This window comes from Cyprinus carpio, chromosome B1 (genome assembly GCF_018340385.1).
Source record: "Cyprinus carpio isolate SPL01 chromosome B1, ASM1834038v1, whole genome shotgun sequence".
NCBI lineage: Eukaryota > Metazoa > Chordata > Actinopteri > Cypriniformes > Cyprinidae > Cyprinus > Cyprinus carpio.
This window is the reverse complement of record NC_056597.1, coordinates 29,921,571-29,993,659: the sequence shown is the minus strand read 5'-3', so window position 1 is coordinate 29,993,659 and position 72,089 is coordinate 29,921,571. Positions and strand designations below refer to the sequence as shown.

At 36.5% G+C, this 72,089-nt stretch overlaps 3 protein-coding genes and 2 pseudogenes across 8 annotated transcripts in view; 3 read left to right on the top strand and 2 right to left on the bottom strand.

Annotated features, from left to right (window-relative positions):
- The window catches only part of LOC109057047 (ATP-dependent RNA helicase DDX39A-like), a 6,538-nt gene extending 5,305 nt beyond the window's left edge, over nucleotides 1–1,233 (bottom strand). Inside the window, exon 1 of one of the 2 annotated variants that reach the window (XM_042717190.1) lies at nucleotides 1,080–1,233. The gene's annotated coding sequence lies outside the window, so the exon portion shown is untranslated. Of the gene's footprint in view, nucleotides 1–616; nucleotides 640–1,079 lie in introns of those variants that run through there. The other variant, XM_042717189.1, reaches the window with a different exon arrangement.
- A 16,594-nt stretch (nucleotides 1,234–17,827) lies between these two features.
- Nucleotides 17,828–41,867, top strand: LOC109105644 (annotated as a pseudogene).
- A 6,098-nt stretch (nucleotides 41,868–47,965) lies between these two features.
- On the top strand, nucleotides 47,966–51,345 carry LOC122135787 (annotated as a pseudogene).
- Nucleotides 51,346–60,729: 9,384 nt separating this feature from the next.
- On the top strand, nucleotides 60,730–64,748 carry LOC109050723 (epithelial membrane protein 2-like). Of its 5 annotated transcripts, none has more exons than XM_042717187.1 (5): nucleotides 60,730–60,957; nucleotides 62,412–62,527; nucleotides 62,677–62,785; nucleotides 63,124–63,264; nucleotides 63,408–64,748. In XM_042717187.1, the coding sequence occupies exons 2-5, from the start codon at nucleotides 62,450–62,452 to the stop codon at nucleotides 63,566–63,568; spliced, it is 489 nt and encodes a 162-aa protein (XP_042573121.1). In that variant the 5' UTR covers nucleotides 60,730–60,957; nucleotides 62,412–62,449; the 3' UTR covers nucleotides 63,569–64,748. The 5 variants fall into 5 exon arrangements, with proteins under 5 accessions (XP_042573121.1, XP_042573119.1, XP_042573118.1 ...); XM_042717185.1 differs by having other exon boundaries at nucleotides 60,731–61,214; nucleotides 62,409–62,527; XM_042717184.1 differs by having other exon boundaries at nucleotides 60,732–60,957; nucleotides 62,409–62,527.
- LOC122134097 (40-kDa huntingtin-associated protein-like) lies at nucleotides 64,744–69,173 on the bottom strand. The gene is made up of 12 exons (XM_042717188.1): nucleotides 69,115–69,173; nucleotides 68,594–68,640; nucleotides 68,442–68,514; nucleotides 68,197–68,356; nucleotides 67,336–67,404; nucleotides 67,093–67,213; nucleotides 66,886–66,978; nucleotides 66,495–66,559; nucleotides 66,272–66,353; nucleotides 66,147–66,193; nucleotides 65,214–65,269; nucleotides 64,744–65,114 (listed from the first exon to the last, which is right to left on the bottom strand). Exons 1-12 carry the CDS (start codon nucleotides 69,171–69,173, stop codon nucleotides 65,033–65,035), a joined length of 954 nt encoding a protein of 317 aa, XP_042573122.1. The 3' UTR covers nucleotides 64,744–65,032.
- Between the last annotated feature and the right edge of the window lie 2,916 nt (nucleotides 69,174–72,089).

Below are 72,089 nucleotides of genomic sequence, written 5' to 3'. Positions count from 1 at the left end.
TATGTGACACAGGACCACAAAAACAGTAATAAGGGTGAATATTTTTTATATTGAGAGTTATACAGCTTTCCACTTATGTATGGTTTGTTAGGATATGACAATATTTGGCTGAGATACAACTATTTGAAAATCTGGAATCTGAGGGTGTAAAAAAAAAAAAAAAAAAACTAAATATTGAGAAAATCGCCTTTAAAGTTGTCCAAAAGAAGTCCTTAGCAATGCATATTATCAATCAAAAATTAAGGTTTTTATATATTTATGGAAGGAAATTTACAAACTATCTTCAAGGAACATGATCTTTACTTAACATCCTTATGATTTTTGGCATAAAGGAAAAATAGATCATTTTGACCCATACAATGCATTGCTGGATATTGCTACAAATATACCTGTGCGACTTAAGACTGGTTTTGTGGTCCAGGGTCACATATTATTTACACGAAAAAAAAAAATGTACAAAGAGGCCAAAAAATGCTGTTCAGTGTTTTGCAACCTAAACCTTAACTTAACTAATGAATGGAAATTATGCGGCATTATCCAAACGCCTCGAAATTATCCATATATCGTCACTTATATCGCTCTCTTTAAAATATTGGTCTCTGTTCGTAAATCGTACCTCCTTGTTGAAAATAGTTAAACGGCAAAAACATCCATAACTCAAGTTGCTCTACATGTAAAAGCAGCTCATATTGATTTAGCGGATTGACTAACGTTACCACTCAGACAATAGAGCCGCCATTCGCTCTTCCATCGAAACCGATCTTCTGATCTAAACGAGCGGTCCAAAGCGCATTTTTTCAAAAGTACCTAAAATATAAATGACTATGAAGTCTTGTGATACACGTGAAGAATGAAATACGAGGCTGTTTGGACGCAAATCGCTTTCGTTTTCGCATTCTGGCTTTCTGCGCGGCTAGAGAACCGCGAGGTGTCTAACGTTACAACTGTGTTATTTTTAAATACTTAAGCTTTATTACTAAAATGGCCTCTAAAATAAACTTAAATCCGGAAGTGAGTACTATTAACTATAACGTATTTAACCAATTAGAATTATTAAAGGTACAAACAAAACAAATCACCTTCCGATGTTGGTACTGAGCGTCGGCACTCGCGAATCGTGCGGGTTAGGCCTTAAGTTTATGGCGCTCCCCGGAAATACAAACCGAGCTCTCCCATTGGTTGTATTCAACGTCAATAATGAGTGAGACGCAGAGCATGCTTGTGATTGGGTAACAGTAATCCGCGTAGATGTTGTGGGCGGGTCCCAAAACCAGTCGCCAGCCTTTATACTTCAAAGTGTCCACACGATGTCACTATATGCATTCTGATTTTAGGCCCACAAAGATAAAAATGTGTGCAAATGGTGTGACCTAAAATCGAAAACCGTATTAAAATCTAGATATGTTTGCTTAAAAAATTTCCTTGACACAATATATAGAGAGATAGATAAACAAACACGCTCAGGTAATAGATAGACAGAAGAACCTTGGCAACGTCTCCAAGATGCTTCAAGAGGCCTCACTGCAAAGCTACCTAAAAAAACTGTGCATGTGCACCGAGGGCAAAAGCTGCTTTAAACACAAAGGATGGTCAAAACAAATGTTGATTTAATTTAATTATTAGAAGTTAATTGATAAAGAAAATCTATTTATGACATTATTTTTGACAGTATCCTCATTTTACAGCTTTTTACCCAAGTGCCTAAAACTTAACAGTATTGTGGCTGTGCAAAGAGGTCTCTTGAAGCATCTTGGAGACGTTGCCACAGTTCTTCTGGATTGAGGCTGTCTCAGTTTGTTCTGTTTCTTCATGTTATCCCAGACAGACTGATGATGATGAGATCAGATCTCTGTGTGGAGCACAGGTTGTTGTCAGACTCCTTGTGGAAACAAAAATATAACAGAATAATTATAATTAATGTCAAAATGAATGTTTGGAAATGTAAACTAATATTTCCTACTGACAAACTACAGCAAAAGATAGAAATAACTGGTGAAAATAGTGTTCTAATAGTTTTTGGCTATCACTGTATATAAAGTAAATCTATCTATCTATCTATCTATCTATCTATCTATCTATCTATCGTGAAGTAAAGAACAATGTGGTCCATCTGCAGAAGACAAACCAGTCTATCAAAAAAATTTATTTATTTTTTACAAAATTTTTAACAAGTTACTCCAGTCAACACCGCAACATCACCTGCCCGCTACCCACTGTGGCTGAGGTTAAGAACAATAACGGATTGGTGGAATGAACTGTCAATCATGACCGTTCCTCGAGTTTATCCTTCTATTGGTCGAGCGCTTGTCAATCACACGAGATCCGGTGACGTTAGAACATTGCACTATGGCTCATTTTGAACGAGATCGTCAAATAATCGGAAAACAGAAGCCAAGTATGAATTGATTTTCAACGCGTGTTTATTATAATCAGACAGTTTATGATGATGTATACCAGCATTTCTATTAAATTACGGTCGAGGTAGTAGGCGGGACTTGGGCGGTTTTCTCTCTTGTAGGCGTCGACCACAGCTCTCCTTGAGGAAGCTCGCCCTGACGACTCATATTTTCCTCTAAATGAGCATCCACATACAATATGTCCAATATGGTTCCGTATTCATTTCCCGACTTACCGTAGTGGTCCAACGGCTTCGAACAGAAAAGGATTGCCGATAGCTGGTGGTTTTGTGTTCGATCATCTTTAATATGGCAAGATCGCAGGAGGCGCTTGGGTAATGAGAGCGAAATTCAGGTGGGCATTGCTCTATGCATTTTCCATCACTAACAGTGTGTGGTCGTTTGACCGGTATGTGTACACCCATCCATTTGTGTACAACCTTTTTTTACCATGTTAATCAGGATGAATGACAGAGAGGCAGTGTAGGACAAAGCGGGGAAATTCCAGCGCATCGCACTCATGCTCCCCATCTCTCTGGACCAGCGGCGCTGATTTGCCTGCTTGCCCATCTGATAGTTGCCATGGGTGAAAAAAAATAATAATAAAAAAAATTCCACACCCTTATTATTTTACACGGAAACAGATGTGATTATGACCTAATTTAAGGCACCAAAATACACCGTGCGTTTAAAAACCACAGTGTTTTGAATTCAACGCAGCCTTCCTCCATTGCAAAGGCTTTTGCATTTAATGTCATAACGCTGCCCATCAAAACAATCATATCACTAAACTCCCCTTCGCAAAAAAAAAAAAAAAAAAAAGAGCAAATGTAATATGTTGCTAATAATGGATTCGTAACACCTATAGTGAGAACTGGCATCCCCCTGGTGGTGGTTTTGCGTGAGGGTTTGCTGAGTTCCAGACTACAGGCTTTATTGTACAGTAGTAGCCTACAAGAGTCCGCATCATATTCTTTGAAACAACGGTTGTTGCTAATTTAGGCCTTTTTTGGTCTTCTAGCTTCTTGTAAGACCCGGATGGCCTGTTATGGCTTCGTGATATTTTCATTGTCGCAATATTAAAGCTTAAGCATGCACCAAACTGTCATGGCTTTTATGCTCATTTCATTTTTGTAATTTTATCACACTGCGTTTTGTTGACATTTTGTACCAACCACAGGAAAATATGTTTTTTATGAGCTGTTATGGTCTTTCATTTTGGTTTGTCGTGAATCACGGTTTAAGAGATTAATTATGTGGCTCTTGCCTGCGCTTACTAATGATTAAGGGCAGTCTGATTACATGTTTTGGTAGGGAGGAGAGTTTGTTTGACTCTGTATTTAATGAATAGACTGTGGTTTTGCTACCAGCTAAGAAAAAAAGGATCCCATGCTGATGTTGTATTTATTCATTTTTCTCATTATTAGTTTTTGTCTAAAAGAAGTGGATATGGTGCCCATTCTTTGAAAATGATGTCATTGTGTGATACATTGGAGCTTTATTGCTTAAAGGGATAGTTCACCCAAAAATTTACATTCTGGTTTCATTTATGCCTTCTCATGTCATTCCAAACCTGTATGACTTTCTGTCTTCTATGAAACATAAAATCATATAAATTGAAGAATATTGGTAACCGAAGAGTTTCAGTTCCTGAATTGATTTCAATTATATAGACATAAAATAGATGTCAAAGGGAACTGAAACCGTTTGGTTGCCACCATTCTTCAAAAATATCATCTTTTATGTTCCACAAATGTTGGAATGACATGAGGGTGAGTAACCAATGAAAGCATTTTTATTTGTGATGTCATGCTCCGTTCCAGCCATTACCAAGGTCACGAAGCTCTGTGTGAGCAAAATTTCTTAACCACTGTAACGTCATCCAGGCCTGATGAGGTAATAGTGACCTCATGATGATTCGGCCTAATATGCCGAAAAGGGCTCTGTTCATCTTATCTCATCACATTCTTTCATGAGTTTTGTAAATAGCAGTGTATATTTTTAGTTCAAAACTGCAAAATTTCACACACACACACACACACACACACGAAAAGGCACACAAAAAAAGCTTTTTGCATAACTGAATATTACTATTTGTCGCTTAACATTTCTATCCTAAAACAGTTGTCAAATTAAATGTTTAGATATTTACATCTTACCTCACATTTACTTTTAGAACTGAAGTCTCACATTGGAATTCATGCTTTGCCTCTGTAAACGGTAAATCCACCTTCTTTGATTTGATTGGCCGTCTCAAGCATTTTGACATTGACAAGCACAGTTAAGAGACACAGTTACATTACGTCTATGGTACATGGTTACAGCCCTGCTCTTCATACACAATCTGACTGGTGTGAACATCTGAGAAGACTGTGAATTGCTTGAGGTCCCAGCTTAACAATTGCTATACTGTTTTGGAGTCAGGCTGGTGTGGTAGATATTACAGTCAAGAGAAAAAAAAAACAAACAAGAGATTACTTGGAAATGCATATGATCTCTCCAGGTTCAAGTATTGGCTGGTTAGCCCGTGTTGGTTGTTGTCTTTACTGCACCATTCTGTGGGGAAAAAAAGTGTCTTTCTCTTTTGGCGGCCATTGAAAATCTGTGTATTCTGAAGCAATAGATAGTAATATATACATTACAAGTATTTGTAGCTATATTTGTATTTTGGCCGTTCTGCTGGTGTCTTGCGGCTGCAGATTAATTAGTTCAATGGCATTTACAGCTTGGGTGATTGCCGCACAATTTTCCAGAATTTGGCACCCATGAGCGAAGACGGGTTCAGGGCCATTAAGGAAATGTGGAAATATTAACAGGTTTCCCCATGTAACTTAAAACTAGTTGGATTTGCTATTGTATAAATAAATAGTGGACATTGTTTTTTATTTTCCAATGACTTCACTCTAGTCTTTTTTTAAATGACGTCAAAGCAAACATATTTATGGGTGTGGTAGATTGGTCATGTGAAATGTGAATGTTTAACTGATAGGGTTGCTGTTGTATTTTCATCAGGACAAACAAGCCGTTATGTAGTTCACATGCCCAAGAGAGCCAGAGAGAAAGCCATTAGCCGCCCTCTGCAACCTTTTTTACTCGCTGTATCTCTCTTTTCCTATCTGCATCTGTGTTTAAGTGTTCTGGCATTGTCACACTTTCTCTTGGTTTATAGCTGCTGGCTGACTCCACGTCATCATTTCAAACAGCACAAGAATCTGAAGGCTGGGCTAACGCTGCATGTGTTTTTGAACATTTTGTGTGTGTCCAATAGAGAGACGATGACTTCGCTTCAGAGCAGCTGTGGCTCCTCAGCCATGACAATCATAACGGACCTGTACTTACGCTTTCCTGTTTCCATCTGAGTCTCTGCTTGGCTGCTGCTGTTTGTTGGGTTTTACTTTACATACTAATTTAAATTCACTGCAGCTGCTCTTAGTTCACGGCAGATGTGTTATTCTTTTTCTGCCCTCTAAATTGTTTATTAACCTCATTTTATTTTCTGTGTCATAGCCTAATGTTTTTTTTTGTTTTTTTCTCTGTTACTATGACTGTGGTTGTCTTCATTGTTGTTGTAGATTTTATTTTGCATGTTTTATCCCCCCAAACCAGATCAGCACAAGCCCTGCCCACTGAGATTCTAAAGTCCTTTGGTCATTTCAATTCCTGTGCTGATTGCCTACATAACACTGAGATAAATGCAAACCCCTAACCTTAACCATAAAGGTATTTTTCACCCAAAATGCAAATTCTGTCTTCATTTACTCAAACGTGACGGTAGCCACTGACTTCCCCATACCATGAAAGTCAATGGCTACCATCAAGTACGCACATTCTTTAACATATCTTCTTGTGCGCTCAACAGGGGTAGGGTATTCATGGAGGTAAGCCTAACCCTTACATGCTAGCGTCATCCCGGACAGAAGCCTAACCCTTACATAAGAAAGAAATCCATATCCTGATCTCTGTGCTGAATCGATGAAGTTTTCATGACAGATGACTGTGTGTTGATTTGACCAGCGAAATAGGTTGTGGGTTTGGGGGTTTGTGCTTAACTGGTTTGAAATCATACTTGTATTTAATTTTATTTGCATTTATTAATTTAGCAAACTTACAAATGAGGAGCTTTTTTGGTTGTATTTTAATAATTTACTGTATTGTAAAATACAATATATTTCCTCTTCATGGCCATTTGTATTAATATGGCAAAAAAGCAAAATTTCTACATTGTTTGCAGTTTAGCCAACACGGCAGTTATCTTGTGAATTATGAAGTGCTGTAAATGAATTTCAGTTCAGTTTCAGGACATTATAGAATTTTTCTGTAGTACAGTGGTTTTAGCTATTATCTCAGAATATCAGGGAAAATTTGACTGTTGACCCCTTTAATTGACCTTGCGACAGTTTAACTAATTTTTACTCTTTTATATGTCTTTGTGTTCATGTCAATCTTTATGAAGTGTCGACTGTCAACTTCTTGACACACTGAAAAAACAATTGGTGTAGAAACAGTTTTCACTCAGAAATTTGACAACTGAGTACAAAGAAAAGTAACATTAAATTGAGTGTGAAGTTTTCAAAGACAATAATCTGCATAAATATACAAGTTTGAAAAATCATTTTACAGTCCCCTTGGGTACATTTTGTCTCTAACTTTATATTTAGTGTTTCAGTATAACAACCTGATAAAAAAGCTTGTGTGCTTTTTCTGTTTTGTGAGAGATAATAAACTGCATTTGAAATAATTTTAGCCAAACTTGGTGCAAGTAGACCTGCCCTTGAAAAGCTATGGTCGTGGTTAAGTCATTGCTGTCATAAGGTCAATTGAGAATATTATGCTAATAATACTACCTTATACTAACTAATGTAAACATGGCTGGCTCCTGGGAATGACACTTTTATCAAGGTCTCTGAATATGAAATAATCTGTTTTCCCCTCATTTTGTGGACTGATGTGCTACACTAGCCCTTATGCTCTTTTTGGCCTTACCTGGTAAGCCATTAGTTATGTTTTATGCAATATTGTCCCTCCTTGTTTTTCAAACCACTTAACGCAATGAAACATTTGTGTAACAGAGCAGACATGTAATGCAATTCTTCCTCCCAATTGTTCCAGTGATCGTTCTTTTTTATGCCTAGATTAACTGATTATATTGATGATCATATTTAAGATACTTGATTGTTCACCCTAAATTACCATTTCAGCTCTTCATTCAAGTCTGTGAGTGAGTCATTTGCTGTCCTTTGTGAAGGGCAGTTATGGTGAAGAGGGTGTGTTCATGTGCGTCTCTACGAGCTCAATGATCAAGGAATGTCACACAGGGCAGAGGAGCTCCATGATGAAGCTAAAGCTATTGTGTGATGTTTGAGTCATACAGAACAATTGGTCCACGCCTATGATGCATGACACGGTTTGTTCTAAGATGTCTTTGTTTAGAGCTGCGTGTATGTTTGTGTATTTAGGTGTGTATGTCTGCCTGCTTGTGTTACTGGGGGTGTATTCCAGAAAGGAGGTTCAATAAACTCTGAATTAAAACTTGAAATTACGATTCACCATGGCAACTGCTCCCACCAAAAAGACTTAAAAAGACTTAACTTATACTAACGCATACTAATGAATACATACATTCTGAATCACTGTTATCAGAGGTGAAAACTGGCAGAAAAGTAATTTTTAGAACTAATATTCATTTTCATGTTATACCACGGGTAAAAAAAAAAATGTGTCAGCAGAAAAAAATTAAACATAAAAACATAATTCAATTCGGTAAAGCTTCAAGCATGAAATGGGTGTAGGCTAACGTTACATGACTTTACAAATATTTGACATTCAATAAATATCATTCAGTGTAAATCTATTTCAATGTGCAGCAGCTTTTTCCACATAGTCTAATACTTTTTAACGTAATTAAATTTCTTAATTAGGCTAAAGAAGAACATTTGACTTCTATTCAGAAGCCAACAGTAAGAAGGCAGAGACTCGTAAAATGTGTGGAGAACCTGCACCAGCACTGACAGATGAAGAGATGGCCACAATACCAATATTAAAATACAACAGGGAAAATAATAATTTGTTGCTTAGTATTTGTAGAACATATAAAGATGACCAAATAAATTTGAATAATTTGTGGTTATCTAACAGCTGTGGTGGTGGTTATGGCATACATCTTGCACTACCCTTCTATCTGGCATCCTTCCATAAAGTAATCTGCTTCATTTTCGGAAGGTACGATGGTGAGAATATGTGTGTAATCAATGCATCCACACTGGAAATCCTAAAGTAAATTCTAATGATTAGGTTACTTAGAGGTCGCAAGAAGATGTTATCAAGTGACGGCATTTAAAAAATGTTACCGTGTCAAGTAAATATGCATGTGGATATGGCAAAATAAATGAATTAAATCAAATTAAATCCTCTCCTGATGATTCATTAAGATTATTTTTCTTACTCCGCTGGCATTAATTTGACTTGTTTACCCCAGGAAACAATACTAAATATACCTATAATATTTTTTCTTATATAGAAGATGCCACTTGATTTAAGAATTTTTAGATATTTGTATTTGAAATTGATTTAAGAATCAGCAATAAAGCAATGTTTTTTGCAGCGTGAATGAATGAATGAGGTATTTAAACATTGCTTTATGCTTGAAAAGGGGGGAGGAGACCAAAAGAAACTTTTATTTTGGATGCGACTTAGTCGCGATTAATCATTTGAGAGCACTACACAGAATATTTTAATTTTCACTTTTTTTACCACATTTTTATTCCATTAGAAGTGTAACACAATTATGTTTTGACAAGTATGTTAAAGGGGCCATGAACTGAGAAAAACAAAATTCCCTTAATCTTTTGACATATAAATTGTCACTGTACTATAAAAACATATAAGTTTCAAAACTCAAATCTTTCTCGTTAGTCTAAAAACAGCTTATATTGAAGCCAATCTGCCAAACGGCAGTGTTTAGGCCTTTGTTGTGGCCGCGGAAGCATGGTAGCGTGCCTTTTTCTTGAACGCACTTCACTCCATGAAATGTTTATTCATTCTTTTTATTTATTTAGGAAAATAATTGACCAACCAAAAAACATTAAAATTAAGATACAAATTATACCAAACGAAAACTCGTTCCAAAAAAAAAGGGATTCTAGACCAGGGATGGGTTTTCCCGATAAACGATTGATCTTATGGTTTCACGCTTAAGAGCGTTTTCTACTTAGGAGAGTACGAGTAATTTTACAATTGTTCGTTATTGTTTTCACGTGCGTTTCCCAACAATGCACGTAAAGCAGTGTTCGCACGTAGCTGTGCTTTAAGTGCTATTTCCGGTCTATTAGGTGTCGCTATTCTTCCGTTTTGTCAAAGTGCTGAAAATGGCACCATTATAAATGGCTCGTAATTGTAGTACACGTTCTTTATTGACATTAACCTAATGCTGCGTTCCAGACAGACAACTTGGATTTAATAACTATAATACAAAATACAATATATATTATATTTGTAGTGTATAATATTATACTTTACATAAATAATATATAATGTACTTGTACCTAATGTACTATACAGTAAAGAGAGAGAGAGAGAGGAGAGAGAGAGAGAACGTTATTTCCGGGTCTAATACATAGTCGTGTTTTTCCTTGCACTTCAGCAAGTCATTGACATATTTTTCCCCCCAGTCTTTGAAGCATTTCCTACCATTATTCTTTTATTCATTTTTTTTTTTCAGTCATTTAATTTAGATGTGTATTCTATATTTTTCTGCCCCTTTTAATTATTTCATTTATACATCAACAAAAAATAAATATAGAAAATGAGTTCATAAAGTGTACAACAAAAGCACAATCAAACCCTTATATTATAATCACATTGCACTTGAATCAAGTAAGTAAAGGTGTAATCTGCTGATTGTGCTGCAGGTGACCGCATAAATCTGTCTTCTTACGATGCACTTAGGGCTTTACGATTACTCCATAGCACTCGTAGATCTACGATGATTTTCAAGTGCTACTTAAGTTACGATGCTTTTGGGAAACAGACCGTAATATTAAGATCACTACGCATGATCGTTTTTACGAACTTCTTAGGCTTAGGAAGCTTTTGGGGAAACTCCAGCCCAGGCCCGCTACCATGCTTCCGGGCGCCAAACAAAGGCTAAAAAAAAAAACAGTAAGTCAAAAAATTATGTCTGACCCACTTCCTTTCTTCCGCCGTACTGCCGTCCGATTTACCATGCCCTTATGACATTTACAGTTTTCTTAATTAGCAAATTGAACCAAATAAAAACACAAACAAATAATATTAAACATAAATAATATGAAATAAAAAATACACTTTCTTTAAATGGCTACAATAGGCAGCTTGTGGAATATACCACTCTATGATGTGATAGTGTGGCTAAACACCGCCTCCACAGAAGATCAATGCCTGCTTCTACAGTGGTGCCTATTTAGCCCCGCCACCCATTCCAGCATGTAGGTGTTTACGAGAGAGGCAAATGCACAGGTCTGCAGAAACCAAACAATAAAGATTAGCCGAAGAAAACAAGATACTGTGCAGTGCCAAGTTTGTGTGGGAAAAAAAAAAAAACAGTCTTTGCATTGCCTTACTTCTGATCCCAGTGTTAGAAAGGAGTGGATCAACTTTATATTTAATAAGGTGACCAAACGGGCCACTTCCCAGTGACACAATCTGGCCCGGATTTCTAAATTGCCTAAAATAACAATCAAAGCACCGCAAGTGCAGTTTGAAACCTCTGCTCTCTATCGCTCTAGCTGTATTTTGATGTCATATAACGATCAATCCATGCAGTGCAAACAGCTAAAACCTGGTTATTTTAGGAAAACTTAGAAATCCTTGGCAGAACGTGTGTGTCATAAGTGTTAGCCAATCACAGCAGTGGGTGTTTACTTCCCAGTCTACAATCCTCCACACCTATTCAAACAGAGCGTTCAGATGAGAGGGATCAAAAACAGGACAGAAAAACAACCTATTACTTTTAAATTATGATGTTTTTTGATTGTAAAAAATATTGATAACATTATAAGTGGACCTCAGAAAAACAGTACAAAATAAAAACAGAGGCAGTTCATGACCCCTTTTAAAAAAAACAATGGCTCACGTGATATCATATTATTCTACATAACTCATGTTCCCTGCCATGTTGAGATCACATGATCTGCCGAATATACTCAGTTATCTTGTATTTTTTTAGTAAACTAATCATAGCTGATAAATGCATTTCTGCTTTGGCATTGGAAAACAGATTACTTTTGTTTATTTGTTGTTGTTTTACGTTGCATCCCACACCAATAGGTGTCAGTATAGAGCGCTGAAATAGTATTTCTATTTATAGCAATTCCTTCAAGTACATCAGATCTAGGTGACACTTGCAATAAACATTGACAATACAAGTTCATTGAAGCACTTATGCTCCCCAAGGCTGCATTGATCAAAAAAAAAAAATACAGTAACATCGTGAAATTTTTATAACAGTTTAATTTAGGTCTTGCCTATTTTCAAATATTTTATTACGAATTTATTACTGTTATGAAAGCTGAATTTTCAGAATCATTACTCTAGGTGTCACATGATCTTTCAGAAATCTTTCTAATACGCTGATTTGCTGCTCAAGAAAACATTTCGTATGTTGTGCTTCTTAATATTTTTTTTTGTGAAAATCACAATACCGTTTTTCCGGATACTTTAATGAATAGAAGATTATAAAGAATAGCACTTAGCCTACTTGAAGCATGCTTTTGTAACAAAGTCCCATTGATCAATGTAAAGGATCCGTGAATAAAAGCATTCATTTCTTTAAACAGTAGTGAACAGTGTCTTTAAATGGTAGTGTATATATTAAATAATGCAAATGTTCCCCAGCCACTGGAATGGTGTTTGTTAAATGTGTTTGCATGGTGTTATTAAAGGTTGTCAATGAAGAATGTTAGGTGATTGTACAGAGAGCGAGATTGAGGTTTGGAGGTTTGTGTTTTGAATGCGTGTGGGGGAAGGGAGTGTGTGATTGACACTGTGCTAAGAGCATACAATAACCTCACTTATGCTGCTCATCAGGAGAAGAAAGAGACCAGATGCAGCAAACACAGTGCTGTTATTGTATTCAATGACTACACACACACACACACACACACAGAGACAGCCACACACAGTTTTTCTGTGCCATTACCAAGATGATAAGGCCTTTGCATCTCTTGAATTATTTCTATTTCCGGTGTCCATTTATTTTAAACTTTCTGAGTGTGAATTTATATGCTTCAACTGCATTTGATTTAAGATGTTACAGTGACAGTGAATTAGTCATATTTTTAATGCTGTTTTGACAAACCATGAAATCTGAGGTTCTCATAGCATGACTTTGAATAGAGAGATTGTAGTGGCTTGCTGTAGATCTGCATTTGTGGTTTTGTGCTACACAGACACTGCATTTTTCTCTTTGGTTAAGAGTGCAAATTTTGCGACACCACTGGCACCAAAAGGAAATGCAACATAAAGATGCAAATCTCTCTCTCTCTTTTTTTTTTTTTTAAATACACACTTTCAGAGATTTAAAATGAAAGCAAACTATAATATATAAAATACAAAAAATAACAATAGTGATGATGGCAATATTCTATTCTGATGTGGATAAAGATCTTGCATTGCATCATCAGTTTTATTATAGGTGATTTTCAAACCACATTTTTTGACTGTCTTCTTTCCACTCCTGCTGCTTGCACAGAGATTACTGCTAGGTTCAGGACGTTGCTGTTCTGTTTGGATGTGTCTGCACTGCGTTGACTGACGGAGGAGACGAGAGTGTGTTTGTGTGTGTGTGTTTTTCTTGGTCGGGGGGATGGGGACTCATGCTCTTGTTAATGGTTCTTTTTGATTTGACTGCTCCTCTAATATGAATGCTGCCATTGTCCACAGTGTGTGTTTACTTTGTTTAAAAAGGTTTCATCTTGTACTTTATTTTTAGCTGTGGGTTATCTTTTCTGTTTCTATTGCACATCCTCCCTCATGGAAGAATGAGTGGGTTAATGTGTGCGCGTGTTAGATGAAGATGTCTATGCCTGTGGCATGTTTCGGACATTTGCATTTTACATTATTTAAGTTAATTGGTTAACAGATGTTCAAGAGCAAGGTCCACGCCCCAAACAATCACCTGACTTCCGAAAACCTCCATATATCTGCCAACCTCATACTGTACTGTGTTTGTTTCTTTCTCTCGAAACCCACCCGTCCCTCCCTTTCGCATCCATTATCTTATCCCACATTCTCTTTCTTTCAGGTTGTATAGGGGGGGTCCTAATTGTCTGGCCTAAATATATGATTGGTACCCCCACGACTTTAAGGCGAAGTCGTGGCCATTAAGGGGAAGTCGTGGCTTAATGGTTAGAGAGTTTGAACTCCTAACCCTAAGTCTCGGGCCGGCAATACCACGACTGAGGTGCCTGTGAGCAAGGCACCGAACCCCCAACTGCTTCCCAGGCACCGCAGCATAAATGGCTGCCCACTGCTCCGGGTGTGTGTGTGTGTTCACTGCTGTGTGTGTGCACTTTGGATGGGTTACATGCAGAGCACGAATTCTGAGTATGGGTCACCATACTTGGCTGTATGTCACGCCACTTTCACTTTGAGTCTGAGTCTCTCTGAGCCATCAATTCTAGATGCCCTGATCAACCTGACCATCATCCCGTTCCCTCTACCCTTTCGTCCTCTTTCTACTCTTCCCCAACACTCTGTTCAACTGTTTCATTGCTTGTTTGTGGTGTGGTCCTAGCTAGTGAACTAACCATTAGCAAAGACTACCCAAGAATCCCCAAGGCATGTCACTCGTATAGTTTTGAATGGAAAAAATGCAATGCTCAGCATTGCTGCTCAATCGCAGGAAGCCCCGCCTTCTTAATGAAGGAGCCAATCGCTGATCGTAAAGTCAGCGCGTCACTGCGCTGCTGTTAGAAGCGTCCACGGTTGCTGTAGAAACAGTCAGCGTTCTGAGACGTGCGCTTAGGACTGCGCATGCGCACTGGCTGATCTTGCCTGAATAATACACTTTTTATAACGCTATTTTAGCAAATAAACAACATTTATGACACAGTTGTTATCAGATCTTTCTTTGGAGATTTCAAATATGAAATTTAATCGCAAGACTAGTGAACAGTTTTTGTAGAATTTAATGTTTCCCCCATTCAAAGAGATAGGAGTTGCACTTGGATGCCCGAGAGGTGTTTCAAAGATGGCCGCCCGAGTGACATGACTTGTCTTAAAGGGACTTTGCTATTAACTTTAAAGACTTTTGCATCAATAATCTCATAATTACTGCTTATAAGGGTAGTTGTTAAGTTATTGGGTAGGATTAGGGATGTAGAATATGGTGATGTAGGATATGTGCTTTATGAGTACTAATAAACAGCCAATGTGTTAGTTATAGGCATGCACCTAGTTAATAGTGAGATTTGGTCACTAAACTAAAGTGTTACCAAACTATAGGAAATAGTTGTGTCACCCCATAGATTGCATTGGGGTTTTGGGGGGTCATGGTTTTGGTTTTGGTACAGTTCGCAGCATATTTATAAATGCTTATAAATTTATTCGATTTCTTAACACTGCTGCCGCTTCTTCAGATGTGTACCAGTACACGTGGAGATTCAAGCATCATCTGCTGTGCTGTGTTCCTTTAGTCGACTGCGCCATCTAGCAGTTTGGCTCTGAGCTTACAGAACGGCACACGGATGCAGACACATCACTCCAAATGTGTATTTGATGCTTGGTTTTCTTCGCCAAAAACTGGTCTTCCATATGCATAGTTAGGATTGAGATTAATCGCAGTACAAATGCGAACCTAAGGTGGCGAGTACAGGTCTTTTCTTGTACCTTGGTTTTTTTTTTTTTTTTTTTTTTACCAAGAACCATGTCACCCCTAACACTTATAGACATCTAATGACTTTCTGATGCATATTACGTTCATATTGGCAAGGAATTGGTTAGATATGAGTGCTGTTGATATTAAATAATGAATGTATTTTTCAAAGGTTTGGCAGCTTAGTGGCATCATTTTAAAAGATTAAACTACCGTTTTCAAATTTGGGACTTTGTATAATATTTTATTTATTTATTTTTATATAGAGAAAGAAAGTGCTACTTTTATTCAGAATGAACCCATTAAATTGATAAAAGTGACAATGAAGACATTTTTTAATGTTACAAAATATTTCTGTTTCAAATAAATGCTGTTTATAGAAATCCTGAAAAAGTTTATCACATTTTTTCCACACAAAAACTATTAAGCAGCACAACAGTTTTCTATAGTAATAATAAGAAAATGTTTCTTGAGCAGCAAATCGGCTTATTAGAATGATTTCTGAAGGATCATATGACACTGAGTGAGACTAGAGGAATTGCTGTAGTAAAGAAAAATCAGCTTTGGCCATTTATAGAAGTAAATTACATTTAAAAAGACACTTATTTAAAAATTCTAATAATATTTCACAATTTTACAGTTTTACTGTTTTTATTAATCAAATATAGCCTTCCTGAGTATAAAAGACATGAAAAACATTTTTAAAAAATCCTAGCAACCTCAGACTTTTAAATGGTTGTACAGAGATTTGTAGGCACTTGGTTAAAGGTTAACAAGATCCACAATAAAAACTGTCTACCAAAAGATCAGTATTTATTCAGTATGTAAGCATTTTCTGCTATTCCAGTGGTTTCTGTATAACCGTCACAGCATTATTGTATTTTTTCTCTGTCAGTCTATTATTCTGTTATGGTCTGTTATGGTTTTCAGATAACGCTGCCCCTAAATGTCACGTAAAAACAAGATGAGCTGTGGTTTTTTTCCTGTCTAGTTGGCGGTTCTTGGCCAGAATATGTTTCGGTGTAGACAGACCTGTTACTGATTAGTCAGATGTCTTACTATGTGAAACTACAGAAACAGGGTTTATTTCTGTTCCAAACTCAAACAGGGCTACCAAGCTCTACATTTTAATGTTCATTTGAGAAAACCACACCACATTTGTCTGTCTTTTAGTAATTTTAGTAATGTGTGTTTGTCTATTTCTCTGTCCATCCGCCCATTACTCTATACTCTAAATATAATGTGCATTCCACCATCTCTCTCTTTAATGGCTTAGGGTTGTGGCTTAGCTGCTCCATTTGTGTCTGTGGTTTGTTGTAGGATGCACAAATAGCTTTGTTGTCGTAATGGCAGTACAAAAACACTTAGACAGCTCACACATATGCTGTACAGTCATTTTTCTTTCTTGGTTGTATTCAAAAATAGCTTAAAATGGGTTTGCTTTGCACCGACATCCCCATTTAAATATGAAGTGGCCATAGAGTAAGACTGGAATACACTACACAACTTTTGACCAGATTTTTAAACAGTCTGGATGAATCGGCCACTAATTGCCAAAGCCAAATTTTAGGCAACTGGAGTTGACAGAATTTCTCAGAGAATTTTGAGAATTTTTTTTTTTAAGCTGTACTCTATGATTCTATCAGGAAATCAAACATGTCTGATATTTTGAGCCGATGTTCTTTTTGAGATTAATCTGAATAAAACAATTGTGATATGGCTTAATATGATTATTAGATCACAAAGGCTGCAATTTTAGGGCTGTTACTAATTATTATATTTTCTATTGATTATTTTTTTCTGGTTATAATCTAACCATTGGTAAATCTATAAATTATTTTCTGATTAGTTGATAATCCTTTGGTTAACTTGCCAATAAATAATAACCGTAACTTCTACCATTTATTTTTCAATGTTTTATTTAATTTATGTTCTCATAAAAATACTTACTTTCAAAATAACAAAATTCCCAACATAAAACCTAAAGTTCCTAGAATTAAGAGGCATTTATTATTAATAAGTATATCAAATTTGTATGAGCAGAAATGTCCAAAATAAATTGAGCTCAACAGTAGGTAGTGTCAATTTATAATTCAAAATGTATTTATTTATTCTTATTTATTTATTAAGTCACATGTTATTTTTACATACTCAAGTAACACTTGATGTTCACAAGTGTTATTTCGTAGTTAAAACACTTCAGTAAACTGTATTGTATCATTCAACATACCTTCTGTGGTTGTTTTATTTCACGCTATAGTGTTAAAGAGGAAGACATGATTGGTTTACTTTTTCAATACTAGGGTATATTAGAGCCCTCTCATCATAAACACCGATTTCAAATTAGTTAATCACAGCAGCCACAATCAAAATCTCAATTATTTTTTTTCCAATTACAGGTAATTACGAAGGCCTTCAATACATAATCTCACTTCCCACATTTCCACAGATTAACCCAGTCCTGATATACACGTCTTCAAGGAGGCCTGTCCCTTTTACATCCACGGTGCCAAGAACCCTGTAGTATCCTTCCAAGTCTCCACGTCACTGCTCGACTTTTCCTGTCCTGGGTTCCTCCTTCATGTCAAGCCCTAGCAGCAGCCCAGAGAGAGAGGGGAGGGATGGAAGGTTCTGTTCAGCTGGAGGACCTCAACCTCACCTCCCGGTCTGGAAACTGACCCTCCTTTAGCTGGCAGCCCAGTGCTCAGTCCGGGATTCCAGTTCCCATGATGCTGCGCTCTCTCTGCCCCGGCAGCCTCCCCGGCTGACTCAGAGAACCTCAGTCCAGATGAGCTCGAGCTTCTGGCTAAACTGGAGGAACAGAACAGGTAACACAAGAGCAACATACATACAAAAACAGTTTTGCAAATATTTTTGGGGAAGTCAGGGGACAAAAAACTGTTTTTGATTACCATCATTCTTCAAAAATGCATTCTTAACATTCCACAGAAGAAAAAAAACCCATACAGGTTTAGAACAACATGAGAGTCAGCAAATGATGACACAATTTACATGTTTTTGGTGAAACTATCACCTTTAAAGATCCAAAAACATGCCATTGTTTACTCACCCTAATGTTTTTTTCAAAATGACAATGACTATCACTCTAGCTCTTGGCATGATCATGAGAGAAGTAAAAATGTCTAGTTTGTTCTCTTAAATCTGATTATATTGCATAATATTGTTGTATTTTGTTGTTTTAGGTTCAATCTTGTGTTTGTTTTAGTTCACAGATCCAATCTTAATGATTTTGTTCACAAATCTGATTTATCTGATTCTCGGGTTAAAATTCAATGATCTGGTCTCAGTGGTTAACAGCTCACTGAAAAAAAGGAAGAATGACAACCTAATTTTTTTCTTTTTCTTTTTTTAAGTTACTCACACAAAGCTATGACTTCAAAAAGAATATAATTTGTATAGATGTTTTTCTTGATGCACGTACTGTATGGTACCTTTTGTGTATTTCAGGGATTGAAAGACCCAGTTTCCCCGTCACTTTGAATATATTAAAAAGCAGTGGCCAGGAAACATTTTATAAATCACATTTTGGTTCAAAAAATGGTTTGAACCTGTGAGCATATGAAACAGCATCAGAGCGAGCAAATGGGTTCTTGCACAGAGCAAATGTCAAAGCGCAACTCACGTGTCATGCAGACACGAACAGAGTGTGTTATGCTTTGAAACTTGACATCCCTCTGAAGGTAGCAACGCCTCAACAAAGGGAACACTATGCATGCTTGAGACAGAAAGCTACGTCTGTGGTTTATTATTTGACCTGTGAGTGGCAAACTTATAGCAGTTAAGCGTCTCTTCCTGTAACAGCTGATATGTTACAAGCTTTCGCTATTAATCAGTTGTGGTGGTTACCTGGCAACTACAATAGCAACAGTTACCATGCTGAATGTAGAACTTTAATGGGACCTTTTAAGCTGCAGTCGTAGAAATTTGTTTAATCATTCTCTGTGCTTCTGTCAGAGAGATCGCCAGGATTCCTAGAGATTTCACAAGGCATTAATACGCCGATGTAGTCTAGCTGAATACAGTATTTGAATCCAAGCGGTGGTGGAGTCAACAGGCGTGTATAAAGAAGCAGCATTTGTATTGTGTTTAGTGGTCTTTGCTAAGGCAACCATCCACTTACTATTACTCATACTTAGACTTTGTGTCCCACACAGTGCTCTGGACACTTGACATACTTTAGGAGTGATCAGACTTACTTATTAATTTATGCTGTGCCTTCTAGATGATAAAACAGACAAAAATATCTCATGCACTTAAGGTCACATTGACAGTTGCTTGATGACATTTTGCAAGCGGATTCCAGTGATTTCAATAGCAATCAATGCGACTGAAAAATTTGTGCAAGTTTTTCACATGAATTCGCTATTTTGAACAACAGAATGCTGCTTGGTTTCTGTGTGAGCTGTGCTTTACACATCACTTCACTATTGAGAGTGGACAATAGACTGTTTTTGTTGCGGATTTTGACCGAAATCACGCTAATGTGAACATGCTCGTACATTTGAAGGAGGGACCCAAGACATATCTAGGTGCCAGAATATAATGGGAGGCTCTTCGGTGGGCTTTTTTGATATTGCAACCACCTAGCAAACTTATTACTGTACAATAGGGCTGGGTTGAAAATAATGATTTCTTGTTTTTTTTATGTTCTTATTTTGATTTTTAAATCCCAAGAATTGTTCTTTTAGTCTAGGCTGTTTTCAGTTGATGTGTGAACAAAACTTCACTGAACATTATTTGTAGCGCACATCCCATCCAATAAATCGCAATACGCTTTGTTACTTTTGAGATGCAAACAGTCTCACCTGTCATGTTATGGTTAATTTTATGATAGCATTTTATAACAGTATTCAAACATTGCTCTTTAATGGGCAGTGACAGACTGCTGTAGCACCTCAGTTGGTGGGTGCATTGGTGGTGCGTTCAAAAGATTGGGGATTGTGATATTTATAGATTTTTAAGTCTTATTAAGTAAATTTATTTGAACAAAAAACAGTATATAAACAGTAAAATTTTGAAATATTATTGCAATTTAAAATAGCTGCCTCTTCTACTAAATCTTTTTTTTAATATTCTTTATTCCTGTGATGGCAACCCAACCATTACTACTTCAGTGCCACATGACCCTTCAGAAATCATTATATTATGATTATTAATTAATAGAACATTTAAAAGTACAGCATTTTTTAAAACTGTACATGTGTTTCTGTCACTTTTACTTTATTGATTTAATGTGTCCTTGCTGAATTTAAGGTGTCTTTGAAAACAATCTTACAGACCCTGACCCTCTGAACAATAGTATAGGTTTAACCTCCCTTACAGAATTTGTACCCACTTCCTTTTAGGTAGCAGCCCAGATCTTTAACCACTAGGCTGCACTACCATTTGTATAACCTGATCTCAGTGTGTTGTGCTGCATTCAGGTTGCTAGAAGCAGATTCCAAATCCATGCGCTCAATGAGTGGATCTCGGAGGAATAGTGGCTCCTCTCTGGTGTCAAGCTCATCTGCATCCTCTAATCTGTCCCATCTGGAAGAAGACACTTGGATCCTGTGGGGACGGATCGTCAATGAGTGGGACGAGTGGAGACGAAAGAAAGACAAACTTCTGAAGGTGATTGATTGGGTCCTTTTTCATCAGAATCTGAATGACAGTGGGGTGTTAACCCACATCATAGACGCTAGACAAAAGGATCTGAAAATTGTAGATTCATCTCTTATTTTCTGCCTTACCCTCTCTCTATCCGCAGGAGCTAATAAGGAAAGGCATTCCTCATCATTTCCGAGCAATCGTTTGGCAGTTACTATGTAATGCCACTGACATGCCAGTAAAGAATCAGTACTCTGAACTCTTAAAGATGTCCTCACCCTGTGAAAAACTCATACGCAGAGATATTGCCCGCGCACATATCCAGAGCACGACTTCTTCAAAGGCCAGGACAGCCTGGGACAGGAAAAGTTCTGTTTAATGTCATGAAGGTGAGAAAGACAGAAATAGGTGCTGAAGAAAGGATCAGAGATAAAGTGGAGACATAGTAGAGTAATGAAAGAAAAAGAGTGAGTTGTGGTTTATTGAAACAAAAATTGGAACAATTTACACAAAACGTAAGTTTCACACTGATAACAAAAAAATTATAATAAAATAAAAGTTCAAGAGCCCCCCCCCCCCCAAAAAATTGTCATAATTCACTCAAATGTCATTTCATTCCAAACCTACATGATTTTCTTCCTTCTATAGAAGAGAAATGAGCAAAATTTGGATACTGATGTTTTCAATATAATGAAAATGAGAGGTGAATGAGGAAATAATACAAAATACAGGAAAATTACAAGAAAAACAGTAATATTGTAGCCTATTTGATTTCATCAGATGACGGCTTGATTATAAATCAGTGAATATTCAATATTAATTTAATGTTATATTAATGTATAATGTATATTCATTCTAGATATTATATATATATATATATATATATATATATATATATACTAGAATTTTTAATACATATTTCTTTATCTCACAGGCATATTCTCTTGTGGATCGTGAGGTTGGTTATTGTCAGGGCAGTGCCTTCATCGTAGGATTTGCTACTTATGCAGGTTTGCTTCTGCGTTTTGCTTATCATAATGAACTAAAGTAAGATAAAGAAATGTCTGTGAGCCCAACTTTGCATACACCAAAATCATCATTCATTGCATGTTTGTAGATGCCGGAGGAGGAGGCCTTCTGTGTGTTTGTCAGACTAATGCAGGAGTACAGGCTTAGAGAGTTGTTTTAACCCAGCATGGCTGAGCTGGGTCTGTGCATCTACCAGTTTGAACACTTGCTACAGGTAAGGAGGAGAACCTTATAGAATCCAGGGCTAATAAAAATGTGCATATAATGTTGGAGGAGGATTCAAATAAAAAAAAAAAAGGCATTATAGGCTGCCTGTTTGATCATGGAGTGTATAGACTTTACAATGAAAAATGTACTGTTGTAAAAGAGAAAGAACTCTCTTTGTGAAAGAAATCTATTGTGCTCACTAAGACTGCATTTATTTGATTTAAAAAAACAGTAAAACAGTAATATTGTGAAATATTATTACAATTTAAAATAGGTGTTTACTAATTAAATATATTAAAAATGTAATTTATATCTGTGAAGGCTAAGCTGAATTTTAGCATCATTACTCCAGTCTTCAGTGTCACAAGATTCTTCAGAAAATCATTATAAAATGAACATATCTTTTTATTATAATGTTGAAACAGTTGAGCTGCTTCATATTTTTGTTGTAAACAGTGATCAATTTGTAAATTATAAATTATAAATATCTTTACTGTCACTGATATGTGGGCCAAAATATGACTGAAGTGGCACACGTGATTCATGGCATTGTTTTATTGTTGTGAATTTTCCAATGATAAGACAGAGATGGTTTCTTGTACATATTTCATACCTCATGTCAAGATGCCTGGAGTAATGCCATGTTTGTCCACAAGGAGGAAACAGGTATACAGTCCTTAGAAACAGTAAATAGGCAATCCATTTGCTTCTTCTCAGAAAACAATTTTATCTCATGTATCTCACAGTATAGTTTTTTTTTTTTTCTTTCTTCTTTCTTTTTTCTTTTTTTACTGGTATCATGTTTTTATCTCTGTGATCAGGAGCATTTGCCGGAGCTGAACGTTCATTTCCGCTCTCAGAGTTTCCATACATCTATGTATGCCTCGTCCTGGTTTCTTACACTCTTCCTCACCTTCCTGCCCCTGCCAATAGCTACACGTATCTTTGACATCTTTATGTATGAGGTATGGACACAAGAGATTTTGTGTGTATTTGTGTGTTGCTGACTTGACTGTATACTTTGGGCCAAATGTTCCCGGAAGTTAGCAACATCTGAAAAACTCAAAAGTACAAATGGTTGTTTTTATAGTTGCACTTGACCTAATCAACCTGAATGCGCGAAGACACACATTTTAGTGTACTATATGAAAAATGTAAAATGTTAGTTCGTGTGAGGCTAAAGTGAAAGGGTAAAGGTCAATATTATGGCTAGAGTAAAAGTCAATGGAAAGTCCCCACCATAATATATAAGCACTATCAAGTGCAGAATTTGTGTGTACTCTATGTGTTGCATGCAGGGTTTCAGTTTTTTTTCAAAGGTGTGAATGCATCTAGGGGTTGTAAGAACTTATTAGAGAAATGAATATACTAGGGTTGTGAGCATTTGTTGTAGTTGTTAGTATACGATTGTATGAATACTGTGTTTTGTGTTCTCAGGGTTTGGAGATCATATTCCGAGTTGGAAATAGCGATATTGCAGTACAACCAGACAGACCTCATACAGCTAGATATGGAGGGAATGTCCCAGGTTAGAGGAAAATCATCTCTGCTATGTACATCAATATGTTATACATGCAACAACATTAACAACAGCAACACCTGATGTGTTTGTTTAACAATCTCACCACAGCACTTTCAGAAGGTGATTCCACATCAGTTTGATAGCTGCCCGATAAGATGATCCTACGGGCTTATCAAGTCAAATACAATCCCAAAAGAATGAAAAAGTGAGTGATCTGAAAATTTAATTGAGTGATCTGTGAGTAAAAAGTAAAGGGATATTCACAATAAATAAAAGAAAGTTTAGTGCTTCTCCAAATTCAGTTGTCTTTTCATCCACAGGTTAGAAAAGGAATATACCACTATTAAGAACAAAGAGATGGAGGAACAGAGTGAAATTAAGGTCTGTATATGTGTGTTTAGATAGAATGGCACATATTATATCTATATATATATATATCTATTATATTATATTATCTATAATTATATATATATATATATATATATACTTGGATAAAGCCATTTGTGTGCAGTACAAACAAAATTTACGGTTAGTCACCAAACTTGAACAAGGTTTTTAAGCAATATATATATATATTATAAATATATATAGCTTGAATCTATATATAAGCTATATGGGGACTAACATGTACATTTTGTTTGTACGCACACAAATGGCTTTTTCTACAATGATATTTCTCTTGAGCTTCATAGGATAAACATTTACTATAAAAAATGTGTATACTTTGCTGTCATTAAATGCCCATTAGGGTTTCGATCTATAAAAAATAAATATTCCATTTTCGCCATCATTTCCTTATGAGATTTAAAGTAATTCAAACATTTTTGGTAATTAAAATAAAGCTTAAATAAAATAATATAAACAAATTGATGCAAAAAAACATAATTTTCTTTATATTCAATTTCTTTTTGTTTTCATTCCTTTCCTTTTTAAATAAAAAATACATTTAAAATATTTATTGCCCTTTCATTTTAACAGAGACTACGGACAGAAAATAGACTACTGAAGCAGAGGATTGAGACACTGGAAAAAGTGAGAAGGTTTCTTCAAACCAATATGCATGAACCTAAAATAGAAAACCTTGATTAGTTTGTGTTTAAGTAAACAGTGTAAATATCTTCATTATGTGAGTCATGTAAAATTTTATAGCATGTAGATTTTCAGAGGCTCAGCTGTATTGCCTCCTTCCTAATGGTAATTTTTTTGAAGTCTCATCTGTTTTGTTTTTATCTGCCTTCCTCTGTTGAAATTACTTCCCCACAATTTTCAACCACAAACACAAATCTCATTCTGTACTTTTTATTTTTTTATACTTTTACAATCTACTTCTCCTACTCAACTTTTTAAAATGTTCCCTTTTTCTTCTCATCACGTGTGTGTGGTTTTCCACACCTTTTTGCTCATCCATTGTTTCCTTTCTTTCCCCCTGTTCTGTCCTGTCCATATTTTCACCCTTTTCTTTCTTCTATCTGTCCCTTTCTTTCCCCTTTTTCTTCCTTTTCTTGGGTGTTGTAGGAGAGTGCTGCATTAGCAGACAGGTTGATTCAGGTACAGTACTGTCAAGCCATCTGCTCACTAATCCGTCCTGCCTTTCCTCCTCCCATTACTCAATCATATTCTTCTTCTCTTCGACCTTCCACGATTCCTCCTGTAATCCACTATTTTTCCTGCCCCTGCGCTGCCTCCTCCACAAAATTCTGAGAATGGGCCTGTTGCATGAAAAGTGGTTATTTGTTTTTCTGTGTTTCTCATCACTGACTTGACAGCTCACTTGTCTGTAACAATGTCTATGAGGTACTCCAAATGAAAGTTAACCCTGACACTCTATGCTGGCAGTTTAGCCTTGCATGTGGGATGTGGAAGCATAGGGTGTGCATCAGGGTTTTCCGTATTAGGTCCCGGTGGCATTTTCGGATTTTATCATTTAATTCATCAAATTCCAAACTTCAGTGGGGGATTCTGTGCTTTTGATTCTTGAATTGATCAGATTTCTTCTTTGGTTTTATGAAGCAGATTTATAATTGCATGTAGCCCCGTCTCATCACTTTGATTGGAATGTCATACTTATCTCCCCTTAACCGCGAGTGAAAAGACAAATCTCCCAAGAAGAATCTTACGGTATTTCTCTTCACTCAGGGTCAGGTTACACGAGCCCAGGAGGCAGAGGAGAACTATGTTATTAAGCGTGAACTGGCTGTGGTTCGTCAGCAGTGTTACACAGCCAGTGAGAGTCTGGAGAAAGCGCAGGACACCATACGTGAACTTCAACAACACAAGGTAACAGCAGATGCATAGCTAAAAGTTGGGTTTCAGTGCTGAGACTATTTTTGCTGCAATCAGCAGAAAATATTGCTAAAATGCTACACAAACATTTTCATTAAGTCTTTTTAAATATAGCCTTTTATGGAATTACATTAAATCACTGGAGTGAACTGCTCACCCATCATTTGAAAATGATGTCTACCACTGCATGTGGAAACATGTGGCACAAAGCCCAACAGACACACAAAGAGCACTTTCTCTGTTTAGCAGGTCTGATTGAATATAGATGATTTTGGGCAGTTTACCTAAGATCACATTAACCATTTTAGAATGTATGCTGTTATTTAGTGAAATAATAAAGGTAGTAACACAGTAAGCTCTGAAACACTGTCAGCGTGAATGCACTGCAAAGTTGGCCTGTTCTCCCGGTTATGCTTTAATCACTGCTTATGTTTGCAGTGGTAAACAGACACAACAATCACATCCCTTCACCAAAAACAACAAAAAAAAAAGTTTATTTCTAGCTGAAAATCAACTATAGCTTGACTTCATCCTTTTGAGGGTACCTCCTATTAAATTATTATTAAACTGAAAAGTAATACAGCATTTGATTATGAGGAAAATTTGCTCTTATGAAGTTGCAATGTGAGATCATACAGTTTTACCAGAAAACTGAGCAAAGTCACATGTCATATAAACATGTTTTTATTTTTTGAACCATCTTTAGGTTTGCTGTACACATGGCTGCAGGCTGTTCTTAGTCAAATGATCTGCTTTCACATGGCAGAATTACCCTAAACTAGGTCACTGACAGGTCAGTGATTATTTTCTGGTAAGGTTTATGAAAATGACTGTAAGTACAAAGTTGACTGTTTGAACCCATCATTATAATTTAAATTCTTTCATCATCCTACGTGTTACAAGTTAAAAGAATGGAAGTCAACGCATCAATATTTAGCAAATGGGGTATTTTGGAATTTTCATTTTTTTTCGTTTAGGTGTCAATGGCATGTGTGAGAAGATGTCAGGGTGTGGTGTGTGTCATGTTAAGTGTGAGTTGTGAACTTGCGAGTGTTCCACACTCATAGCAACACTCTCTGGTCATATGCATTTTCCTGTTGTTAAACTCAGAATTGACCACTGTTCTGTAGCCGTGCTGATGTCAACAGAACTAGTGTACCATGTGCAGCTAACAGCTAACCATTTTTGTAAGCTGTTTTTTCTTATATTCCATGTTTGTGTTACTTGTACTAGGGTTTCAACGGCTCGTAGTTGATCTGTGATCTGTACTGACAGGGGCCCCGCAGTTCAGCATGCATGTGTTTCATGAATTAGTTTTAACCATCGTGAACTGGTGCATATGTTTCTAAGTCTTGCCAATTTAAACATTCAAGTTTAATTCATTTTTAAACCATTTAGTGCAATAAGAGCAAAAGTGTTTGGTACTTGTGCTGTTTTTCTGTGCGCACACACTCAAACGCACAACGTTTTAGATGTGAAAAAAAGCAGCATTCAGTTCTCTTTCACAAAAATCTTCATGTGCTCATCATTAAAATACTCGCACATCACTTCTTTTATAGCAGTTATTGAATTGTTTTACAGAGTTCTACATTTATTCTTGGTATTTCTGTAAAAAACACTCTCCAGTTAAGGTCTGACAGGGATTTAGTGTATATATAAGGGTGAGTGTTTATGCTGCTTATTCGACCTAAATCTGATGAATCTGGTTTCATTACCCAGAGCAAAGGGGCTCGCTGTGGTTGATATAAAATGTTATTTGTGGTCTACATTTCACATCCTCTTTTAACACACACACACACACATTTATATATATATATATATATATATATATACTGACCTATACGATTTAATTTTAATTAGAATTGTTAGCGTTAAGAGAAATGTCATAAGCAGAGTCTGGATCTCTGGCAGTGCATGTTTTTCTCTTGTGGAAGGTTCATTTCCGCTCTGCTTTGCTAACTGGAAAGGAAAAGTGTTTGGTTTAAGCTAAAAGTCCAGTCCTTCTGTTAAGACTTTTCAAGTACACAGAGGTAAAAAAAGGGCGAGAGCCACTGTGATTGAAACATCTGAGTAATATGGGTATGATGAAGTGACTGGAAAGCATGGAGGGAGGTAAGAAAAACAGAAGTAAAAGTCCGTGGGAACTAGTGTTCACACAAGTCTCCAGGGCAGGCCACAGCCCCCTCTGGTAGGCCACAGTATATGCACACAGAACACAGCAGAAGCACAGTCCACATCAACACTGCTGCTTCAGTAATAGATAATGCTAAAAATTAACTAAATAAATTTCCAAATGCACATCTGTTGCTATGAGTAGACACTAACAGAATGACTTGTTTTTCATACATAATCTCAAAATTCTTTGGAAATGCAAAAGAGGCTGAAATTGTTATTTGAGGACATAAGGGTCTAGAGGCCTACTGTGTTACAGTAATAATAAGGGCTGTTTTTAGACACTTACACCTTGGTTTGGCTTATACCTTTAACAGAATGGTGGCAAAACAGTAAAATTAATAATGTAACACCAATGTTCAATAACAAATGCATTTTTTTACTCTAACAATCATGAGAAATTCTTCCACCAAGTAATATAGTTAATCTGTCTAACTATAGACTCTTAATGGTTACCAAGCAACATTGGAACAAAATATAGAATAGATCACAACAGGGACCACACACTTCTCAAGCATAATTGGATTCATAAGAATTTTTCCCATTTTCTCCATAAGGACTTAAATACTTAATATAAGAAGTATATAATCCATAAAATAACCAAATCGTCTGTAAAATGAACATTACAAAAGGTTATAAGACTATAGCTAAAATTTATGTCTTTTATAAACCCATTAAACCTCCCATTTTGCGATTGAAGCCTGTACAATATGAAACTATTGACGTATAGTCATTGATTTTGAGTATAAATGCATTTTACTTAAATGTATAGCAAAATATACAAATAAATAAGGAGTTTGAGAGTGTAGGAAGACTTGATCCTGACTGAGTCGTTTACCATTTTAAACATTAACAATGCTACACAGGAACAGGAGGACACTGCTGAGCTCTTTTGGCATGGCTCTTGTTGGGCAAAAGAAAACTTCTGATTAATAGATTGGTTTTCAGGATTTCTCCAAAGGATGATCTCTTTTCTGGGTTGTTGAAGCACATGTTAGAGCTGTTATAAGAGGTTTTAGTGTTTAAAAATCTGTTGAAAAACTGTGGATACATTTTTTTACTTCAAGAAATTGCTGCATTCTGAGAAGAAATGCCTTTTTTGTAGAATTGAGCTTTTTGTGTGTGTGTGTGTGTGTGTGTGTGTGTGTGTGTGTGTGTGTGTGTGTGTATCTGGTATTCCCGACATTATGGGGAATATCCCCATAAGGATAGTAATACTATTAGTAATAAGTATAGTAATACTTTTTTACCTTGTGGGGAATTTTTATTTTTTTTTGTCCCCATGAGGAAACAAGCTATATAATGTTTGTGCGGAAATCCTTTTATCTGTTACACTATGTTTAGCATAAGTGAATGTGATGTAATGGCAGCCATTGTAGCCTACTCTGCAGTCATTGGTGTTTCAATCCATTTTGTCTTCTCTGCAGTATACAGAAAGAGTTTGTAAGTGGGCTGCAGACTCAGTTGGAACCAGTCTCGTCTACAGGAGACAGAACTACTCGGTGCTATGAAAGAAATGCAGGACAAAGTGCTCGATCTGGAAAAGGTGTGTGCATGTGTGTGCATACTGTATGTCTTTGACTCTTAATTGAAAAGTATGAAATGAAAATTTTTGCCTCAGTGGTGATGATTAAATCAGTGCTGATGATATGGCTTGTGCACATATGTAATATGATAAGTGAAACAATTTTATTTTTTATTATAGAAATCTGTTTTCTATCAAAGCTCTATATGATCCTGAAGTGTAGTGCTTAATGGAATATTATATGTGTGTTATAGAGGAGCAGCTCTCTTCCTGATGAAATCAATGTAGCTCGCTGCAGGAGGAGCTGAAGCTGGTTGAAACTGAGAGAGCAGGAGACTCTGCGCTCCTTCAGAGAGATGCAAGAGGCCGTTACTGGATCTCAACCACTGCTATCAGGTGGCAGAATCTTTATAAAAACTTACCTAAACTCAATTGTTTTTGCATTCATGAAAAAGTATGATCGAGGCATAAAATTCCTTTCTGTGCCAAGATGCTTTGTTGGACCCTCTACTGGTCCACAAATCTAATTCTATTTTCTATTTTCTATACAGCATCATAACGTCTCGTGGAGGAGGAGGCCACTGGGAAAGAATCTCCTAAAAAGAATGCAATGAATGAGCTACAGGACAAACTGATGAGTCTGAGACTGCGAGAGGCTCAGGGTCAAGCTGAACTCAAAGAGGTCAAACTTAAAAAACCTGCAGCTTGAAAGCCAGGTTAGAACTACCATGTCCGTTTTATTTATTCATTTTTAGTTTTGGTTATTTTAGTATTTCAATTTAAACCTAATTGAGAAATGCTGACTTGCTAACTAGCTGAAAAAATAAGTTTAAAGGGTTAGTTCACCCAAAAAGGAAAACTCTGCCATTAATTACTCAACCCTCATGTCGTTCCAAACCCGTTAAGATCTCGTTCATCTTTGGAACACAAATAAAGATATTTTTTGATGAAATCTAGAGAGCTCCCTGACCCTCCTTAGACAGCAAGGATATTACCACAATCAACTCACAGAAACATAGCAAGGGACATCGGTAAAATAGTCCATGTGACATCAGGGGTTCAACTGTAACTTTACGAAGCAATGAGAACACTTTTTGTGCGTAAAGAAAACAAGAATAACATAATTTATTCAGCAATTCTCCTCCTCCCGAGTCTTCTTCCTGAGTTACCGTCAATTCTTCCTGAGTTACCGTCAGTAGAAAGTGCACGCATGCTGAATATAAACATCCCTGATTACATTGATTACGTTCTGGGGTACTCTCCAAAATGGAGGAAGATGGTAACTCAGAGAGAAGAATTGCTGAATAAATTATGTTATAGCATCAGCGGTTACATTTTACTGGCATCCACCTGCAATTGAAAAAACGGGAAGTTGAAAAGACTGACAAGAAACAAAATTACAAAGACAAATTTACGCGACACACTCTACTCTTTTCCCTCCAATCTGGTGTAGTAAAGGGGTCATATGACATTGCTAAAAATAACATTATTTTGTGTATTTGGTGTAATGCAATGTGTTTATGTGGTTTAAGGTTAAAAAAACACATTATTTTCCACATACTGTACATTATTGTTGCTCCTCTATGCCCCGCCTTTCTGAAGACCTCGATTTTTACAAAGCTCATCCTTCTGAAAAGCAAGGTGTGCTCTGATTGGCCAGCTATCCAGTGCGTTGTGACTGGCCGAATGCCTCAAGCGTGTGACGGAAATGTTACGCCCTTACTATACTGTGATGCTGTGTCTGTCAGAACAGAGAAAAAAAAAACAATAAAACCCATTACAAACGAGGCATTTGTTGCATCCAGTGGGGACATTTTTATGGATTAATAATGACTTATACTGTCTTTTTTATGCGTTGCTTGCGTTGCGTTGCGTTGCGTATCTTGCTGCGTCAAACATAAAACCATTGAAACGAACAAACAACAAGTGCTACTCTAACACTGGCCTCAAAATTTGTGGTTTGAACATGTCTTTTTGTGTGAACATTTGAGCTGTGTTGTGCAAATATTCCCACACAGTGACGTAGACATGTGGGGGCGTGCTTAAACAAGGCGTTTTAAGAGGGCGTGAATAAGTCTTAACTTTTATAAAGCATATCTCATTGGGTTTGAGACTTTAGTCTTTGCAACTTTAGGGATCTTATCTATGCACAAACAGCTTGTAACACTCCAAAGAAAAAGGAAAACTTAAAATGGCATCATATGACCCCTTTAATCAAATAATTTATGGCAAGCAACAGTATATGGTCCCACAAACTTGGCCTGAAACTGTGAACCAACCACAGGCAACAACACAAGCACCTGGTCACCCGGTTGAAAAAAACGTAACTCTGTACGTCAATCAAAAAGTTGTTTCATTAAAAATCTGGCATTTTCCCAGAGATAATTTGCCAACTGACAAGCCAAAGCCAAAATTTACAGTGGAAATCACTAACATTTGACGGGAAATGTTTTGGTGAATCTGACTTTTTCCAGTCATCAGCCAAAACAGATAGCAGACCTCGTACATCATGCCCAAAAACAAGGTCGTTTGGACTGAAACTGGTACTTTCTTGTGCAGCTTCCTGTGCCGCCGTCAATAACCAAGGTAAACCAGCTCCCGATCCTTCCCCATCTGAGTACAATATGGCCTCAGTAAAGACTTTAGTGTTTGATGAAACCTCTCCAGTGCTTCCTGACTCTGGGCATGATGAGCACTGGAGAGGTTGTGTTGAAGCCAGGTTGTGAGAGGTTGCTGTTACCGAACGTAACAGGTTATGCTGCTGGATATCTAGTTACCTGGCACATAATTGTAAGCAAATACTCCACTTACCTGCTTTTGACCGGGGCAACGGCCCGACGCAGTCCACAATAAGATGCTCAGATGGTTGGCTAATAGCTGGAATTGGATAAAGAGGAGCGGGTTTCAGAGATTTATTTTGTTTTCCAACAAGTTGACACGTGTGACAAGATTTAATATATTTAGACACATGACGCTTCAATTTTGGCCAAAAGAAACGTTTCAGGAGTAACTTGTATGTCTTTTTTTTCACCTCCATGTGGCCAGATGTATCATGTGCGGTCTATAACACAAAGTTGATGGAGAGACTGCGGTATTACTATCTGTACAACGGGATCACCATTTGCAAACTCTCAGTATGGGAATCAACAACCTTTCCTCCAGGTAATACCCAAAGATTGACAATTGTGTCATAAGGGACCATTCGATCAAACAACTCAACAACTCAACAGTAGAGTCAGATTTTTGTTCCTTTATCAAATCATCCCGTGACAGGCAAAAGGAAGGGACTTCTAGAGTTTTACTCACAATTTCTTTAAATTCAGATTTAACATCAGCGTGTGTTTTACTCTTTGAATGGGTTATCACACATGACAGCAACACATTCAAAGAACGGACAAAGGTTTCATTACCGTCTGGTTTAGAAGCCATCGAAGAGGAAGTAACCACCAAATGTGGTGAATCATCCTGCCAGACTCGTTCACCAGCCAAGTCATTACCCAAGATTACCTGTACTCCTTCCACAGGCAAACAGGAGCTTACAGCAACTTCTACTTCTCCATGGATCAAATCAGATTCCAAAACAATTTTATTAAGTGGAACAGACATCACATTTAAACCCAATGCCCCTAATCAGCACATTACTTCCAGTATAGGACAAGTTAATTCAGGTTTTGGAACAAAGGTTTCTGATGATCCTGTATCACGGAGGATTTTAACTGGTACATCCTTTGCAGAATTAACCAAATCTGACAGTACCTTCTGTAACAAAAAGAGTAAACACTGAAAAACCAGACGTGCAATTTTCCTGACCATCAACTTCAATCAACTTCATATTACCCACAACATCAAATTTACAAAAAGCAAAATCGCGTTCAAGCAAGTTCAGTCTTCAGACGGAGCACCAAAAAAATCCTCAACCTTCGAGGCCATAATCAATGACAAATGTGTAGCATTTACAGTATTCTGACGGAGCACCAAAAAAATCCTCAACCTTCGAGCAGAGCATCCCATCTAGGATACCCCGCTAAACCTAAACAGGGAAGAGAATAATCCCAAAACTGTTTCCTCAAGCATACAAATAGTAGCCTACTTACAAAACTCCTGCAACCCAACGAGGAGAAAACAAATTCAAACCAACCGTTATAATCCTCCAAAAGTTTTCCAAAACAAAATGTTCAACAAATACTATTCACTAATAAATTTTATTTATTGGAACCCACAACCATAACAAATGGAAGGAGGACATAGTACGGTTGGTAAGGTAGCAACAAAAATATTTATTAACGTATGAAAGGAAAACTATATAAAACAAGGAAGATGTTATAGTGTCAGAACAAGTCTCACAACTAATAACAAAATCCATGTTCTCTTGATGAGTCTCCTAGCCACACCCACTGGCTGGCCATAACAGGAAGAGCAGGAGAATCATCACAGAGGGTCAGAGAGCTCTCAGATTTAAAAAAAATGTGTTTCGAAGATGAATGACGCATTTGAAACGACATGAGGGTGCGTAATTAATGACAGAATTTTCATTTTTGGTTAATCCTTTTCAAGAGTTTTTCTTTTATTATTTTATTATCTTATTTTATGTTCAGTATTATTTTTGAGTTTTAGTTTTAGTTAACAGGAATAACCCTAACCTGTATATGGAATTCAGAGTGTAACAATACTCATAGCATATAACAATATAGCAATGAAGCCACAGTTCTCTTATAATAAATTAGTACAGTATGTACTCTAACTCATGATGCCCTTTTTGTATCTTTCAGAATGTAGGATAAAGTTTTACAACCAAACATACACATTTAAACTTCTCAAACTTTTCTCTCTTTTTCCAAAGAACCAGATCAACTGTAAACTAGTTGTTAGACATGAGCAAGAGAGTGCCAGCCTGCAGGAGAGACTGCAAAATGCTCTTTCTCACAACAAAACACTACAAAGCCAGCTCAACGAAATGAAGAGAAAGATGGCGGAGTCTGACTGCAAGGTGCAGTGCATTCACAGTCACACAGTACAGGAAGAACAGATAACTGAATATTGTCATATATCAATACCATATCATTTATTGGCTAGCATGAGACATTTTTTCAGCGTCCTTGATTGATATTGAATATTTAATTGTACTAATTTCCTCTATTTTTAATTCATTAAATGCTAATTTCCTCTATTTTTACATTTAGTTTAGCTTTGCTTACCGCACTTAACACTGTAAAAAAAAAAAAAAATTCAAGTTGCAAATAAGATAAAAATGATTGTACAATTACAGTGAGCTTTACAAGAAAATACAATTTCATTTTCTCTACTTTAAAATAAACTTTCACAAATATTTTTTTCAGTGTAGTCTTTAAAGTCTTCTCTAATCTCTAAAAACACACTTATAATTTAATAAGAAAATCCCATCCATTAAAAAATAAACATCACTTTTTTTTCACACTGTACTTTTTATTGCTGTGTGATAATTCATTTATAGCATTTAAAATAATTTATCTTAGTTTTATAGTTTTATTTTTTATTTTTTTAGACAAAATAGTATATATTTTCTGTTATTTATCGTTCATCAGACATGAAATAATTATTACTAGGGATGCACCGATAGGATTTTTTGGAGGCTGATACAGATACCGATTTTAACAAACACTTGTTGGCCGATTCCGATACCCGATACCGATATTTGTCTCTTCCTCTCTTATTTGAAATTTTGGCATCAAAATAGATAGTATTTTGATCATTTTTTAAATCAGCAAAGTTTAAAAAAAAAACACCTGCATTAAATTATACTAGCAGTTTTATTGCTGCATCATCAAATAATTTCTAATGAACATGGATTGGATCCATTTAACATTCAGCAGGCCTACATAAATACAACAGAACAAAGATACATATTAATACATACTGTGCTTTTTAGTTAGGTTTGATTTTTTTGTGGTTTTTAAGTTAAGTAAATTAATGTAAAATATGTATTATATGTATAAATTAAATACATATTAATCCTTCTTTATTGAAACAGACTTTATTATGATTAATCTTCTAATTTGTTTTTGTATACATTTTAATATTTTTTGTAAGTTTAAATATGTATGACATCTCCTTTAAGGCAGGACTCTTATTTTGATGGGTTTTCTAGTCTACGGCGCTATATAAGTAATGAAAGCACACAGTTCTTCAGATTTAAAGTTTCTCAGTTTATTAAGCACCGCCTGAAAAGGCATGAGATCTGCATATATTTGTTTACTGTTAGTTGTAATAAGTGTTTTATGCTGATGGTTGTAAATTGAAAAATCGGCCGATAAATATCGGCGGCCGATACATCGGTGCATCCCGAATTATAACCTTACAAGTATTTGCCAGAATTTTATAACAGTGCATCACTAGTAAATAGACATAGTAAGACTTCAGCTGAATTAGCATTTATAGATTGATGCATGAATTAGAATTTAGAAGTTTTTACTAATTTTGCCGTCTTTCTTTCAGAGTAAAGAAGAGGTGATGGCGGTCCGTCTAAGAGAAGCTGACAGCATGGCCGCTATGGCTGAACTCCGACAAAAGATAGCTGAGCTAGAAATACAGGTGAGAAATATCATTCATTAAAGTTCTGTCAACCTTTATATCAGTGTAATTAAGTGTAAGAGTGTGTGTGTATTGCTTGCAGAAAGAGGAGGGATTGATCCAAGGCCAGCTGAATCACTCAGACTCCAGACAGTATATAACTCAGCTGAGAGAGCAGATCGCTGAACTCAAGAACGAGGTGAGGCTATCACATAGAAACACACACACATACATGCACTAGTGTGCTATCTGTCACAATCTTAGCACTTGCATCACAATCTGTGATCAGAAGAAAAATCCATAGCGTTTGCAGCCCACACTGTTTTCAAAAAAAAGTTTCCCATGATCCCAAGTTGCTACACAAACCTGGTTTCTCTTCTTCTTAAAATGGCATTTATCCCAGTTAGTATGGCTTTTTTATATATTTTATAATCTAAATCTTTCCATCTGCACTTTGTCATCATTCTTATTAGTACGCTTTGAGCGGATTAGTACGCTTTTTATTTTAAAGTGGTATTATAGTGCTTTTCTTGGCACTTGGGATCTTCCCTAACCACAATAAAAACCACTCGAAAATCTTTTTCCCCATTCCCCCCATATGCCCTCACACACACAGAAGGCTTTGATGGTTTGATAGTGTGGTGCTTACCCACGCACCCAGTCACAGCTTGATCTCACGCACTTTATGTGATGATCTTGCTCATTTGTAGAAAAACCTTTCGTGACAGGGGGTGTGAGAGTGTGTTGACATTCTCTTTCTCTTGTATTTATTTCCCTCCCTTTCACCTCTCTGTTCACGTATCACTCTGTCTCTCGTCTCTCGTTTTCATCCCTCTTTTCTTTTTGATTTTGTCATCACCACTCACGTTTCCTCTCGCTCGATTTCTTTGCTTGTGTCAGTGTTTACATACAAATGTGAAGTGATTGTGCTCCAGTTTCATGGTTACTGTAATCACTGAGTTGAGATGCATTGTGGGCACTTTCAAAGGACAGATTTTACATCAGCATTTTGGGTGCTCATATTCACCCACGAAATCAGGTCGCCATATGTTCGGTAGTGCCAAAGACTTTGCAAAATTTTTGATCAAAAAAAAAAGGCTCCTAATCTAATATAACACAAGATGATGGAGAATTGTAGAAATTTTTTTTCTGTATTTATTTTGTACTTCAATAGTACAAAATAAGTGATGTTTTAAATATATTTTATTAGTCAATATTTTACATGGAGAAAATTTCTGTTTTAATGTTGTCACGTATATATGTACTAACTAGCTCATTTTTCATTTACCAAAAACTGTGGAGTTGGGATATATCAGTTTCCGTGATATATTGTGTTTATTAGTGCTGTCAACGAATTAAAAATGATTTTATTAAGCTATTATTATTATTATTATTTTTTTTTTTTTATTAATTGCTATTTATCCCATATTTCAATATTTGCAATCCCCTAAATTAGAGCATTCAGAGATGTTACATTATGGAGGCAGACAAACACACAAAACAGACTTTTGGTAGCTATAATATACTGTATATATATATATATATATATAATATATATATATATATATACTATATATATATATATATTTTTTTTTTTTTTTTTTTGGGGTTTATTTATTGATCTTTGTAAATGTGTAAATGGACATTCTTTGGGCACTGTTGCACATCTTGTAGTTTTTCAGTATTTCAGCACTGAATGTGCCTTTCATTAAAATTTGTTAATGTTTCTTTAACAGTACTTTTAAAAATCTCGGTGATGTCCTAATTCGGAAGTGCTGTGCACTGACTTTTGCTCTGTGGTTTTGGCTGAAACGAGATCAACCAGACAGAGGAAGTGAGAGGTGGGGCTTGTGTAGATGATTGTCTCAGGACGCTTTTCCATTGGTTAACCACAGCCCCTCCCACACTCACAAATTGCTAAAGCACTTATTGGGAAACCCATGACGTTTCAGATCTGAGATTTTAGCATAATACCTGTTTTAGGCTCTCACGAATGTTAGGACACACACGCAAACACACTCACTTATGCTCACTGACTCAGAAGGGAAGATCTGAAATGAGAGCAAAAAATTGTGGTCCATTTCTGTCACGCAAGAAAATCCACTGTCTACATGATTCACACACATCCACAGTCGCAAAACATATTCACCAGTGCACATGTAAATTTTAACATACAAATGATACCACAAATTTAAAATGTCAAAAACAGCCTTGTAAATAGTCTTGAAGATATCACTAAATTACATTTTGACATTAAAAATCTTGCATTCTTACTTTAACATGACTTTTTCAGTGCAAACTTTTATCAGATAATTTGTGAATTAATTAAATCTGATTTCTTATTAAACTTTTTCTACTATTTTTTTTTTTATTTGCAGCCCAAATATGCATGTAATCTGTTTAACATCCAAGTCTCAGTAAAAACACCTCTTAATCAATTTAATCAAAACCACAGCGTATTTAACACAGAAATAAGATTGACAAAGTGATCTCGCCCACAGTGCATGTTTATACTTTGCTCTAAACTCTCTAATATTCAGTGATTAAATTCTACATCAGCGCATTTTAATAATCACCACTTGTTGCTATGTAAACGTACCAACTTGTTGAAGGCAGTTTAGTGGAATTACTGTGACAATTCAAGTGAAAAAAGGATGGTTAAGTGGGTTAAATGTATGACTAGTGCCTTTAATGTTAGTGTTTATATTCTACAGAAAACTAAAGGAATGTGATGCTTAGAAATTTAGTGCTGTTCTTGGTTCTGGAATACCTTAATGTTGTTTTCAGTTTTTTTTCTAATCTTTTTTATTTTTTAATTTTTAATAAGAACATGTTTATCTTATCTTGTGGTGACGATACATGATATGAAGGCTTACTTCCTTTTAAACTTCCTTAGTATTCAGTTATTATTGTCAGCATCTGTTATCTCTTCATGTAGTCCAGAGTGATGCTCAAAACCTTCCATTGTGGACAACAAGCCAGTTTTACCTTTTAAGCTAAATAATGATGTTTATAAGACAAGTTTATTCTTTTTATAATTTTCAGACATCTAGAACAAATCTGTGTTTGTGCATCTATGTCTTTATTTTATTTTATTTTTAAAACTTCATTGTAAAAAACTTATCCAAGATGTTGGCTAATCAGTTTTTGTCAGTTGTATGTTATTCAACATGCAGGATGACAGAATGAAAGAGTGACCAAAAAACTCATTCACTTATGAAAAGGAGGGTAATTATTCTATGAAATTATTATATGAAAGGTAATAATTAGCAGTATTCATTCACACATTGAAAGTTTCAGATTGACATACAAGTGACGCGACATACAGCCAAGTATGGTGACACATACTCAGAATTCGTGCTCTGCATTTAACCCATCCAAAGTGCACAAACACAGCAGTGAACACACACACACCGTGAACACAAACCCGGAGCAGTGAGCAGCCATTTATGCTGCGGCACCCAGGGAGCAGTTGGGTCGAACCCACAACCTTAGGGTTAGGAGTCAAACTCTCTAACCATTTGGCCACGACTTCCCCTGAATGACACGTTAAAAACGACTGCAGTCATTCTGTTGAATCAATGCAGAAATAATTCAGCTTTTTTGATGGAATCAGTTTCAGAGGTCCTTTTTTATTCTTTTTTGAATTGAATTCCAGCCTTACAGAAAATAAATAACAAACTCAAAAATGAGTCAATGAGTTAATTTTGTTAGTTTTTACTAAAGGGATAGTTCACAAATGAAGGGGGAGGGGCAGCTTTGTACTTTTAATGTATGTAATATAGACTAATGCGAAATAAACAATTTATGTACATTACATGTTCGTCATGCTTGTCATTTTATTTATTTTTTCAAAATTTCCCAAACATGTTAACCAATGTCTCGATTATCAAATATGTGTTAGTAAATGCATTTTGCTCCTTTATAGATTGTGTTAGTTGATCTATAATGGGTGATGGGCAAAGTAGCCTAAATAGCCTAATCTATTGACTACGCATAAAAACCTGTCTTTTTACTTAAGTACCAGATATGGTCTTACCATAAAATATTTTTAATACAACTGATTTTGTATTTCACGTCAATTTAATAAAAACATTGCAAGTTACTAATTTTAAAACTTTCGTTGTACAGAAAGAGAGCAAAGAACATTTACATTATCAAAGAACGTTTTTATTGACTTCAGTCTGGACAGAGTTCAAGCACTCTCAATAACTCCCATTATAGTCACTGAAGCTGTTTACACTGTGAAATGAATATCTTACATTGTTCGCACATGCATTTTGTTTCTGATGAGAGAATTCCTCAGAGAACAAAACACCGGAGTTTCAGTGATGTCTCATTTGAACGTCTCTGACTAGTCATTGTATTCATAAGTGCAACAGAATCATGTGTGATTGGTTATAATGCAAATCGCTGTAAAAAGGTGTCTGTCTCTGGCTCAGCGCCAGCCAGCGAACGCAGATTTTAACTACGTTTGTCTGAATGGGCATTACGCCTCTACCCTCAGACCATCCAAGATGTAGGTGACTTTTTTCTGTAGTAAAACAGTTGGAGAAGATTTTTAGGTAAAACTGTGGCCATTGGTGATTCATAAATTCAAATCAACAGCTGCATGTATTTGAGAATTAAAAAAAAAGGGATGCAAAATGAGGAACTCAAGCTCCTGCCGATATATTGAGGTCTTATGAAGCGAAATGATCAGTCTGTGCAAGAAACTGAAAATTATTTACAATAACTACCTGTAATGCATGGCCTCAGGCAAACAGTCTGGAGTGATGTCCGGTTCACAAATGAATCATTCTTTTAATGCAGTTTTTATTTTTTATTTTATTTTTTATTTTTAAAAGTTTCACCAAATCAAACTGAACCATCTGAAACAGTTCACAGTTTGAGCAGCACAGATCTACAATCAAAACTTACTTTCAGACGGTCACTCTGATTCAAAATTAATCGATATAATCGCTTTCGCTTCATAAGACCGTATTGTCGGGAGCCACGGGTATTAATTTTTTGTGTTGCCTGAAATGCTTTTTTTTTAACTCAAAGACATTCAGCTGCTGACTTGCATTTTATGAATCACCAAGGAGCAGTTTCAGCACAAAATTTCTTAACTGTTCTACTAAAGAAAAAAGTCACCTGTATCTTGGATGGCCTCAGGGCAAAAAGAAAATTTTCATTTTTGGGTGAACCATCCTTTTTTTGTAGACTGTTGCATAAAAAAGAATTGCAATGCATTTTTGACTGACTTGGTCAATCAGTTGCACTAACTACATTTTGCATACACTGCTCCTTCTACTAGGCAGGCATTGATCCAGCATTAGTCAAATGGTCTTTTCTGCAGAGCTGTGTATTTGTAAGAATGTTTGCCAGAGTCAACTCCCTTCTCTTAAACATTTTAGATCAGGCAGCTGCGTGGACAGACCTCCAAGTTCCAGAATACCAGTGGTGGCGTTTATCAGGACCTATGTTTTGGAAAGCCCAGCGTCTGCAGAAGGTGATTACCTTAGTTCGGATGAGGACCCTCTTCAGAGCCTGCCTGTGAGCTCCCTGTACACGCACCACTCTTCACCTCATCTGGACAGTCAAGGCAGCACAGACAGCGACGGCGAGGGCGAGGAAAGGAACCCCATTCAAACGCCCTGCCAAGACCCTCTGCCTAACCAGCAGCAGCTTTACCCGGGCATGGTGTGCACCGAAGGACTCGAGAACTGAGATTGCTTGAAAAGGGTGAGACGGGACAGATGGAATCCTTTAGGAATAGACTGCACAAAATGCACACATATATAGCGAGAGCGAGAGATTATGTACATTCACCCAGAAGCTGTCAGAGGTAGGGCAGGAAACCGATGCATAGCGTGACACTCTCATAGTATGCTTCGCCCTCACTCGAGCTGTGTCCGAAACTTGAAAAAGGCCCCTTTGCTAAGGCACATCCAAATCCAGCATTTGCCTTCCATCTGTTTGACTTATAATATCATCACAAGCTTCAGTTTGGCGGTTAGTGATAAAATTACATCTGATGAAGAGATTTGAAATACAAGAATACATAAATGGCTGTTTTTTCAAACTTAAGTTTACGTTCTACACAGAGATGACGTTGTAGGCACTAAATATTTGATTTATGATTTATGTTCTAGATCATTAGATGTGACGTTTGGTGTACCTGGCAGCTGCTTTCAAATTCGGACACAGCCTCTATGTCTCTCTCTCTCTCTCTCTCTCTCTCTCTTATACTCTCTCTTTGTCTTTTTGTCAGTGTGTCTGTTGCACAGTTCTTAAATGTATTGTATTTCTTCCCAGGACTGAATTTGGAGTTCTGTGTTACAAAACACATACACAGAGAAGTCAAACTTTCCTCTTCTCAGAGTGCCAGAAAGTTTGGTCATTTTTTGCCATTTTCTTCTTTCAGAAAACAGTGTGGCCTTGAAACTACCTCTAATTTATCCAGACACTCACTCAATCCCTGTGAGCATACCATCTTCACCAATACAACATCCATCTGGCTAGAATTGAGGTGACAGAGGAGAGAATAAGCAAGCAGGATACACACCTTCAGGTACACTAATAGTCTGCAGCATCCTATCAAATCTTTGGCTTTGGAAATCATTGATTGTCTTTGTCACACTCAATTGGCGTCAAACGTAGGGGCCATCTCTACTGTTTTTCTTTAGAGGAAAGCAGCAGATTTGGTGCTTTTCTCAACCTGGATGTCTTGTTCCTGTGGAGGATGTGTCCTTGTTCCAGTGGATGTGCACCTTTTATGTTTATATCAAACCCAACAGACACTACAATCACTTTAATGAGAGGTGAAGGCTGAGGGAAAGAAAATAAGAATGAACAAAGTCTTATTATTAACGTAATAGGGATGTTAATAGTTACATACATAGATGAATATTACCGTAGCTCATCCATGTATTTGTGTGTGTTTTATACAAAACAAAGAAAGCTGATCAAAATTTTGGATGGAGAAAAATCCATTGCTAAAGAACTAGTGTCAACATTGCCAAATGTTTTTTTTATGTTTATTTATGTTTTTTTTTTTAAATAATGTTGTTGTTGTTCTTGATTAATGAGGGCAAAATTTTTTATTTTTTATTTTTTTTTTTTGCAATCCTGAAAAACTACAGGGGTCTCCAGAAAAGAGATTAGGTAGATCAGACAGAAAAACAACTGCTGCTATGACATATCTAGTTATTTATTTTATTATTATTTTTTAATCATTTTTACTCCCATGTAAGGTAGATCTATAAATCCAAGATAAACTGTGAAGTTATTATTGACTTGGCGCTTACCAGCAATGAGTTGCCTGGATTTGTACACTGCATAAATACCCTCAAGCAACTATGCGATATTGATTTGCATTGCACATTTCGCTCCCACTTTATATTTGGTGGACTTAACTACTATGTACTTACATTTAAATGAATAATTTGGTACAATGCACTTATTGTGTACATACATGTTTTTACATTGTACTTATATTTTTAAAAATACCTATATGTAATTACATCTGTAATTGATTTCTGTAATTACATTTATATTTACATACATGTTTTAAAACTTACACCTTAACCCACCCTTAACCCTACCCATACCACCAAACCTGTCCTTAGCCTTCCCTGTATCCCACCTTAATAGCAGCAAAAGTGTTTTGCAATACATAAAGAACATAGTACATAGTAAGTACATAGTAGTTAAGGCCACCTGATATAAAGTGTGACCCACATTTCAACTGTTAACCACCTTAAGCATTGATCCTGATTTGTATGGGTTTGTGCTGATTCTAAAGCAACTTCCTGAAGCATTTCTGAAGACTGTGGCATTTGGTTGTTAAAGAAAGTCTTCATTTGTAGAGCTAAAAGCTTGTTCGCGTTTGACTGAACTAAGGTTTACAAACAAACGTAATTAAATTACAGTTAATTTCATAAACTGTTGCGAGATTTTGTATATATACATTATATTATACAAATATTTCATGCTTGTAACAGTTTTCTTCCTTTTAATCGAGTTTGGTCACTTCAATTTTTTTTACCCACAATTTCGTAACCTGTCTTGAAGACTTCCATCTAACTCAGTACTGTCTGCGATGCTGTGTTTGTCTGACCACACATGGTACATCAGAGCCTTTCCCCACCACTGCCTCATTTTGCTAAAGCTCATCGGTCATTGCATTTATCAGACATTCTACATGTTTACATGACTTTCGGAGAGCGAAACATTTCCGACATTTGCACCCTTTTGACAAAAACCAGTGAGACGCTGCTCTCAGTCATATCTCTGACAGTATGATGCATTACAAGACATTGGAGTTTTGGGGAGAATACTTGGGGTGAAGTATTTACAGTATGTGCTGAATGTGACATGAAAACCATTTAAGCATATCTCCTTTTGAGTGGTTGGTAAGTTCTCAAGGTAGCCTGGGGTTGCTGTTTTAACATACCACAGTGTTTTATTGACTAAAAATTGTTTTTGTTTTGTTTTTTGTCTAATGCAAAAATGGTTGTGTGGAATCGCTTGGTTGTAGAGTTGCTATTTTTTTTCCCTTGATCAACCCTGTAATACCCTTTCATTGATTAAAAATTATATTTTTTAAAAAGAAAAATTGACATAGAATGAAAAATAACTGTGAATTGAACTCATGATATTTTATGCATATAGAAGACTTTTAGGATTTTAATGTTGTTTCATATTGCACTACAAATGAAAACTAAACCTCTAGCTTCATCTCTACTAGGCCTTTACTCTTTTAGAACATCCTTCCTGTTCCCCAGTGACCTCTGTAACATTTAAAACCATCCACAAAACCATCTACCATTTATAAACTGTTCTTTACAAGAAAAGCAGCAACTAAAGGAAGTTGCTTTGCACGTTTCATTTCTTGCTGGTCTTTAAAAGGGAAACCTCGGAGGGTCCCAGAAGCTGAAAGACTTTATCAAGCAGTAATGTACCAACATTTGTTCTGGTTTGGAACTGTTGGATTTCAAATAGTCAAAGGAAACTTTCTTCATTAACTTGATTACAAAACACAACGGTTTTGTGGTGCGAGTTTTAGCTTCTGAAGAATATTTGCTAATAGGAAATCAGAAATGGCTGTTTTGAAATGAACTTGGACTGAGAGTTGACGTTTAGAGATTTTGTTTAAAACAAGAAGTCAGTCTTACTGGGAAGGCATTTCCAAGCTTGTTTATTGTTACCTGACCAGGAACGTACCATTTTTTAGATTGTCAATAAGTGGCTAATATGGTCAGAATATTTCTGTCTCACATTGAGCTCTAATTTCAATCGCCTTCAGAATGGCTGAATTATGTTCTAATCAGTGGAAGAAGAAAAAAGATGAATGAAAAATGTTACAGTGATTAATAATATCAGTACTTTGTGGTACTATAATGAGTCAGTTTTCCCTGCATGTAGTCCGTCACGTCTCAGAAACACTATATCACATTTCAGTTGAAGCTGAATACTTTTATGTACTGTATTAGTTTTTTTTCTTTGGTAACATTCTTTCATGGCAGTTTTTATCTCACTCTTTTTTCTTCTTTTTCTTTTTTGTTCTTGTTGTTGCTTGAAGGTTGCCATGTAAGCAATGATCATAATGAAACCCCGAATGGTTCCATGAAAGCTATGTTGTAGTTACAGTAGACAACCCTAACTACAACAAAATGCATAAATTACACTTCTATGCACAAGCTTGATGAAAATCACTGTTCAAAAGAACACTTTATTATTTAATGCCTCCTTTTTTTTTTTTTTTTTTTTTTTTTGGTCTTCCATTTTCTTAAGTAAATATGGCGATATATTGGGAAAATAATATTTGTATATAGCACGTGTCATTCAAGTGTTCAATCATACAGAAAATGTTCTTACTGTATGTATTGTATTCAGTGTTTTCCTTCTCATTGACTGCTATCTCAAACACCCGTGTGTATCAAAACAGCAACCCCAAAAGCAGAGGTCAATATTTCATACCACTCCACATTATGCTTTCAGGTGTGGCCATATTAAATAAATGGCCAGTGAGGGCATGAGGTCATAACGCAGAGGCTGATGAGACATCACCTCCTCTATAGTGCTCCAACAGCTGCCTTACCTCCGTTCACCAGTACGTAAATGTCCAGTAGTCTCCCCATGACACCCGTCAGATCACATCCTCTCTCTCCTACAGTTTTACTGATGTGTTATTAAGAATGACAGTACTAAAGATTATATAAATGGCAATGTTATCAAATGATGATCCAGTGTTCTGTATTTGATGATAAAATGTATTTAAAAAAAATAAACATTTATGCTATACATTTGCGAAGTTTCAAATTTTGGTGTCATGCGTATGTATTATTTTGCATTATGACATCAGTTCTTTAATATTTTTGTGTTTTTTTTTTATGGTAGGAAATATTCACCCTTGCATCAGGACGGATGGTGACAGAATGTTCATTTTGATTAACCGACCCTTCCAAGCTCTAAATGCATGTAGCATCATGCAAAAATAATTGTTTTGGGTTAGAAATCTAGTTATGCTTTTTATCTTGTTTCATATTGAATAAAACAAATTTAAAGTGATAGTCTTCTTACTTTCACCCAAAATGAATGCAAAAATGAACATCTAAACCTGTATGAATTTCTTTCTTTTTTTTTTCTTTTTTTAAGATATTCTGAAGAAAGTGAGCAACCAAACACTTGCTGGAACCCACTGACTTCTGTATTTTGCATACTATGGAAGTCAGTGGGGACCAGCAACTGTTTGGTTACCCACATTCTTCAAAATATTTGTTCAAGAGAAGAAAAAAGAAATACAGGTTCTGCACAACTTTATATGGGTACATAATGGCAAACTTTTCACTTTTGTTTGAAATATCACTTTATTAAGGCCACTTTAAGCCCTCATCTCATCTGTGTACATAATTTAAAACATTTCAAATTTCTGATGTGGAAAAAGCTGCTTTTAAAAACATACACTTTGCGCCATTTTATATCCATTTCTTTGCTAAACCAATAAACCTGCAAACTGCAGCTTTAGACACAACCAAACAGAGTTTCTTCCTATTTTGTCATCCCTACAGCGCAAATGTCACGCTGGTTGGCCTAAATGTGAGGACTTAATGTCAGTTATTATATGGTTTTAAGGCATGGGCAAAAGAGCTAAGTCTTTGTTGCACCCTCACACAACCACACTCCCCAGGGTTCATCAGGCTTTTCTACACCCTCATCACTTTTTCCCTTCTTCCTCTCTTCCTCCTCTGTCTGCATGGGGTCTGTGAGTGTTTGATACCTTCAGGGACAATAGAAAATCTGAGCTCAAATGATGCGTCATAATCACGGCCATATCACACTCCTCGGCCTACCTATGGTTTACATTTTGCAATGAATGACTACTACAGCCATTTTTGCAATGAGAACATGAGAACAATCACCACAGTGCTTTTTATTAGTCACATCCACGGTTAACACAAAATAGGTAGGACTTCTTAAGATATGTGTGGTCCAAACAGAAAAAGGCTGTGTTTTCGATGAGAGCACCCTGATTTATTTTGCTGGTAGTTTTCCTGCGCACTGCAGCAGCAGTTAGGGTTAGTGTAAGTCTGGTTTGTAACAGCGCGAGGCAGAGCGCGCTGGCGGAAAACTGACGCGTCTGTGGTCGGCCGGTTTTGTGAGCGCGCGTTACCGAGGTTTCAGTTTTGCTGCGCTTTAAGGAGCGCGCACCACTGTCCTCAGTGATTTATTACTGCTAGTGACGGAGCGAGACACGACACTGTAACACGGCCTAATCTGTCTGCAATAAATACAGTCAGATAATAAAAAGTAAGAAGAAGTATTACATTTAATGTTAATTTATTATAGCAACACCTCGGTTGGCTCTGGACGCATTTACTGGTAAGTCCTGTACAGTTTATTTTGAAGATAATGGCGCTAATGACAGTGAACTAACACAAATAAGTTTACTGTCATTAGTTTTTTAAAATAGGTTTAGGTTTTACCACGACATTTGTCACTTAATACACCTAAAACCACATGTGCTCCATACCAATACCTAAACTTTAAATTATAAAACATGTAAGTATGTATCTTTGAAGCTGTTTTCCTGGAAGGAAGGGATTACAATACACATTTTGATGAGTTTTCTGTGTCCCTGCACCACCGTTAGATATTTATGAAGCATTTTTAAAAACATTATGTAATATCAAAGTCTCCATCCTTGAGAGCTTCTTTCTACAGTACATTCACTTGCTTACTATCAATAAGATCACAAAGGCTCTGGAAAAGTTTAAATTTAAGTTTAATCATTTAAAGTAATCACACCAATTGTAAAGAAATTATTTTGTTTAGTTTTTTCCTCCCATTTGTACTTGCAATACCAGAATTGTACATTTAATACATCTGTGATATATAAAAAAAAAAAAAAAAAAACTTTTTTCAACACTGTAAGATTTTTTTTTTTTTTTTTTTTTTTTTTGGTGGTAAAACAAAAATAGACAAAAAAATTTAAAACACGATTATTCATTGAAGAATGGCTAGATTTGCTTTTTATTTAACTTTAAAAATTCAATATTTGTTTTAAGATCTGTAGTCTGTGTTTGCCCCAGTACACAAAGTTTCTCTGTCTGTGAGTTAATATTTTGAATTTCATATATTAATATTTCATGATTAAATGGATAATCAACACGACCAAGACCTAAAAGATTTAACTACAACAATTATGACGGTTTACGTTTTTGTTTACGTACATTGAGCATTTAATGAACTCTTATAAGCAATACATTGTATGTTACACGGACGTTTGATATTTTTTTCTTATTACGCTGTTAAATATTTAATTTTAAACAGAAATGTGTTCTCATCTTGCAAGTCAGAGATTCTCAGATGATAATCAGAGCAACTTCATGAAAGCGTATTCCTGTTAAAAATTGAATCCCCCATTATTTACAGTCACTTTATGAAATTAATTAGATATTACTTTGAGTTTCAGTGGAGATGAGCTATATTTAAATATGAATATAGAAATTTCTATAGCACCTTCTATGGTCTAGACTCTTAAGAGAATCTGTGCTTCCCCTGACAAAAATAAATAAATAAAACCATTTATTAATCATTATAAGCATATACTAGTGCACAACATTTATTCCTCATTTAAATCAATACATATATTATGCTGAGATTTAATGTGCATCATGTCCCTGTATATATGGTTGTCATATATTTTTGTCTCTCCATTTTTAGTCCTGCAGGACAATCTTCTCTGTTGCTAGCTCTCTGTTCATTATGCCTCGTTCATTTCTGGTGAAAAAGAGCAGGAAGGGAGGCTTTCGTTCCTCTCTTCCCATCGCTGACGTGCCCTATCTAGGCCTGGTGGGCTGGTCTGTCCCCATAAAAGTGGCTACACTGCCAGAGGAATCAGGCCAAGAGATACAACCATATTCTCCTATCATACAGCAAAACAGCACACACAATAGTCATGAAAATGACTGGAAAACAGGTACGTTAATCAACAAAATTCATTTTCAATACAGGAGGAATTTTATGGGGATTCCTTTTTATTTTTTTGTATAGCCATGGGCAAAAAAAAAACTTCATGTGTTTAACACTCCTTCTTCATTGGGTTTCTGCAGATCCAGCAGGTTTCCGGTATGGCCCTCCTCCATCTCCAGTGCACTGGTTACCAGTCAACTCTAGAGGCATAACAGACATACAAGAGCTCAACAGCAGAGACAGTTCAGTGGACTGTTCTCTGATGAGTCCTCGGAGGGATTCGGGCCCAAAACATTGCAGCTTATGTGGCAAGGTATGCCTTTTTGTGTCCAAAAAAAGAGAGAAAAAAATAGTTACATTCTATTTATATAACACTAAAACAATGAAACAAACTGTCTTCAGGCCATTTTTTGGAAGATTTGTTTAAAATACAAATCCACTCGTTTGACCAGCTCCTCCAGTCCATAAATCTTGCTCACCAAGAAATAGAAGATAAAACAGTTTCCTTGAGTAGCACTTTAATAATATTTCACTTTACTTTGGCCTCAAGCCTTTCTGTGACAGGGGGGAAACTTTTCACTTCCTGAGTTTGTTCTTTAAACAATTCTGGTTTGATTTTTTTCCATTAGGTTTTCTCCTCTCTCGCCCGTCTGGAGTCTCACGTGTACAAATTGCATGGTAGTCATCATGGACGGTCTCTGGTATTCCGTGACAGCAGAGACCCCTTGGTGCCATGCAGGGTAAAGTAGAACCATTAGTTTGCTTTTTTTTTTCTTTTTTTTTTTCTTTTTTTTTGTGAATTCACGATGAAAGGTTGTTATGTCTCCCTCTGATGCTGAATAGTGTAACTGCAGCCGTAGTGACTAGTTGTGGTCACACAGTTGTAGTGCAAGTTTTGCATGAGCAAACACCACTCAGATTTTTTTTCAGTGTAAGCAAGTTTTGCATGAGCAAACACCCAATTCCAACTTTGTTTCTCTTATGTAGTTTTAGTAGGCATTTTTGCCTTTTTTTTAAGCAATTATTTTTATGACTAAATATGTATATGAGTATGCAAAAAAATGTCAGTTTTCTAAGTGAAATATTATACAGTATATATATATATATATATATTATATATATATATACATACACTGTATAATATCTTTCTTGTAAAAAAAAAATTTGTACACTGATTTTTGAGTAAACTATAAAGTTATTTTTAAATTGTCATTGCATTTGTTCATTTTTGAATTTCAGGAACGAACATTTGAGTGTAAGGAATGTGGGAAGGTATTCAAACGCTCATCCACTCTGTCCACTCACCTCCTGATCCACTCGGACAACGCGGCCTTACCCCTGCCAATACTGTGGCAAGAGATTCCACCAGAAATCCGACATGAAGAAACACACCTTCATACACACCGGTGAGACTCACAGAGATTTGAAACATTGAAAAGAATGGGAATCATTCGGATAGATGAAATGGGAAAAAAAAAATTGTTTATTATCAGAACCTTAAAAAATAACAGTAAAGTATACTGCATTTCATTACCATATATTGAGTACATGTGTTTTTATTGCTCCTCATTTGACAAGGTTTATTTTGTGATTTGTTCAGGAGAAAAGCCGCATGTTGGTGTAAAGTGTGTGGTGTAAAGCCTTCAGTCAGAGCTCCAACCTGATCACACACAGCAGAAAAACACTACAAACTCTTCAGCTGAACACACTCTCCTCTAGGAAGAACCCAAGCAGACCTCTGTGAACTTACACAAGTTAGCTTTAAACACAAAAAGTATTATAAATTATCAAGTGCAATAGTTTCTTCTCTATGTTTTTAAACCAAGTCATTTATTCACAGTGCATAAGAGCGTTACGTGTGAGATGTAAACGAAAGTGTCATCATAGCTGTACATCAGTAATAAATGAATGCAAAGAAAAAGATAAAGTGCACAATTAAATGCAATGTTGACTCATATAGATGGATCCGGTGATACAGAAATGAGTCAAGCAGCAATGCAGCTGATGGCCGCAAGTTCATCTGAGTCACTGCAAAACAAGTTTGTTTATAGCAGTTCACACAAGTTGAACCTGTGCATAAATCCACAGAAAGCAACAATCAGATATCACCAAGTTTTCACAGCAGTTTTTTTCTTCTAAAGCCCCATCGATTTGAATGGTATTTTAAAAACTTCACCATAACAAGTAAATGACTTTTCAAGCTTTATTGCTCTGTGATTGCTATTTAGACTGTAAATGTGTCAGACAAAAAGAATGATGATTTATTAGTTTTATATATTACCTTTATCCAGCTCATTAGCCTTCTCTCAGGACTTCACATTATTGGGATCTGGATAAAGTGCTTTAGGTGAGTGAAATTGCAACCAGTAAAAATGTACAAATTACTGTAAAAACAGGAGCTCTAAAGACTGTGTAGTAGACCTATTAGGGGTCAGAGATTCATAAACCATAAATTATGGCTGTAATTGCATACTGCGGGAATGAAGTGCAATGGCTGACACTCACCTGCAAAGCAGCCCTCAACACATGGACCATCTGAGGGCAGACAAACCTCTGCTGAACACAAAATAAATCTGACAAATCCAAAAAAAAAACATCAAAACCATTAAGTTTCTAAGCACTTCCAGAGCATATTTTTCCTCCTCGTCTGTCTGCAGATTGGCATCTTCAGACAGGAACTGGAATGTAGTGATTGTGACTCGTCTAACATGATTGATCAGGGCCTCTGCAGCGTAGCAGGAGGCTGGTGGGTTGGGGTCTGGTCAAGGAAATCTGGGCACCTAAAGTCAAAAAAGAAATGTTATTTTAAATGTTGAAAACAGTTGTGCTGTTTAATATTTTTACTGAAAGCATTAAACCATTCAAAGTTTTGGGGTAAGATTAATAAAAAAAAAAAACTAAAAAAAAACCACTTAATCAGCAATGATGCATTAAATGATTAATTAAGTGACAGTATACAAAATGGAAACAAACAAATGGAACAAACACACAAAACCATCTCGTACCCATCGTAAATAAGGATCCAGGCAGATTTTGCAGAGCGTGGGTATGAAATACAGTACAGCACCAGCAGCATAGCAGTGGGCTCTGGAGGATTTAGCAGACGCACTTCCAGGTAAAGGAGTTTTCCCCAGCAGCATATGCAGGGTGGTATTGTGGGTAATATCATTGTAGTATTCATCTGAATGAAAAAGGCTATAGTTAATGCAACAAATCTTATAAATCACTTTTTTGGGGGAGTTGCAAAAGTCATCGCATGCCTCGATTTTTCTTAAACTTGTTAACATTTCACTTGGAAAAATTGTTTATATTTTTCAACACTGTAAGAGAAGACCTCTTAGGGTTTTATATGAAATAAATAGTAAACAGTGACACTCAACCAGTAGCCTCCCAGACAGCAAACATCATTGTTGGCCCAGTGTGAAATCCATGGGCGGAATCTGGGCCGACACTGCATACTGTCTGGGCTGGGACAACAGGGAACATGCAGTCTCAGCATGGGTGCTTGGCTCTTTGTGCATCAGTGTAACTGTGTTTTCATGAGTACCTTACAGGTGACTCTCTAGTGATGGAGCCGTAATTTAGACTGAGGGGCTGCAATCTGTTCAGGATCTCCAAAAATCTGTGCACCCCACTTTCATCCAGAGGGATCGTGAAGTGGGCCATGTCAGCAGTTACTTTTGTAACACTTTCTATGAAGCCCATATTTATAATACATTGTAAGGGTATTCTTAAGGCATTATAACGAATGCATAATGTATTATAAAAAAAAAAAAAAAAAAAACGTATAATATCTTGAATCATCTCAGGAATATTCATAAGAACAGTTTTCAGTTTTCAGCAGCGGATGAGTGAACCGAAAAAAACAGAATGCAGAGCCACTGTGCAATCTGATTGGGAAACACAAAATACACAAAATTTCTTTAAAAATGTTCTTGTTTGATTCTGATCAATAAATCTTTAAGGCAAACTTTATACAAACAAAAACAATATTGTAAAATTAAGGTAAATACAGCTTTCAGTTTAGCATGTTTTGTATAACTAATAAATTGTAATTAATACCTTATCATTACACATACAAGTAATCTGATAACATTTTGATTTAAGGTTTATTTGTGGTTTTAAGTTATCTGCTCAGAAAACAATCAGGTGCTTTTCAAAACATTTTCTGACAAAAAAAAAAAAAAAAAATAGGTAACACTTTACTGCTTATAACTTGCATAACAATGAATGACATCACAGACCTTCTGAGTCATGTGACAGGAAGAGTAAAGCAGGAGGATGTTGATGGTAACATCTTTACCCCTTTTTTACAGGGTACCCACAATGACTTGGGGCCTCCAAAATAGTAAAAACAACAGCTTCTGTTTTTAATCCCATTGGAAGGGGCTGTGAAAGAAGTGTCAAATTGTAAGATATATATTTTTTTAAATTTGGTATATTAAAAGCCTAAACCTCAAACTCCCCTTGTCCAAAAGAGGCCAAATGTTGGTCCAGGTGGCAGTTTTACATTCATATGTTGGCTAGAACACAGCACCTGAAATTCAGGGGGTGGGCGAGCGGGTGTGGGTTTGGTTGTAAGGTGAGGAATGATTTGGTGCAAAGGTTTGATTGTAACAGGAGGAACTCTAGGTTGCGTGCCTATATCTCCAGTGTAGTGACACTGAAGCTGTAGGGTTCGGTATCGCAGTTGAGAGAAATCCCAGAACCTGATATATAGAGAGATCACTGTGGAGGACTGAAGAGGTAAAAAAAAAAATAAAGAACAAAGGCAGAAAGAGCCATACATGATACCTGTTAAACACTGGAGAGGGTCAGAGAGCTCTCGGATTTGATCAAAAATATCTTAATTTGTGTTCCGAAGATTAACAAAGGTCTTACGGTTTTGGAACGACATGAGGGTGAGTAATTAATGACAGAATTGTATTTTTTTGGGGGGGTCAACCAACCCTTTAATTCCAATTTTAAATGAAGGTTTATTATTCTATTTTATTTATTATCCAACTTATTCAATAACATGTTGGAATATGGCTCAACATTTTGTGTGTGTGTGTGGCAGGAAGGCAGTGGTGAAGAGAGCACAACACTGCCACCTCTGGAGTGAAGTGTGTAATTACAGGCTGCTGGGGCAGATGGAATGGAGATCCAGGTATTTGTCTTCGCATCTTCAAATATACCACAGAGGCAGCAAAAAAACTAAACTTTGATGTATAATTTGCTCAAAGAAACTACACTACCGGGAAAAAAAAGAAGATATTTTTTTCTATTTTTGAAACAAGTCCCTTCCATCAAAGCTTGCATTTATTTGATCAAAATAATAAAAACAGTAATATTGTGTAATATTATTACAATCAGAAAATCTCCTGAAATTGGTTGGGTACCACTGCTATAGCTCACCTTTGACTTTAATGGAGTACGCTCTTGCTAAGGGCAAAGTTGCCATTATTTTATTCCTCATGCAATTAAGAGATGAAGACGTCTTGGGGGGTTGTGCAGGAGGAGTCGAAGCTGAGGGTCGCCTGCATAACCGGAGGGGTTCGCGGATTGTATGTAGGTTGAGGAAATGATGTTCATGGCATTGGTTGCAAAGCAGCTGTCATGGCTAATGGGGGATGATGGTACGGCATGCGGTACGGAGAACAGAAATCTATCAGGATAAGGGGGACAGTATAAAGGGTACGGTGAATATTGTGGAGGGGGCATCATTGGGTATTGGGGTACCATCTTTTCATGTGTTTATTGTATTTGCACTACAGATAGAGACAGATGTTGTTGAACAGAAGGTTTAGGAGAATCAAAAGGAGGTGCCAGATGAAGAAGGGGATACATGGGGTTAATGTGAACAGGCGGTTTCTGGTGCTGATAAATACAGGGTATCTGATGGACGGGATCTGTGCCATGATGAGAGGTATAAGGGTATTTGTCAGGGTGAAACTGTGGTACTCCAGGTTGTTCATATCATAAGGAATGTGAGGGATCACAGCAATTTTAGTCTTTGGGGTTTTGGCTTTAGTCCTCTGGTTTAGGTGTTGCAGGTTGCCGAGTGACTTCAGGGACTGCTGAGAAAGCAGGAACATGTGGGGATAAAAGGCACTTGCTCCTGACTGGGCTGCAGTAGTTGATGGAATGGATGAGAAACAAGGTAAGGAGGAAATGGACAAGAGAGGGTGAACTGCTTTCCATCCAAGATGACAACAAGGATGTTTTCTTCAACCGACAGAAACACAAGTGAAACTTCTCAAAGCAAGCAGTGTCCATTTCAAAACTGACCCTTTGAGACATTAAGGACTCTAAGGTCTTGTTTACACTGTCAGTTAAATGTGACCCAATTCCCAATTTCTGATTTTTATGCTCATATGTGACACAGATCAGTTGTGTTCTATGACCATGTAAACAGGGGGGGGGGGGGGAATGCATGCATTCAGATATTTCAAGATCTGTTTCATTCCTCATTCATATGTGGAAATAAATCAGATGTGTGCCAATGTGACTCATATGTAAACCATAGTGTATAACCATAACCAAGTGTAAACAATAGACTGTATAAAACATGGACATAGTGTCCGTAACGTCACCCGTAGTTTTCTGAAGAGCGTTTTTGAAGCTCAAAGTGGGTGGAGCGGGCAATCGTCATCTTGGCAGCGCATCACCGCGTGTCACTCCCAGATAATCAAAAATGGGCAAAAAGGCGGGAGCTGGTTGCTGAAACTACACCCAACTAGCTCGACGGCAGGGTCAGCAACGGCAATCCTCCTGTCACTCAAGTGGCCATGCCCTTAGTTATGCAGAACTTTAAGGCTTAATATAATTTAAATGGATAAAAAAGTTATAAAAAAATTCACCCCCCCTCACAGTTGTCATGAAGGGCTATAGGTAAAAAAAAATAACTATAGACCAAAACCACTTTTTGTACCAGGCTGTAAACACATTTTTTTTCTGCTGTAAAGTTGGGCATTTTAATAGGGGGAGTCTATGGGACTGACTCCCTTTTGCCGATGAAAAGTCGATGAATTGCAGTTTTAGTCACTTCTGTGTTGGCTTCACAAGAGAGAGTGGGAGGTTGCCACTCGGTGTAAACACATGAATCGGATATGGGTCACAACTGAATGAACGTGTAAATGGATGGTTTGTATAACTCTAATTTAAAAAAACACACAACACCATACACACTAACTAAAATTCAAAAAGTGAAAAAGCATAAAGTTTTGTCGTGGCCACAACATAACCCGTGGGAATGTAATAATATGTCGTGGCCATGAGATATTAATTTGTGGGAATCAATGTGAATTGTTATTGTATAGCCTATATATATATATATATATATATATATATTTTTTTTTTTTTAAGGTATAAGGTATCAAAAGAAGTATTTTCTTAATGATCAATAATATTATTTATGGAAAGATGGCAAATTGAAACATATTAAACATATACTTAATAAAAACAACAAAAATATATGCAAATATTTTCTGTAAGATAAGTAAATTAGTCAATTTTGTTTAAATGAAGGATTGCAGAAATAAGTACACCCGAGATTTAATTCAGACAATGTATAATATTCTAGCACTTAGCATGTCCTCCAGAACTTATCCTCCAGAACTAGTATACTGCTCTGATGTTTCTTGGCACTGAGTGTACATGTTCATGACACATTTTCACATCTGTCCTGTTTAACTCTGCTCTGTTATGCTCTGATCTTTAATGGGGAGTTTTGCTCAGCTCGTCTCTACAGAATCCCCCACAGCTGCTCAAGAGCATTAAGATTGAGTGAAATACATGTCCACTGAAGGATTCTCACCTTGGGAGTATGCATATATTCATTGTCATGCTGAAAAAATGCCCAAAAATTGCAGGGAATGAGGGGAGGGTAGCATCTTCAGTTTCAAGTTTTTGTATTACCACACACAGTAGTGTGTGAATTCATGCCAGCATTGATAAAGCACACCTTCAGCACTCATTCATCCCTATATAAAACTGTACTACCACTGAACGTCACTGTGGGTACCAAGCACTTCTCACTCTACTCCTCCTCTAGCAACACCAGAACATTTTGTATGCTTTTGGATCCGAAATTATTGACTTGGTCTCTTGAGACCAGAGTATGGATTTCCAGAAGTCTCTATTTTGTAAATATTTGTCTTGGAAGAGGTTAAATGAGTTTATTTTGCTTTGCTACAGTAGGTAATTCTAGTGGTGACAAAAAGCATTCATATCACTTCTGCAGGCTGCGTCATACTCTTTTCATAGCTTTTGCCGGCTCTGAGACACTTGCATGTTATTTCTCCTGCTCTTTTTCTAGCAAAAATCCATTCATCACTAAATGAAATTTCAGGATCCTTATCACAAGTCCATTGTTTTGAATGTCGGTGCTACTTCCTGCTATATTTTCACAATTAAAACAATAATTTGGTATATCTCTTGTACCATTGTCCTCTTTTATGCAAAGAAATAAGTCACCTGGCAGTTCTCTCCCAAGTGGTACCACTGGTGCCAGCATTAAGTCTGAGTATGATTTAGTGGGCTATATAACACGTTTAATTGTCATGAAATTACTTGTCTTTAAAAGTTTTGGTTCAATATACTTCCCTGTTGATCAAAAATAGCATCAGACCTATACACCTTTTTTCCTTTTTTTTTTTTTTTTTTGGTTTTATTTAGTAAATTTCAGGAGGGTGTACTCATTTTTGCAACACAAAATTGTATCACTTTGATAAGAAAATCTTATTTTGCTGGATAATTTTGGCATTCTTCTTTTGTAACTGATCAAGCAGGCTTTTTGGAACATTATATATCCAAAAAAAACCTAACATGTCTTCTAAGTAGAGTAAATTGCTGAATTTAAGTTTTAGAGGGGGTGTACTCATTTATGCTGTGTACTGTATATATATATATATATATATATATATATATATATATATATGTGTGTGTGTGTGTGTGTGTGTGTGTGTGTGTATATATATAGATATGTATATATATATATATATATACAGTAGTCAGCATTTGAAGTGGAATCAAAAAGTTGTTCTACGACAAGAACGCATTTTGGTTTTAGGTTTTAGGACAACATTGATGAAAGATTTTTGATCCACTTCAAATGTTGACTACTGTATACAGGTGCTGGTCATATAATAAGAATATGATCAAAAAGTTGATTTATTTCACTATTCCATTCAAAAAGTGAAACTTGTATATTATATTCATTCATTACACACAGACTGATATATTTCAAATGTTTATTTCTTTTCATTTTTAAGATTATAACTGACAACTAAGGAAAATCCCAAATTCAGTATCTCAGAAAATTAGAATATTGTGAAAAGGTTCAATAATGAAGACACCTAGTGTCACACTCTAATCAGCTTATTAACTAAAAACATCTGCAAAGGCCTTTAAATGGTCTCTCAGTCTAGTTCTGTAGGCTACACAATCATGGGGAAGACTGCTGAATTGACAGTTGTCCAAAAGACGACCATTGACACCTTGCACAAGGAGGACAAGACACAAAAGGTAATTGCAAAAGAGGCTGGCTGTTCACAGAGCTCTGTGTCCAAGCACATTAATAGAGAGGCGAAGGGAAACAAAAGATGTGGTAGAAAAAATTGTACAAGCAATAGGGATAACCGCACCTTGGAGAGGATTGTGAAACAAAACCCATTCAAAAATGTTGGGGAGATTCACAAAGAGTGGACTGCAGCTGAAGTCAGTGCTTCAAGAACCACTACGCACAGATGTATGCAAGACATGGGTTTCAGCTGTCACATTCCTTGTGTCAAGCCACTCTTGAACAACAGACTGCATCAGACTGGTTTAGGTTCAAAAAGTACTGGATTGCTGCTGAGTGGTCCAAAGTTATGTTCTCTGATGAAAGTAAATTTTGCATTTCCTTTGGAAATCAGGGTGCCAGAGTCTGGAGGAAGAGAGGAGAGGCACACAATCCACGTTGCTTGAGGTCCAGTGTAAAGTTTCCACAGTCAGTGATGGTTTGGGTTGCTGGTGTTGGTCCACTGTGTTTTCTGAGGTCCAAGGTCAACACAGCCATATACCAGGAAGTTTGTAGAGCACTTCATGCTTCCTGCTGCTGACAAACTTTATGGAGATGCAGATTTCATTTTCCAACAGGACTTGGCACCTGCACACAGTGCCAAAGCTTCCAGTGCCTGGTTTAAGGACCATGGTGTCCCTGTTCTTAATTAGCCAGCAAACTCTCCTGACCTTAACCCCATAGAAAATCTATGGGTAATGTGAAGAGGAAGATGCGATATGCCAGACCCAAGAATGCAGAAGAAGCCACAGACCGACTCCATGCCACGCCGCATTGCTGCAGTACTTCAGGCAAAAGGAGCCCCAACTAAGTATCGAGTGCTGTATGTGCTCATACTTTTCATGTTCATACTTTTTAGTTGGCCAAGATTTCTAAAAATCCTTTCTTTGTATTGGTCTTAAGTAATATTAAAATTTCTGAGATACTGAATTTGGGATTTTCCTTAGTTTGTCAGTTATAATCATCAAAATTAAAAGAAATAAATATTTGAAATATATCAGTCTGTGTGTAATGAATGAATATAAAATACAATTAATTATTTATTATTCTAATTATATGACCAGCACCTGTATGTATATATATTATTGTTATATATATATATTATATATATATATATATATGACTAACCCAAAGACAAGGAAAAATGTGTTCTTTAGGAAAAATCTTTGTATAATGACATGGGTATGACACAGGTATTATAAGGAGAGGGTGACTTATGAGGACATTACACATGTCCCCATTTTTCTAAACGCTTATAAATCATACAGTATTAGTTTTTTTGAGAAAGTAAAAATGCACAAAGTTTCCTGTAAGGGGTAGGGTTAGGTGTAGGGTTGGTGTAGGGCGATAGAATATACAGTTCGTACAGTATAAAAACCATTATGCCTATGGGATGTCCCCACTTTTCACAAAAACAAACATGTGTGTGTGTGTGTGTGTGTGTGTGTGTGTGTGTGTGTGTGTGTGTGTGTGTGTGTGTGTGAGACCAGGCCGTTCCACTGAATCCGCAGTAGGTGTCGCTCCAAACCTTCTTTAGATGACTCATCATCAACCTCTGCAAAGTACCTGGCCTGCGCGTCATTTTCTGCCTCTGCGCTACTTTATCGTGATTGGAGAGATGGGTTGTGACTGGCTTTGGTATAGCCCTATTGTTGGCTAGCCATGTGCTGCGTTTGTCCCGTTCAGTCACTTTAATGCCTGCAGCTCTGAGTGCGACACCGGGCGAGTGTGGAGTCTGCGGTGCGCCTCTAGAAGAGCTGAGTTAGGATGCTGCGGCATGCGGATAGATCGCTGTATAGCACATCGCAGCTTTAGGTAACAGGATGACGACGTTGCAAACTCTTGCACAGAATTACTGAGCACTCGGCAAAAGTCATTTACAGTGCGTTTAAGGAGGCATCTAAACATTGGGCAGTCCGGCATTTAAAAATAAAATGTATTGGTGGCTGTTTTTTGATACTGAGAGAAATCAACGTTTGTGTGTCTCTTACTACACCTCGTGCATGAATTTCCAGCCTGCGACAAAACAGTTCTAGGATTTCGCTGGATGTGGGATACGTAAGGACTTAAAAGTAAGTCCTTGGGATGGGTGGGGTCCTCTATGCAGCAAAGAGTGTGGGAGGGGGGCGAGACGAAGGACGAGGTGCGGGGAAGTGCGAATATCCTCGGATGGTGGGGCATCAGATAGGCTACGAAAATCAAGAAATAATTTGAGAAATTTAAAATACCCAAGGTAACCTTTTATTATCTGTGCCATCGCTGTAGAATTCTCATGCCGGTGAGGTTGTAAAGTTATTATTTATTGATACAATTAAGCGTCTTAGAATCGACATAAAAGAAAGGGAAATATATTTAAACTGTAATAGAATGTTTAGAATTGAATGAAAACTGTTTGGAAGAAAATGCATCCGAACGCATGACGTGACACGAATTCCTTCCTCTGTAATTCGCGGGAGCTTTCGCATTAGCTTCCATTGTATATTTGTCTAATGTAGCCTATGTAATGTAGGTTTGCTAGAATTTGCCAATAAATAATATTTTGTCTATGCATTGTTAATCGCACCAGGCGTTATTTTAAACGGACATTCAGTGAATATAAAATACGAATGCATTGCAGAAGGTCTGCTCTGAACTGTTGGTATAGCCTAGTTTTTATAATTTAATGGGATTTAACACAATATTTTTCTCTTAAATCATTATTGTTGTTTGTATGAACAGCATGCATCAGCATTTTAAATGACATGTCAGTTCACCTACTGTATCTGTGACTTAAAGAAACAGAAGACTCTTCTCCTCCCACATACTGTAGTTTAACAGCCGCTGGAGATTTGTGTATGTTATCTTAGTAGAAACAAAGCTAGTATCAAAAAAGTAAAGTGACCCTACAGAAGTGATAAAACAATTGCTGTTTTATTGCAAAAAGCTAGTATCCAAAAAGTAAAGTGATGTCATAGGCCATGCCTGCTTTTTGGGAAAAATAAATGTACCTGAAACACACATGGCTTGATTATTACTAGCACACAATTAAAAGCACTGTGTGAATGAAAAGCATAGATTCATTGTGAATCATGTAAAAGGGACATTAAAGCCCCTTTCCTCTTTCTTCCTCAGTCCTCAGAATCTTTAAATATAAGGCAACTTTTTATTTCAAAACATGGCTATTCTAAATATGTCATCATTGGACGGCTGCTGAATTGCACAGGACCTTTTGATGTATAGTATTTCTTAATCACAAGATGCTTTGTCTCATAATATTTCCCTTACAGCAGGTTATTGTTCCACCCTGTTTCCCCCTCATCCTCTGAATATGTTCAAGGCCCTGGCAGGAATTTGTTTGCTTCATCTGACTACAATTTTCTTCCTTTTTTGGGCAACTATAGATGATGTAAGTTTATGTTGTTATACTTTTATATATAGACTATATATATAATATATATATATATATATATATATATATATATATATATATATATATATGTCCTTATATATATATAGGAGTTTGTATTGTTGTTGTTGATTTTTGTTTTTTCCCAGGCATGGTGGTTCACAGAGAACCTTTATACAGACTTGTGGGGCAGATGGGTGATGGAGAACAATGATAATGTCTGGGTGTACATGGACATACCAACCTCATACCGGAAGGGTAAGATAAACCATGTTAAAAGAATGCATTTTTGTACATCTGCCTATTTTCACTAGTCTACCCCAGTGTATATGTACACTATTCGAAATTAAGATTCCAGAAGATCTTCAATGATGCCACAGAAGAACCCTTTTGGGTTCCCAAAAAAAACTTTAAGTGAACAGTTCTTAGAGCCATATTTTTTACTTAGTCTGAAGAACATTTTAATAATCTAAATGTTTGTACAATGAAAACATTCCATGGATGTTAAAGTTTCTTCATGCCACTGAAGAACCTTAATTTTTAAGAGTGTACAGACTGGGACATTCATGTGATGCCCCTTTAATTCATCTATCTAGACTATCTGCAAGCAGTCCAGGCGTTTGCAGTGCTGTCCTGCCTGTTTGCTGTGTTCTCTCTTTGTTCTTTTGTCTTCCAACTCTTTACTCTGGGTAAAGGAAAGCGGTTCACCATCTCTGGAGTCGTGCAGCTCATCTCCTGTAAGTCCCTGTTTCTGGAAATCTGAGGTTAAATTAGGGCATTATTGAAACATACATGTGTGGATCATTGTCTTCAAGGTCTTACAGGTCATACAGACATTCATTTCTGTTGTGCATTTATGCATTTCACTTGGGATCTCTAGGTTTCTGCATCATGGTGGCTCTGTCAGTCTATACCGATCACTTTCACAGAGACGAGAAGAATGGCTGGTATGGCTGGTCCTACATCATGGCCTGGTTTGGGTGGCTGCTGACCCTCTTCACTGGAATTATGTACATCATCCTGCGCAAACGAGTGGATTAAACTTTAGACCTCGCTCTCAGTGCTAATGTACAGCCTTAATTATTTTTCTTTAAAGTCTAAGTACAGAACTTGAAAAATAATGAGTTGTCTCAAATATTACAGGCGTTGGTTGGAATTGTAGAAACGTGCGCAACAAATCACAGCATCAGCAGTTCATTGAAACATTAAAATCTGTCAGTGAGAAAGGGTTGATTCAGCATTTGAGGAAAATTGGCCAGAAAAGTTTCTTAAACAAGAAGAGAAAAGTTTTTTTTGTTTTTTTTGCATTTTTGTTTAGAGTAATACTATAGATTGGTTTGATGGGTCATCTTTCCTAGTTTCGTAAAGCACTGAGGGGAGTAAGAGGGTCTAAACACTTTATTGCAGGGGTGGTGACGATGCAGTATATACAAGAATGATATGTAAAAAATTATTTATAACATGTATAAAGAGAAAGATAAGTTGTACATATACAGTACATACAGAAAAATATATGTTATCAAAGTGTAGTTTTAAACACCACTTGCACTTTAAGAATTAGCTTTGTCTTAAACATGGGTTTATTTTATTTCAATATATTTTTTTTTTGTTGTAGATGGCAATAGCACAGGATAGTTCTCTACTGTAGGTCAAGATAAGGGTCAAATTTTTGTTACTGTGATGCATCATGGTGCTGTTCAAATTTGTGATCACTCACTTGGTCATGTAGACTTCTGAATACACAATCCTTTTGTAATTGCACTGTACAGGCCCTCTGCCAACATATTTATTTGCAATTTCTGTGTGGACAAAGGCTTTCTTGATAATGAAATGGGCTCTGTTGCTATGCCAGCCATTTTTGATTAGCATGACGATGATGATGATGAATGATTGTTGATGTGGTCAGATGATCACCCTGTAAAATTCTAGAGCACAGAATGTTCCAAAAGAATTTATAAAAAGCTTCTTTTTTTTTAATGTTTTATGGAAGTAATTATTCAACATCCTCTCAAGGGAAAAAGCTCCTTATGGACATCCAATCCAATCTTCAGTTTCTGCTTACTTTGTTTGGTTAAAGTTTTAGTTGGCTCTAGATGTATTTTTATGTTGCAGTATGACAGTAAATGGAAAGGATTTTATTTTTTCAATGCAAAGCCAAACAGTGTAAACCAGGGATGACATTAATTTTAGTAATCACACAAATAAAAACCTTGCCATAAGAATCACTTTGTCATTTTATTATTTACAACATCAATATTTTACAACTTTAAATATGTTTCAACATAATCATTCACCTTTTCAACACAATATCTAACCGCTATATAAATCACCAAAGCGAGTTTGTATAGGAGACATGAAAACTTCTGTTATTAGAGAAATTTTCATGCGTGTATGTACAGCTCTGGTAGGTTCAGTGACCTTCTACAGTCCTCATGCAAAATGCACCAGGCACTGGCATAGGAATGGTCCAATAAGAACTGTTTTGTGGGGGTGTATTGCACTGAATCATATGCCCTGACCGGAGGGTGTAATTCGCTCCTGAACCACTAAGTGGAGGAGATGATTCTGTTCTGCCGAAAGGAGTGGCCTGTTGTGAGTAGAGAAAGGTGACGGTTATCTAATTGCAAAGGTTTCAATCTAATATAGATAAATGCCTAGTATGAGTCAGAAAATGCAGAAAGCTCACCACAGTTCTGTCTGGAGAGCCTTGAGAGATTCTGTATCCTTTTCCTGACAGGCCATCTGTAAACAGGCCAGTCAGACCATTTAGCCGTCTTAATCCAAGAGCTCTACTAGTAATCAGTTTATAGCATTTTAACCAATAGTTAAGCCTAAAAGTCAGAGACCACTACTGAAAATGCTTCTATTTTGCATTTTTTAGGTCATACAATTTTCACTACAAAGTATATTATCAATATAAGATTTTAAATAAAAAGTTGAAATTAAATTCATTGTTTTAATATCTCTTATGCTCGCCAAGGCTGCATTTGATCAAAAATATAGTAAAATAAGTTATACTGTAAAAATTACAACAATTTAAAACAACTGTTTTCTATTTTAATATATTTTAAAAAATTGCATTTATCCCTGTGATGGCAAAACTGCCATTTTCAGTATCTATTACTCCAGTCTTCAGCATCACATGATCTTTCAGAAATCACTCTGATATGCTGATTTGCTGCTCAAGAAACATGTTAAAAATCACTGTTCCTCTTAATATTTTTGTGGAAACCATGATACATTTTTTTTTCAGGATTCTTCAATAAATAGAAAGTTTAAACAAAAAGCATTTATTAGAAATGTAATCTTTTGTAACATTATAAATGTATTTTCTGTGACTTTGAATCAATTTAATGCATGCTTGCTGAATTTAAGTATAAATAAATAGAAATAAATAAAATCTTACACCACACTTTTGATCTGTAAGACTGTCTTAGTAAAATATATTTCTTCCTTATTTCATGCCATAATGCTTCATTGTTTGAAATATTTCGGAATCCAAAAACTTGTTTCCAGATTATTTCCAGGTTTAGATTGGATTTTGAATGCAGATTTTAAATGTGGTTTCAGACAGTATATTTTAACAAACTAATTTTACAAATAGATTTGAAATACTCACCACAACTGACTGCAGAAGGAGGAACACATTTTCTGGAAGGAAGTTTACTAAAGGACAGACAGTAACAACAGTTTTTAAATAAAACACTGTGCTTGCCTGGTTCTCCATTAGCTACAAAGTCTTACCCTGACTGTGTGAGTCGAAGGATTCCCAGGCGTATCGCTCTAGTGTTTGAGCGTGCTCAGGTAGCAGCTTTTGAGGAGGAGGCTAAAACATAGACACAAATATATCGTGTCATTTTTGGGCATAGTAAACAAACACACTAACGTTATAGGTGTGGTTTCTGAACATATTGTCCAAAATGTCAGCTTATTTGTAACCCGCACCGATTTTAAATATATAAATTACCTCAAGCAGCATAAGAAGTAATACCCTGGAGATTTCACACTTTGCTATGATATCCATAAATGCACCTGGAATGAAAAAAAACAGAACTGAAACAGAATCCAAAGATTCTTAGAGCATATGCTTCATTTCCTTATCAGCTGATGTCCAAACTAACAGGCTGCTGACTCTGCAAATGCGAAACAGATTCTTGACAAGTATGAAATTCAGTCACAAAACATAACATGACTTCTGCTTATAAATTGCAAGCGGTTGCAGGGTTTGATCAGGAAATCCAAATAAACTGCAAAGTCTGGTGAAAATCCCTAAAAACCTAGACCACCAAACCTCACATGCCTAGATTTCAAAACTAAAAATAATTGTATTGTCTGGTGGAAGCTGATTATATTCATACCGACAGGGGTGTTTGTCCCGGGTAGCTGTAGTCCTCTTTCCTGACACATGTGCTGCATCTCAGAGAGAACAGCAAGAGCGCCATCGTAATCGCCTAGCAATCAAACATCACATGACTGCTCTGACCACCACAGAACTTCATCTGAAACTCAGCACCAAAATGAATCATTGCATTCTGACAGGAAAGCACTGCCATCTCTGAACTCACGGGTCAGTATTTTGCAGGAGGCCATTTCCCACAGTGACAGCAGGGCCTCAATTGGAGTCTGAATCTGCAGTTCTGCGGCTCTCTGGAAATGAACTATCGCCTCCCCGGGTCTGTTCATCTCCTACACACAAATATAAACAGGACCACAACATGATGAAGCACTGTGGAACAAGATGAGTATGCAATTTTAATTCATTTATAAACAGAAAGCCGCTCCGTGTATTACAATGATTAACGTCTCACCTTCAGAGCATTGCCAAGCTCCAGTGAGAGACTGGCCGCCATAACAGGCTGATTCATCTCAATACAGACCTATACAATATACAAGTACATATTTGCAGTATAACATCTAAAAAATAAAAAAATAAAAAATTCTGCACGTGATTGCATGATTTGAGGGTTTTTACTTCATTAGTCCAGTATGACTTCAAATCAATTTTTTTAGGAGCATCTCAACATGAAACACATGAAAACTGCAGATAGCTGCAAGCAAAAATGAGCTATTATGAACTATTACTTTAGAAAATATTTAGCTCTGCTTGTAGTAGTTGCTCATGGTCATCTTCTCTTCTTCTAACTCTATCAGCAATAGTGAATAAAAGTGAATAGTAAGTAATATTACTCTTGATTCTGTCAGGCCAGGGGTTATTATAATTAACTAAAACCATAAAAAAAAAAAAAACTTTTTTCTTACTGGAAGTAAAAAAAAAAACTGCAGATCCTCAATAATAAATGCTATATAAATCTTGTTTTATTTCATATACTTTAACTTTGATGTACTAAAATAACTAAAACTGAAATAAACATTTAATAAAATTATATAGATGTGTTTAACAAAATAAATATAAGAAAACACAACAAAACGAAAAAGAAAATATAAAAACAGTATATTAATATCTCAATTATACTAAAATAACACTGTGTCAGGCTACACTGAGCAGGAGAATCACCTAATTTTAAATTGAAAATATAAAATTACAAGAGACTTTTCATTCTATTTCAAGCATGAACTGAGCCCAACATTCTGGAAAATAACAGCCTGTTTATAAATGCTTATCGGCTTGCGAATAAATATCTGGTAAAATATGCGTTTCCAACAAATACCTTAATAGCAAAACTATAGCAGTTCATTGCTGCCTGCATATTCTCATCGAAGCCGGGAGCCCTCAGCGCTCGGGTTTCCTGCTCCGAGGCCAGAAAGAGTCGGGCTGCATCAGTCAGTGCCAGGGCTTCTCCTGCAGCATTGAACAGGGTCTGCTCACAGCTACGAAGACAGACAAACCATTTCCACATGTTCTTTAGATCAGAAACTAGGATGAAGAATTGATAGTTATGAGAGATGCTGTTACCGGGCCATGGCCAGATTACAGAAGGCAGCATATTGAGGACAGTCTTGCTGTTTGAGCTCCTTGGCCAGCTGACCTGAGGAAAGATGTCACATAATGATAAACACAGACTAGCATTACCGCACACAGCATCACTCTTCTGACACAATACTCACCAAACTGTTCACTTGCTTCAGCGACATTAGGCTTCCGCAGAAAACGTCTGTTTTTTAAGGGGGAAGGGAAAATATTAAAAAGGTCACTAAATTACACTCTTAAAAATAAAGGTGCTTCACGATGCCATAGAAGAACCTTTTTTGTCTAAATGGTTCCATAAAGAACCTTTAACATCAAAAGGTTCTTTGTGGCGAAAGAAGGTTCTTTAAAGAACCTTTGACTGAATGGTTCTTCTATGGCATCGCTTGAAGAACCTTTTGAGCACCTTTATATTTAAGAGTGTAACGTTAGATTAATTTGACAGGCTTGGACACTTAACATACTCTGGGTAATAATATATCGCATTGTTGTGAACCTCGTTTAGTAGCTCTTGAAATTTAATTAGCAACATGCTAGTGAGGGTTGTGTAGTGCTGTCACGACATTCTTTTGGTTATGCTCAGTATTGTAGACATCATTAAAAGCTAACACTGAAAACATTCAGGTATTAGAAATATTCGTAATATATTTTAGCGCTTACTTTTTTCAGTTTATTTGACACCGCCCGGTAGCGTATCAGAAAATCTCCCTCGGCTGCCATTGTTGACACTTCAGGAGGCGGGGCAAACAGACAGGAAGTTCGGATACGAAGGTTCCCATTGGTTGCACGCAACTGAAGATGCCAATTGATTGGTTTACACAGCGTAAGGGCGGGGCTTTTTTAACGGGCTGCAGAAAATGTACCACTTTTTATGCAAGAAGGCGAAAGGTTTGATGAGTTTTGGGGAAAAACGACACGTTCAGTTTTTTTGACCTTTCATTTATTTTCTGTTCATACTGGCCCATAAAATATAAAATTATACAAAAAAACATTTAAATCTTTATTTGACACTTTCCAGCAAGTATTCATAAATCACATTCATTAACTCATTCGTTCATCTGTTTATTGACAGGTTTTCATACACAGACTCAAATACATACTCTTCTTGTGTGTTGCAGTGCTGAAAGAGAAAACAGCAATAGAAAACAGTTGAAATTCTGAAACAACTTTTTTTTTCACCAAATATAATCATAAACTGAATGCTTTATTTTCACTGTTGCTTTCTGTCTGGGCTTGTAGGTATTACATATTTAAAATCTGTGTATGTCATGAAGTGTCTTTAATTTAATACTTGAAGCTATATATTAAAATTTTACAAGCATATTGTTAAGTCTACATTATAGGTTATACATGCAATGTAATATTACACCATTTATTAAACAAACCCGTATTAAACAAACCTTTTCAGATTTTTTCTTCTTTGTGTTTTCTACATGCATCGTGTCTGATTGCAGTGTATCATAAATAGAGCCTGATCTGCATTGTAGAGTCTGTTGGAAAGGAGTATAAGACGACAGAAATTTGTTTGAGACATCATTTAAAATCCTTATTAAAACAGGTTGCCAGGTTACGCCAACAAATGGCAAATACTGAGAGTAAATGACTACTATCCAAAAGAGAAAGAGACTGTTATCTCACTGTGTAGAGTGATGCAGATGCAGCATCTTCATCCAAAATCACTTCATCACTCTCCCCTGGTCTCTGCTCTGCAACTTCATTTTTGTCATCTCTACAAGGAGGGTGTTCCTAAAAATAATGAAGCAAAACTAGAGCTGAAACTAACAGCCTCACATGTGTTTTTTCCGGACAGGACACTTCTGCCCTTTTTATGTCAAAACAGCACCATCTTTCAATTAGTGCAATTCTGGACAGTCCATCTGGAGCATCTTGCATAATAACAGAAAGATGACTTTTTCTGAACTGACATTTTACCACTTAGTCATGAGTCCATATCTACTGATCAGCCACAGCAACATTAAAACCATCTGCCTAATATCCTGTAGGTCCCCTTTGTGCTGCCAAAGCTCCACAAGTCCTCTGAACGTGTCCTCTGGCATCTGGCACCAAGACATTAGCAAAAGATCCTTTAGGTCTTACAAGTTGCAAGGTGAGGCTTCCGTGGGTCAGATTTGTTGGTCCAGCACATCCCATAGATGCTCAATCATGGATTTTCAGTCCAATGAGGAATTTTGAGATCTTTTTTAATTTTTCTCAATCATCATTAACATTTTTAGCAGTATAGCAGGGAACATGCACCCGGCTATCCACCTGATCTAAAAGAAAAAGTGATTCTTCAGATCAAGCCATTGCTCCATGATGTAGTTCTGACACTCATGTGCCCACTGTAACTGCTTCCGGTGGTGGACAGGGGTCATCATGGGCACTCTGACTGCTCTGGGACTACACAGCCTAATACGCAGAAAACTGTGAGGCACTGTGAGTTCTGACACCTTTCTGTCATTGCCAGCATTGAGTTTTCCAGTAATTTGAGCTACAGTAGCTCTTCTGTGAATAGACCAGACAGGCTAGCCAGAGAAGAGGTATTCCTTTAGCCTGAGGCTTATTTCACTTTTGGTGTGAAAAGGCCTTTACTGTTGTCAAAAATGTAGCCTAGCTCTTGTGACTAAAAGTAATGCAAAAGTAATGTAATGCATTGCTGTCCATAAAAAGTAAGTTACTTTTTATGGAGTAACAGAGTGTTGTAATGCATTACTTTTAAAAATGAACTTTCCCTAAACACTGATAATCAAGTTATTCACTTCACCTGTCAGTGAAGTTTTAATGTTGTGGCTAATCAGTTTATAACCCCTCACTGTTAGATTGAGTCCTTTCAGATTTGCAGAAATCCATTGCCTGAACTTCTACAGCATGATCATATGATTCATGCATCAAAGAAAGCATACAGAATTAAAGAAACTTACATTAGACATTATAGACAGATTGAATTATTACAGTATGCTCTAACGACACAATGTGTAGCCAAGTGTTACCTTGTAGATCTTTAATATGTAAAGTGACCCAGCAACAGTGAAGATGAGAAGCATTCCTGAGAATGCCATCATTATGATGATGGCATTGTCTAACTCCTCAGGTGGCTGCTGATAACCTTTATCTGGAAAAACACAGAATTGAGGTAAGAGTGAAGAAACAAGGGGAAATAGAGAGAAACGGAAGAGAGGAACAGAGAGACACAATTTTTGCATAACTGCTTTTATTTTGCTGAAAGTGGCAGTTTCAGTCTAACATGTCACATGGCCAAACTCACATGATGTCTTTAAAAAAAAAAAAAACCTTTCTATTTATCTGTCCAGGCTATGTATTGGCTCACAAACCACAAAATCTATCAAGTAAAAGTCAAGTCATGTCTGCTTTATTGTCAATTCTTCCAGGCATACATCTATTGTTACTCTCACACAGATAAACACACAAGAGCCTAGATCAAATATATAAATATAGTACAAAAGGAATTCATAATAGAAAAAATTAAATAAAAATACGGTTAAATAAAAGCAGCGCAAGGCACATAAAAGGTTCTGAAGAAAAAAAAATCTCTACTAATTTGAAGATTTGCATGTATTTTAATACTTATAATTGTTTAAGTTGTGACTAAGAGATTATAAATGGCCAGTGAATTTC

Coding starts and splice junctions, on each gene's coding strand:
- LOC122134097 (XM_042717188.1), bottom strand. CDS start 69,173: ATGGCAGCCGAGGGAGATTTTCTGATACGCTACCGGGCGGTGTCAAAT. Junction 66,354..66,494: donor TACTTCTTATGCTGCTTGAG/GTAATTTATATA, acceptor TCTATGTTTTAG/CCTCCTCCTCAAAAGCTGCT. Junction 66,194..66,271: donor CTTCGACTCACACAGTCAGG/GTAAGACTTTGT, acceptor TCTGTCCTTTAG/TAAACTTCCTTCCAGAAAAT.
- LOC109050723 (XM_042717187.1), top strand. CDS start 62,450: ATGTTCAAGGCCCTGGCAGGAATTTGTTTGCTTCATCTGACTACAATT. Junction 62,528..62,676: donor TTTGGGCAACTATAGATGAT/GTAAGTTTATGT, acceptor GTTTTTTCCCAG/GCATGGTGGTTCACAGAGAA. Junction 63,265..63,407: donor AGTCGTGCAGCTCATCTCCT/GTAAGTCCCTGT, acceptor TGGGATCTCTAG/GTTTCTGCATCATGGTGGCT.